The following is a 72,089-nucleotide window of genomic DNA, read 5'->3' as shown; positions in this document are numbered from 1 at the left end:
ACCCACTGATTAGACATTTTCTGGAACGACATCTCCACCGGGGTCTACAATTTAACACAGGACCCTTATTAGTCTCGCTCTATGCAGACGATACCATTCTATATGTGTGCCACCCACAGGACAATCTTGAACCAATCATAAGGGAAATACTTAGATTTGGCTGCTTTTCAGGGCAAGGCATCAACTGGCACAAATCTGTAATTTTTCCACTAACGGAGAGCACGACTCCAAGGGATTGTGGATTTCCTCTTGAATGATGCCACGATTCAGTCAAATACCTAGGTATCCCTATACACCTAGACGCTGCGAGTATTATTAGCTTAAATTATGGTTGTGCAGTCAACAGATTGGAGGCACAAGTGGAACACTGGCTGCGCTTTCAGTTGTCGGTGGCAGGCAGGGTCGCTATCCTCAAAATTATAGTGCTCACCAGATTTTTGTATTTATTTAATAACATCCCCATCCCTTTCACTAAGACTTTTTTTCTACAAATATGTGCACATTTCATAGGATTGTTCTAGGGGTAAGAGGCGTCGTGTCCGTGTGCAGGTACTTACTCTTCCGAGTGACAGAGGGGGTCACGGAGTTCCCGATCTTCATTTATATTATTTAGTGGCTTAGTGTAGCTATGCATTTGCGTGGAATCACCCAGATGCAAAAATTCCTTTTTTGAGACCTGAGGCTGACTTTGTGCTTTCTCAGAAGTTGTCCACTGTGCTGCCAAAGGACTTCCCCAGAGACCCATGCTACATGCAAACCGTCTCCATGACTAGCCAGGCATGGGACAGGTTACGAAAACTTCTAGGACTTAACACACTATACTCACCAGCTCTACCTGTCCCAAATCCTCTATGGCTCCCCATCACAGACAAAACACTTGTACAGCGTACATTATCCAAATTCAACATCACAAAGATAGGGGATCTATACCCAGATGATCATATCTTCTCAGTATCCGAAGAGGCCCGATTCCAAGACAGATCTTTCATGGATACCTTTGTAATGCAACACATTCGTTCAGCATTGAGAGCAACGTTACCCACTTATCCGATTGCACCTGAACCTATGGCCCCAATAAAATCTGGTCAGAATCTCTGTTCTAGTCTGAGGCTGGTGACGGATGTTAAAATATGCACTGCATGGGAACAAGACCCGGCTGTTCCATTACATACGATCAATGGGAGAAATGCTGCATGGCAACGAGGGAAGTCTCCCAAAACAGCAGACACAAGCTTATTCACTTTAAATTTCTCTAACGATTATACCACATGCCAGCCATGTCACACAAAATTGACCCCTCCAGACCCAACTCGTGCTTGAAAGTGTTCCGCTTCACACACGGATTTCTCCCATCTTACATGGACTTGCCCCAAACTACAGACATATTGGGCACAAATTCATGACACATTGGGAGCCATGACAGCGATGACACTTATCCTCACACCGGAAATTTCGCTCCTGGGATATACAGTTAATTTTCCCAAGAAGGTTAGGAAATTTGCAGCACTTGGGCTACTACTTGCTAAATGGGAAATAGCGCTGCTATGGGGTCAACGTACTGTACCTACCCTGTAGATATGGCTACGTAGCTTGTCTTATTGTAACGTGAACTGTGAACTATATGTCTCCCTCATGCCAAGCTTGTCGCACCCTCAGGACATATGGGGCCCATAAAAGGTATACATTGAACGTGAACGCCAGAAATCTGCCTCTTAAGTAGAAATTGGAATAGTCCCGGAGGGGGTGGGATGATGGAACATGACTTCGAGCTTACTAATACCTCATTATTTGATTTGCTTCCAAACTATTCTTCATGTGCACTGTTTGGGATCCCCATTTAACTGAAGGTTTTTTTAGATAGGGTCTAGATATGGGTAGTCTTTGCAATTTTGGGGGAGTGGACGGGCGGGCCGGGAGGGCGGACCCAAACGAAATTTGTTACTATGAACGTTATAATTCCTGTTGTGCTAGAGCTCCAATTTACAAAACTGTATGTATGTGACGATTGCTACCTGATATGATACCTGAAAGTGTACCACCTTGAATCCTTTTAGTTTACTGATGTGTAAGAAAAATTTGAAAATAATGATTTAAAAAAAAAAACGATCCATGACTAACATGTTATGGGTCCTAAAACACTGAACACAGGACTGCTGAGATTTCTGCAGCAGGTACCTGAACCAACGGAGCTATTGCAAAAGCTCAGGCCCATATAAACATCATCCCCACCAGACAAGATGATCTTTTTAGTTGCTTGAGAGGTAAGAGGGAGAAACATTCAAAGCTAGAAATGTAATGCAGTATAACCTGTTTGGTTACACAATAACTACAAGACAAATACATTTGGATTAGTAGGGTTTAATTATAAACTCAAAATTAAATTGATATAAATCAATCTCAGCATTACAGTATAAATATATAAGATAAACAAAATGAGACGAAATCTCCTAAAGAGATGTACCCTATTCAACAAAAAGCATACACTACTAATGCAAATAACCATGAAAAAGAATTGAAATTTAAATGGTATCAGTTGATTATCAAAGGAAAGCATGAGCACACTATCTTTCCCTGCACTACCTTCACAAGGACATCCCTAAACAAAGAGTCTGAAATAAGAATAAGAAATGAAAGCTGTCGGCTGTCAGAGTCTTCAGTAGAAGAGACTCTAACCAGGTAATGTGAAAATACACAAAACAGAAGAGGTCTGTAACCTTGAGAAGTCCTAAGATGTTTCTCTATCCCTCCCTATGTTGGTTGTATGACTTTACAACGAGTTCCATTGTAACGCATGCCTTAACCACACATGCGTTACACCGTGAATGCCATCAGCACGAATTTCCTTTACCACCAAAATGCCTTTTACACGCATACTTTTACAACGATTTTCGTTGTTAAACTATGCATGTTAATGGCATTTTCATGTTCAAGGATATCTCCGATCCCTTCAAATTAACCCTAAAAATGTACCCTTTCAATTTACCCCTGTGCGACACCACTCCCTCATTCCCCCTTACCTCTCCTCTCCATGATCTTCCAAGGTGATGTTGCACGTCGTTAAGAGGAAGCAGAAGTGTCTTTTCGTTTCCTCTAACGCACCGATTGCTTCCACATCTTTTTTCTTCCTTATCTTAAAATAACGGACACAGACGCGTTTTATTGGGGGGTGCCCCCCCAAGCCCTCTTTTTTAAACCCACACATTTTTGTCTCCCGAAACTACCACCTTTTTTTTTTTTTTACTTTAGCACACATGCCTTTACTCTGTATCTTGCAGTAAAGGTATGCGTGGCAAAGGCTATTCGTTGTAACCACGCATGCGTTGTAACACATGTGTGATTATGGTTATGCATGGAAAAGTCTGCGTTGTAGGGGCCATTTCCCACTAAGTTTAACATAAGATATTAGTCTGCATTCAAGGTAGGTCACGTAATCAGCTTCAGTAACTTTCACAATCCTGGCACAATCTTTTTTATATTTTTATATAGTGCAAACCTGACCCCAAGGTATCAGAGCGATTTACATGAGTACCAGTTACGTTACATAAGGACACATTCATTTTTAATTGATTAAGAGATTTGCCCAGAATCACAGGATGTTGAGCGTCATTGCCAGGACTCAACCCCAGTTCCCCAGATTTGAGGTTGACTACTCTAACCGTTAGGCCACATAATCACAACAATGAGTTGCTACTTCAACTGTCCTTGGCCATTCTTCTCCTCCTCCATTGGAACTCGTCTTCTCGCTCGTTACCGTGAGTCTCCTTGCCAAAATCCACCTTCTCATACCTTACTATCTCAATCAAACACAAACCCTTCCCTTCTAACTAAGATGCTTTGTCGGCACCTGCAGTGGAAACAAAATATGAAAGCAAACACATTCTAGATTGAAGGTTAATTGCTAAAATCATTCTTATCTTGTAGCATGAGCTTGTGCTGAAACCTCCTTTTAAGGCCCCAAAACTCATGTCATCTTCAGTACACAGGGTTCCAAATGCCAGCACATTTCTAAATGCTTAGCAAATGCAGTTTTCTAAGTGAATGAATAATTGCAATAGTATATTCTCTTGCTACATGTATAAGCATCTGACATTAGCCCGCTCAACACATCATTTCATTTGCTTGATGTGGTATACGTTATATTTCTCTTAAGATTATTATGGAAAGGGGCGACCACTCGGTCCCCCCGCACGTATGGCAGAGTACCACGATCCCCCCGGGAAGCCATCTTGGGCGGGTGGCGTGTCCCGGCTGGTATGCCCGAAGCGGCGTAGCCGGGGCGCGCTTTTTCCCGCCCTAGAGTGGGCTGGCCTAGACACTGGCGCGGCTGGCCACGCCCTCGGGGCAGGCAGGGGCGGGTTTACGCCCGCCCTGAAGACGGATAAAAGGGGACGCAAGACCCGAAGACATCCTCTTGTTCCTGTGCTCTGAAGCTGCACCTCCTCGCTGCACGTGAGCTCGAGACGGAACGAAGAGCCAATTTTGAGCGTTGTAATCTTTCTTTTGTCTTACAGATATTCTGTCGGAGAAATGCCCAAGAAAGGCGGGAAGAGAATGACGACCGAACAGATGGTTCGGGTTCTCATGAAGGAGATGACCGAGCTAAAGAAACGGGTGGCGGAGAGAGACGGGGAAGGGGGGCCGGAGCGTCCGTCGGCTGGAGCAGCTCCAGGAGGGAGAGCCAAGAGGCCAAGGAGGGGACCAGCTGGGGGAGACGTCCCGGTTCCCTGTGCCCCGCTCGAAGCGCCAACCCCAGTACCGGCGGAGGGGAATCCGATTCCCGTGGTGGTCACCCCGGTGTCCAATGAAGATATGCCGCCCGAGCTGGCAGCACAACTTGCAGCGTGGTTGGGCGAAAGTAGTGAGGGCGCCACGGCTGCCGAGGCGCAGGCGCTTATGAAGCAATTGCGCGAGAGACGTGAAGCAGCCAAGGTGTCCGCCCCGGTTGCAGTAGTTGACAAGCCACAAGGGACGATTGCGACCGCAGAGGCAGCGTCCGGTGCAGGTAAGCGGCCATTGCCGATTGCAAGGGATGAGTCAGCACCCTCTCGTAGAGAAAGGTTGGGCCAACATGTGCCTTTGGCAATTAAGGAAAAGATTTGGGCAGGGGAATATGTGAACATCTTCTCGTTGCTTGTTGATCATTATGAAGTGGAGCATGTTAAGGGTCAGAAAGACCTCATGCATCCGAGTGTTTGGCGCGCAAAAATGGCCGCCTTTAAAGTGAATGAGAATATTGGCAATTGGGGCAATGCATGGGGAATCTTTACGTCGATATTGGGGGAACGTAGGCCCGAGTTGCTTTCCGAATTGCCGACCTATCAGTCGCGAATCATGGGGTACTCGACATCATACCAGGGTAACCATTGGTTTTGCTACGATAATCTTTTCCGAAAGGCTAAAGAGCATAATAAAAGCTTGACCTGGGATTGTTATGATTCTTTGACATGGGATAAAATGAAGGAGACAGGTATGTTGAAAATGCCATTGGTAGGAAGTAATGTTGGCGAACCCTCCCGCCAATATGGGGGGACGCCCTTTCGTTCAGGTACGGGTACCGACGATCAGTCGAGACCTGCCGGCAATACTGGAAAAAGGGGGTTGTGCTTTAATTTCAACAGAGGTAAATGTACTAGACCCCAGGGAACGTGCAAATTTAAACATGAATGTAGTGGGTGCGGGTCGCCCCATCCTGAGTCCACGTGCAGAGCCAAAACGGGTGATAACGGGGGGAGAGGAGGCGCCAAACAGGTCTAACATAGTCCGAGGGGCGCCTTTACCTACCCCGATTGATACCTTGGCGATGGTTCCCTGGCTCAGTGAATACCCGGATCGTGCTTCTGCTGGGGTGCTGCGGAACGGATTTTCGTATGGTTTCCGCATCCCGGTAGGGGACTTTCAGGGTGTGGAGAAGTGTAAAAATCAACTTTCGGTCCTGCAGCATACGACCGTGGTACAGGATAAGATCCGAAAGGAGGTTACTCGAGGTCGGGTCGCCGGCCCGTTTAGTGTACCCCCGGTGCATGATTTTGTGTGTTCTCCTTTAGGGGTGGTCCCCAAGAAGGACCCGGGGGACTTCCGATTGATTCATAATTTATCAGCTCCACGTGGTCTTTCTGTTAATGATGCAATAGATCCGGAAGTATGTTCGGTGCGGTACGCATCCTTCGATGAGGCCGTAGCCATTTTGAATCGCCTGGGGCCCGGGGCGCTGATGGCGAAGTCAGATATCGAGTCAGCGTTCCGATTGCTCCCGGTACACCCAGACGACCAGCGTCTCCTGGGTTTCATGTTTCAGGGTTGTTATTACATGGATAAGTGTATGCCGATGGGGTGCTCGATATCTTGTGCCTATTTCGAGAAATTCAGTAGTTTTCTACAATGGGTCTTCACAAAGAAGACGGGTTTCCACCATGTAATGCATTACCTTGATGATTTTCTGTTCCTTGGGGCAGCCGGGGATCTCGAATGTGGCCGGGCCTTGGCCGAATTTTGTATGTTAATGAAGCAGTTTGGTGTGCCATTGGCACCAGGTAAGACGGTGGGTCCTACGACTTGCCTTGAGTTTCTGGGGATCGAGTTAGACTCCAGTGAGGGTTGTTTTCGTTTGCCAGCTGACAAAGTGTTAAAATTCAGGGCAGCCCTCCGAGTGTGTATAAATGGATCTAAAGTTACGCTGCATCAATTACAGCAGTTGGTGGGACAGTTGAATTTTGCCCTGAGGGTAATACCAATGGCCCGCCCCTTCTCCCGTTCAATTGCCCAAGCTATGGTCGGCCTGAAGGAGGGCCATCATCGCACGAGACTATCGGCTGAGGTCCGCCAGGACATGCGCATTTGGTTAGCATTCCTGGCGGACTTTAATGGTCGGGTCGTCTGGAACGAACCAGCCGTGTCCTCGGAAGAGCTGGGGCTATGGACCGATTCAGCAGGTAGCATAGGTTTTGGCGCCATCTTCGGCACAAAATGGTCGGCACAAAGGTGGCCGACATGGTGGCATGACAATGGTCTGACAAGCAATATTGCTTTCCTTGAACTTTTCCCCATTTTGGTGGCCCTGAGAACCTGGCCCGAAGGGTTCAAAGATCACTCTGTGATTTTTTGGTCTGACAATATGACCGTGGTCGAGTGCATCAATAGCCAGGCTGCACGATGTAAAATGATTTTAAGACTGCTTGAAGAAATTGTTTTACTGTGTATGCAACTGAATGTGCTATTCAGAGCAAAACATGTCCCGGGGGTAATGAATCAGGCGGCTGATGCACTGTCTCGTTTTCATATGCAGGCTTTCTCGGGTTTCCTTCCCACAGCGGACCCAGAGCCTGCACCCTTTCCCGAAGCTCTCTGGTCTCTCGGTGCCCCGAACTTCGTCACCTCGTGGGAGAGAGTCTAGCACCAAGGACGAGGAAGGCATATGAAGGGGCGTTTCGGTCCTATTTAGCCTTTTTGGGGCCCGATAGAGAGGGGCTGTGGGGCCACGAGGAATGGGTAGTGAATTTTCTGATGTCCTTACATAGGGCTGGGAAATCGGTGGCTACGGCCCAGAGGCATCGTGCTGCCATTTCCTTTGTTGCCAGGGCTCATGGTATCCAGGACCCGACAGCGTCTTTCGTTGTACAGAAAGCGCTGCGTGGGTGGCAACGCCTTGAGGGTCGCAGAGTAGATGAGAGGCGCCTGATAGGTTTGGATAGGTTGGCCCAGTTGTTGGCCACACTCCCTTCCACATGTTCATCTCAGTTTGAGACAGTGTTGTTCCGAGCCGCTTTTACGCTGGCATTCCATGGGGCGATGCGGGTAAGCGAACTGGTGGCAAGGAACAAACAGGATGTGACAGGGGGTTTGTGCCAGGAACATGTTCAGATCAGAGGTGAGACAATGACGGTCTCCTTTGTCAGGTCCAAGACCGATCAAGGTGGGATGGGTGACTGCATAATCATACGCAGGATTCCCGGGTCCTCCATGTGTCCGGTAAAGTGTTTAGAAGAATACCTAGCACGAAGGGTGGCATCATGGGGGGGGACCTTGTTGAGACACGCAGACGCCACCCCACTGACGAAATTTCAGTTTCAGCGGGTGCTTGCGATGTCAATTGCCGCTGCGGGCTTGAACCCGGGCGAGTTTGGGACCCATTCCTTTCGGATAAGGGCTGCTACAGAAGCTACAGCTAGGGGTCTTAATGTTGAACAAGTGAAACGAGTGGGGCGTTGGTCCTCCAATTGTTATAAGAGGTATGTGCGGTTACACATGTTGTGAAGCTGTAATGATGTACTCACGCCTCTTGTTTTTGTTTGATTTTCAGTGGCGCAAGCCTACGAGGCGGGGCGGACTATGCAGTCGACCCAACACCGGGCCAGCGGTCAGACATCACCGGCTGGGAAAAAGGAGGTGTGGGTCGTGGGCCACTCACACGTGAGGCGTGCCGCGGACGTATTCAAAGCAGGTGACATGATTCACGTAGCTGGGGAATACGGGTACAGGGTGTCCTTCTACGGAAGGGGCGGTCTCTGTATTGACCAGTTTCAAACATTTTTCGAGGGTTTGTTAGGGCGGACGAGGTCACCGCCGTCTATAGTCATAGTACATCTAGGAGGCAATGATTTGGTCACCACCGGTAGACGACTTCTCCTGGAGGCAATGCTTTCCACTGTAAGTTGGTTGGCGAGGAGAGTTCCGGGGTGCATAATTGCGTGGTCCCATATGATCCCACGAAAGGTGTGGCGAGGGGCTATTTCTATTCATGCTTTGAATCATTCTGTTAGAAAGCTTAATAACAAAGTGAGTAGGTTGTTCCGTTCCAGGACATTGCATTCTATTTCGCATGGCTGTATTAGTGACGACAGTATGTATTTGGGGGATGGTGTGCATTTGTCTCGGGTGGGGAATGAGTTACTCATAGGAGACTTCTTAGCATGGTTAAAAACGTTAAAACATGACCTTTAGGTAGGAGCTTTGTGGGGGGTCCGGATAGCCGGTCAACTATCCGGCCTGTGGCGGTAAGGTCATGATCGGTGAGCACTAATTGGAAGATCCCTATGAGTGGGCGTCACCCAACACGGATGGGAGCGCTCGGGGGTGGTGGCCATTGGCCCCTCAACGGGGAGGCGGTCCCTTCTAAGGATGGGTCGCCGAAAGAAAAGGAAAGGCGGTCAAGGCCCCTTCCTGGGTAGGAGGGGTTACAGCCCCCTCCTGGGGAATTTCCCGGGGCCAGTGACGTCTGCGACGGCAGATGTGGTAAGTTGTGTGGGGTTTGGGGGGAGGTCTACGCTACCTTCTAGATAACCTCACACGAGTCCTCGAATGACCTTTAAATGGCGTCGAGTTTATTGGTGCCCCCGTCAAGTCAAGGGAAATTGGTAGTTGCACTGGAGGTACGCCTCAGTCCTGTCGCCCCTCCCAAGTGGGGGGGGTATTCCTGGTTAGGGATCTTGACACCGGTTACGACCTTGCCGTTGGCCCTTAAACGTTAGGATGTACAATTTCATAATTTCAAGTCAATGTTTTGTAGGATGTTAGTTCGGCTAGGAGAACCTCTGTATTAGAGAATCTGTTAAGGTTAGCCAAACATCGCAATGTGGTAATGAAATTGTACATTAATATAATGTTTTGATTTTGTTTTAATAAATACGGCCGGGAGGGTCACTCCCTCCCACTTCCAAAAACTTCAAGAACTGTTTCCGGTTTCCCTCCTTTGGGGATTGTGTTGAGAGGGGGTGGCGGGTATCTCAGCCATATGGAAAGGGGCGACCACTCGGTCCCCCCGCACGTATGGCAGAGTACCACGATCCCCCCGGGAAGCCATCTTGGGCGGGTGGCGTGTCCCGGCTGGTATGCCCGAAGCGGCGTAGCCGGGGCGCGCTTTTTCCCGCCCTAGAGTGGGCTGGCCTAGACACTGGCGCGGCTGGCCACGCCCTCGGGGCAGGCAGGGGCGGGTTTACGCCCGCCCTGAAGACGGATAAAAGGGGACGCAAGACCCGAAGACATCCTCTTGTTCCTGTGCTCTGAAGCTGCACCTCCTCGCTGCACGTGAGCTCGAGACGGAACGAAGAGCCAATTTTGACCCACCCACCAGCCCCTGAAGACAGCAAGTGGTTTTAATAATGTCTGAATAAAAATTTGATGGATAACTCTGATTTTCGTTTACAGGTTATGGTGATTATCGTGATGACTTTGAGTATGCAATAAAGTCTGGTCGATTTGTGTTATGTTTTGCAAATAAAGTATTTCTGCTTTTGTGTTTATCAGTAAGCATGCTTTTAATAAAGTGGTTGTTGCTACTGTCTTTTCATAGGTAGTCATTAGTAATTTAGTTAGCATTGTCGTATTTATTTTGGTCGGGCGGTAAGGTCATGATCGGTGAGCACTAATTGGAAGATCCCTATGAGTGGGCGTCACCCAACACGGATGGGAGCGCTCGGGGGAGGTGGCCATTGGCCCCTCAACGGGGAGGCGGTCCCTTCTAAGGATGGGTCGCCGAAAGAAAAGGAAAGGCGGTCAAGGCCCCTTCCTGGGTAGGAGGGGTTACAGCCCCCTCCTGGGGAATTTCCCGGGGCCAGTGACGTCTGCGACGGCAGATGTGGTAAGTTGTGTGGGGTTTGGGGGGAGGTCTACGCTACCTTCTAGATAACCTCACACGAGTCCTCGAATGACCTTTAAATGGCGTCGAGTTTATTGGTGCCCCCGTCAAGTCAAGGGAAATTGGTAGTTGCACTGGAGGTACGCCTCAGTCCTGTCGCCCCTCCCAAGTGGGGGGGGTATTCCTGGTTAGGGATCTTGACACCGGTTACGACCTTGCCGTTGGCCCTTAAACGTTAGGATGTACAATTTCATAATTTCAACTCAATGTTTTGTAGGATGTTAGTTCGGCTAGGAGAACCTCTGTATTAGAGAATCTGTTAAGGTTAGCCAAACATCGCAATGTGGTAATGAAATTGTACATTAATATAATGTTTTAATTTTGTTTTAATAAATACGGCCGGGAGGGTCACTCCCTCCCACTTCCAAAAACTTCAAGAACTGTTTCCGGTTTCCCTCCTTTGGGGATTGTGTTGAGAGGGGGTGGCGGGTATCTCAGCCATACTATATAAGTCTTGCAGACATGTCTAGCAATCACCTTTCTAGGCACACATTTGATAAATCTCAATAGTTTTCACATGAAGTACCTTTAATATACAATACCCCATTCTCTTTAGGGCCAGGTCTATCATGTATTTAACCGGTTGCATATGGCCCAATTCTCAGGTTCATGCCACCAGTCACATGATTTTAGCGATTCCTAATGGGTTGCAAATTGCGACCAACCTCATTAATATTCAGTGGTAGGTCAATGTGCGACCCACTAGGAATCTCTAAATGAAACTAATGGAGTTGCATTCGTTAGTAATAGTGATTAACTAATGGTGAGTTAAAGAAAAGCGCAACTAGGTAATCGTTAATTTCCAATAATGATCAATGTCGTCCATAGTGGAGATAATCACACAGAATATATTTGAGAGCAGAATACACAAGATTATGACGCACTCATGCAGTATCTCAGAGGGGAGCCGCTGCTTCACTAACATACCTGCATCTAGGCATTAAGGAGGAACAGGGCAAGCTGGGTAGCACACGTTTCAAGTATAAATTGTCCTGACATTTGATTAACACATTTTTAAATATTTAGTAGGCATATTTCTTCTTACAAAAATGAAAGCAGTAAAAGGATTAGTGAATCTTCTGGAAATGTGTTCAATTCCCACAGAAGCCGGTGACAAAACAAAATAAAGAATAAATAACGGTTAAGGTAGGGAGCGGGGTAAAATAGTACATGAATAGCGCCGGGAGCAGCGGACAGGCACTGATATGTGCTTCGTCCGTGCTCCACCACAAGCATCGGAAATGACGTGTCGCATGAAATTGCCAATCAGTGATGCTGCACAGAAGAGTGACACCGTGGCGCACAAACGGTAAGTCATGGGCGGGTTCCAAGCCCTCTTTGAAACAAAAGAGTCTCACAAGCGAGACGCATGTGCTAGTGCTCGCCCCTAAAAATAAGCACCTGATTAAGGAAGCAGTGGAAGGACTATAGTATTGGGTCTTCCCCAGGGAAGGGACAACCACAAAAAATGGAAGTGAATGCAGCATGCTCTAACTTGAAAGAGAAGCGAAGGAGAGTGAAAATGAGGCCAGCCAATGGTAAGTAAAGGACGGCCTCCAAACCCGCTATGAGTCAACAAAATGTCTCGCAAGCGACAGCGCATGCGCTCTCTCAGGCAATACTTAAACAACAGGGGTACCTCGCAGTCAAGAGAAAAAAAGATTGTGATGGGACAGCTTCTCTGTGAAACATTTTAAAAATAGGTAGATGATCACTGTGGAGGTAAGAGCTCTGTCAAGACACATCCACCCAGCCCAGCCACACCTAATTATAAAAATAGGTAAATAGGCGTGTAGCAGAGAATAGCCAATAGTGTGCACAAAGTACGGGCACTACTTAGAACTGACAACAAGCCAGGTATCGGAATACATAACCATCAGTGAGGAAAGGAAAGTCCTGTTTGCCTCTCTCTTTTAGCTAAGACAGCAAACAGGAAACTTGCTCTGTCTGGTAAAATCAACACATGAGGTAATACTGCAGAACAGTGACATCAATCAAGACCCGCACACCCAAAAATAAAAACACCCTAAGGGACCTGCCATGTGGTAAACTCCACTTTCAATAGTTAAAAGGGCATCCCCAATCCCTGCCTCTTACCCACCTGGCAGAACCGAGCAGTGGCTGGCTGTTTCTTGATTGTATGTCAGAATACCGTATAAAGAAATATTAACCGGCATAAATATCCATTCCTCGTATATATTTTATAAGAATAACATGCACATTTTCTATCAACTCCAATGGGGTGATATTTTTGTACACTATGTTTAGGGCATGACATTTATGGCAGTAGATACTATGACAGTGATATTCTGTTACCAGATCCTGGTGGCTATGTGCCAGAACTAGTACTAATTTGAGTATGCTGCTGTAATGTTGGGTGGGGTTTCACATCTACATTCACTGGAATCCTTGTCCTAGCACACCCTAAGTCAGCAAATGAAGATTCATGGTAATTGTTGCTGCCAAGAACAAACCTCCCAAACCTGGTGGCACCAACCCTGTGCACTCTCCACAGGACAACATGTTTTACATTACTGTCTAGAGAACATTGTGCTAGCTTTGCCTACACCCTGGGTTTAATGACACCTTTCCAGACTGTTGGAGAAAAAAGCCTCCTTCCCCTACCCCTCCCTCCATGAACCAAGCCCTTGGCATGGTGACATATCTTGCGTTCTGCTGCATATATATAAGTTGGGCCAAGGATCTTCTTGAGCTCTGGGAAGAGGTCCAGAGTTTGTATTACTTGACGCGTTTTGATTGCCTATCGAAGGAAGAAGGATGAACAGCCTGGTCCTTCTGGCCTTATTGGCTCTTCTGGGCACCTGTGTTGGTAAGATATTGGGACAACGAGATTTCAATATATGAGTTACTTTCAATTTATTTGTACTTCATGGATGGACTTATTCCATAGACTTGGTGCTTGCGGCCGCCAATGTCTGGATACTTTTATCTTGGTCATTAGCTGGCCTATGAAGGGTTTTGTTGTTTTAAGTTTGGAGTGTGTTGGAGACAGTGAGAGACGAGGCTGTTGGCTCATCACTTGAAGAATGTGTAGCCGAGATGGAGTATGCATTAGGGAAGAGGAGATAACTCCTCGCTGACCAATACAGAAAACTGCAAATATTTGCTACCATTCATACAGGGTGGGGCGTGAGGGGACTAACTGGTTTGATGCACTACCTCCACTGAACAATGGCAATCTGATTGATTGAGCCAGAGGTGAAGCATGGCCACCTGCATCTTTTCTAGAAGGCTTTGTAATTTTGTTGTCTGGAAGTACACTGGCAAGGAGATAACAATGATGAGTCCCTGGATAGTTTTCTTAAACAAATGTATGTTTGTTTGTTCCATGGATTCAGAATGAGCTTTGCTTCCAAGTGGTGTTGAGACAAAATATAGAAACATAAATATGGTCAGATCGAATTATTGAGTCTGAAATATCGTCACACAGAAATATTGTGTGCAAGAATATCAGTGTCATGAATATTGATTTTAACGTAATTAATATTCATTTGAACAATATCTAAATCATTAATATAATTTATAAAAATATTGAAATCATTACAATAGTTTATAGAAATATTGTTGTTAAGAATATAGGGGCTGATTACGATGTCCCTAAGCCATCTGAATGCTCATTTCCCCCCGCCACGTCAGGATGGTGGGGGGAATAGTTCCGCCACAGGCAATCGTTGCGATTGCCTGGTGGAGCGGTTCAGCCTGCCCGCCCGATCACAATGCTGGCGTCAGAAAGGCTGGCAGAGGCTGACTTCAGGATACCCGTTACGGGCCCCCTTTGTGGTGGGGGGGCCCAGTTGTGCATTGGGGGGTACCCATGATGCTCCCCTATATTTCCATGCACAAGTTGGCAGGCACCGCACGGTGCTTGCCACGTTGTTCAGGGAAATGCACAACATCGCCATTTAACATTGCGGTGGGTGCTGCTGCCAGCAGCACCAACCACAATGTTAAATTGCCAGATGCCACCACCGCGGTGGTGGTCGCATCGTAATTAGGGGTGCGGGACCGCCGCATTACTGGGGGGCGGTCCCAATTCCGCTACGATGGCAAACGGACTCAAGCACCATAATTTTTTTAATTATTCTTATATATTTTAGAATGTATTTTATTTTTTATGTCATAAAATGTGTGTCTAATTGTTGTTAATTTATTTTAATATAGTTGTTTAATTGTTAGCAGTTTTGAAATTTAATTTCGTATAAAGAGATTTTAATTTTTAGTGCTGTTGCGAGTTGTGGGGTTTCTAGTGGTACAGGGTTGGAAGTAAATTAATTATAATTAATGGATAATTACTTTTTAATTATCATTCTTTAATTGATAATTATTTATGTTAATTGGATTTTTTTTTAATTAAGTGTGACGTGCAGGTTATGTGTTTTGTAGGGGTATGGTGTGGGAAGTAAATTTATAACTAAAAATATGTTTTAATTACTATTAATTGATAATTCATTATGTAAATTGTGCATGATAAAAATTATTATTGGGGTCTTATTTTTGTATGGGTGAAGGGTGTTTAGGAAATTAATTATCATAATTTATTAATAATGTTACTTTATAATCATTGTTGAAATGATAAATGATTATGTAAAATATGTAATTAAGATATTTATGGTTTATATAAGGTGTGAGTTGTGGCATTTGTAGGAGTAAAGAGTGGGAAGTTAATGAAATATAATACGTTTTTATAGTTAATTTTTCATAATAATTGTTTAGTTGACAATTAATTATGAAAATTATGCAAATATTGTTTTTAACTTTTATATTAGTTGTGGATTGTTTTTTTTGTATGGATAACGAGCCTGGGGTAATTATATATAATTATATTAGTAAAAGTTAATTAATATTACTATTCTAATACATATTCAATTATTTAACCCGTGTAAATAATAGCATTTAAATAATTAACTTTAGAGATGTACTGGGTACTTTTTAGAAATATAGAGCAGAAAGTTATTTAAGTAAGAATACATTTAAAAATGGTTAACGCATGTTTTATAATTATATATGTTTTTGTTGTATGTGTTAATTGTGTTGAGCTTTCTAAATGTGAATAACATTATATATATATAGGTTATGATTTTGAAAATATAGTTTTGTATTTTAATTATAGCAATATTTGTGGTAATTTATATGTATTAAACATTGCAATACATATTTAATATTTTAATGTCATTAATTTTTTTTAGATTTTTCATATTTACATATTTATTTATTTGTGTTATTTGGTATTTTTTTGGAATAATTTTATTTTGTTCAAGTTAATTAATCTGTTTCCAATATTCCACTAGCTGAAGTGGGAATAGTCAATTTTACTCCTACACAATCCAATACTTTCTCAACTCTTGCACTGACTGGAGTGGAAATAATAAATTGTACCCCTCCACAATCCAACACTTTCCCTACTGTTGCACTGACTGGAGTGGGAATAGTACATTTTACCCCTCCGCAATATAACATTTCCCTACTGTTGCACTCCCTGGAGTGGAAGTAGTAAATTTCACCCCTCTGCAGTCCATCACTTTCCCTATGGTTGCACTGACTGGAGTGGAAATAGTAAATTTTTCCCCTTCGAGATCCAACACTTTCCCTACTATTGCAATGACGGAAGTGGGAATAGTAAATTTACCACTCCGCAATCCAACAATTACTCTACAGTTGAACTGACTGGAGCAGGAATAGTGCGTTTTACCCATGTGTAATTCAACAATTTCCCTAGTGTTTCTCTGTGTGGAATGGAACTAGTCAATTTTACCCCTCCTGTGTCCAAAACTTTGCCTACTCTTGTATAAATTGAACTGGGAATAGTATATGTATTATTTGTAAAATGTTATAGTTTACTTTATACATTTTATATTTATATTATTACTTTTTCGCTTATTTCAAAATATAATATTTATAAATATTAATGTTTTTAATATGTAATATATTTTTTGTAAATTGTCATTTCTAAAAATGTTTTATGATTATGTATATATGTGTTTATATATGTATATGTTTATATATTTTGTTTTATTTAAAAATAATTATTAAATAATAATATAAATTACAAGTATTAGTTTAATAATATTTTTTATCAGATAAATGTAAATATATATATACTTATAAATATATATATATGTGTGTGCGTTTTATTTTTGGGAAATAATTATAATTGTTATTTGGTTTTTAAAAACATTAAGTATATTCTATTTATATCATATTACTTTTATCATTTAATATATGTAATTTTCCTATTAAAATGTACATATGTTAAAAAAAATTTAGACAATGTTAGTGAGAATTATATTTTTCGATATTTCTGTCACTTGCATGATAAATATAGCATGATCATATTTTATATATCGATATTTATGTTTTTTAATGGAGATATTTTGAGGGTAGATATTTTGTCAGTAAAGCCTTCCAAGTACCAGATCACTGTACACAATATGGGTTTAAATAAAAGATAAAAAGAGGACAGTTGGGAAACAGTAAACATCTGTTATTCAGAGCCAAGGTAGACTTGGGAGAACATGGGCTTTACAAATACACGTGTTATGTTTCCTGCTACGGCCAGTCAATGACCATTACTCATGTAGTTAGGAGCTAGTGGAAGGGACAAAGCTGTAACTTTCCTATGAGCATCAAGACATCCTTTGAGCAGATATAATCGTACCTCACCTTGGCATGGAAAAAACAATGGCTGCTGAGTCTCTAGGCAGCGCTCACTTCGAGGGTAGACACGGGTAGAGGGTGTCCACCCACTCTTTTCACAAAGGGGATAGCGTCTACCCTGCCAAGAAGTTGGGCCTCACAAAAATATGCTAAACTGCCTCAGCGTTATTTTCAGACATCGGGACATATTCAGCAGCACCAGCACCATGTCTGCTGAGCAGGCCCGGCCCGTGCAGGGCGTTATACCGGGGCGGTGACGTCAGGCGGGGGAGGGGCAGGGTGGGGCATTTGAAAATGCGGGATGTGGACCATTACAGGTAAGTAACTAAAAAAAAAAGAAATAAAACGAATTACGTTGCGCGCGCTGCATCGCAAAATGTGATGCAGCGTAGGCAACGAAATTTGTTTTATTTACTTTTTCGTTACTTACCTGTAAGAGCAGCAACGTGCAGGTGGGAAAGGGGCTTACCAGATTCCAGCTCCAGCCTGGGCCCATAACAAAGGACGAAGTTAGGGTTCCATCTGGCCTTCTTTTGTGGGAGTATCCTGTCTAGGAGCTATCGGGAGGGGAAACAAAGGCTCACAGCTTATCACAACACAGGAACTTAAAAGAGGCGTGGTTTTGACTTTGTTCGGTCCCTGTATATAAGAGATGCATGCACTGTAAGAATGTCAGGTGTGTTGGTCTGTCTCAGTATCTACACAAATAACAATTTAAATACCACTATTTTGTTAATAGTGCTACTCATCCCAACGCAAAGAGTCAGAGCACTTTGCATCACACATACAAATTATACATTGACAATAAATCATATGTGTGTAAATCAATGTAAACAATATGTTATATATGACAGTGAGGGTTACAAGGTGTAGGAGTCACATGTCCGTCATAGCTCACTGTGCTATATTAGAAGGATTCAAATTTATGATCAGCAAGTAACAGTAAGATTTCTGTGTTAAAACTATTAGCCAGCTTACCCATTTACATGAAACAAAAAACTGTCATCTACGTGTTACATAATTTGCTTTATAGGAGACATATTAACCCTCTATGCTACTTTGAGTCAAAACTGGGACTAGACAAAACACAGATCTCTCCAGCAAATATGTTAACCTCCAGAGTTACCTTTCCATTATTATTATTCCCTTATAGTTAATTGACCCACACAGATCTTTACAGCCGGTGACTTAACCCCATAAGAGATTTTCAAATGCAGAATTTGCAACCAATTAAGCAGAACAGATTTACTGCTATGTTTTTTATTATGCGCCCCCTCTTACAGTGAATCATATTGTTTCTTCTCTGCTGCAGTGGTTTTTATTATGCGCCCTCTCTTACAGTGAATCGTATTGTTTCTACTCTGCTGCAGTGGTTTTTATTATGCACCCCCTCTTACAGTGAATCGTATTGTTTCTTCTCTGCTGCAGTGGTTTTTATTATGCACCCCCTCTTACAGTGAATCGTATTGTTTCTTCTCTGCTGCAGTGGTTTTTATTATGCACCCCCTCTTACAGTGAATCGTATTGTTTCTTCTCTGCTGCAGTGGTTTTTATTATGCGCCCTCTCTTACAGTGAATCGTATTGTTTCTACTCTGCTGCAGTGGTTTTTATTATGCACCCCCTCTTACAGTGAATCGTATTGTTTCTTCTCTGCTGCAGTGGTTTTTATTATGCACCCCCTCTTACAGTGAATCGTATTGTTTCTTCTCTGCTGCAGTGGTTTTTATTATGCACCCCCTCTTACAGTGAATCGTATTGTTTCTTCTCTGCTGCAGTGGTTTTTATTATGCACCCCCTCTTACAGTGAATCCTATTGTTTCTTCTCTGCTGCAGTGGTTTTTATTATGCACCCCTCTTACAGTGAATCCTATTTTTTCTTCTCTGCTGCAGTGGTTTTTATTATGCACCCCCTCTTACAGTGAATCCTATTGTTTCTTCTCTGCTGCAGTGGTTTTTATTATGCACCCCCTCTTACAGTGAATCGTATTGTTTCTTCTCTGCTGCAGTGGTTTTTATTATGCACCCCCTCTTACAGAGAATCATATTGTTTCTTCTCTGCTGCAGTGGTTTTTATTATGCACTTGCTTTTGCAGGGACTATTGCTAATGCTTCTCTGCTACACTGATTTAATCGTGTTAATTCTTCTCTGCTGCAGTGGCTTATACTATTCACTCATGTAGTAAGTTCCCCTTTGGACCCACTTTGGTTCTCCCTTAGTTTGCATGGTTTAGGCTGCTGTTGCTTAGCACAGCCACGCATGACACATTTGTTTCTGGGCTAGGTTATTGTTTTAGAAATACGCTGCACATGTTATTTGTTATTCAGTTAATCTACTCAGGATTCAGTCTGACCATTTCGTATAAGATCGAACACCATGGTGTACTGCTTTCTTGCGCCCGGTCAGCACATTTCCTAACGTTTTAAACCCAACACGTTGGCAGAGCTGTAGCTTTTCAAAACAGCAGTTCTTATCATATAAATTGTGACTCACACCCTTGAAAAGCAGAAATGAGAATTTCAGCAGAAAGACCTGGTCTTGGATCAGGCGGCACCAGCTTGCATAAACTGAGTTTACACTTATTGTGTGGACCAACAAACTACAAATACCAGGTATGAAGTGTGGTGCTATTCCCCGAGCGGACTGATCCTATCCCTGTGCTCACATAGTGAGGGTAAGCCTACACAGATATATCACTTTCCATGGTAGGGCTGTTTATTGTATACAGTTTGCTAGTAATGTTGATTACTCTGCTTAGTTGTATATGTTTTCTGATTGCAGCACAACTGCTTCATAATAAACTACAATAGTTTCATTAAGTATTGTAAACTTTAGTCATGTCTTTTGTTTATTATGGACGTGCATGAGTTAGAAATGAAAGGTGATGATCTGTTTCCACGGTTACCTTAGAGACTAGAGGTTCATGTTCTGGATTGCCAAATCACCTGTTACTCTGGGAAGGTTAGTTGTTCCGGTGAGGCATTGTGAGGTAGTCAGATCTGGACCTACATGTACTGAGGTGCTAGAGAGTCTCAGGGGCATATTTACCAGTCCCTATTGCCACACGGACATCACTTTTTTTAACGTTCCTGTGGCTTAGCCGTATTTACAAGGCCGAAGAACAACTAAGGGTTGGCTCTAATCAGTATGGCTGAGCCGTAATCATAAATAACAGAAAGAAGTTGCCAGTACTGATATCAATAGGTAATATACATGAGTTATAACACAGCACCTGAAACACCATTCAAGACCGGGAGCTAGTAAATAGCTTTTATTATTCTTTATAACTTTGTCAGCAAAGAAACATGTTTCATAAAACACTTATTCAAAAAACAAACAAATAATACATGCTAGGCAAAGGCTCTAATTTGGAGATCATTCATCATATCAGACATGTCAAAGGCATACAACATACAACCATTCATCGGGGGAAGGGGGTATGATGACTGCAAAAACTACAAAAGTGCAAAAAGTACAATATTTACAATGTAATGACAAGCACAAGACAAAGGGGGATATGAGAGAAAAGCCAAAGTCTGCGAAACAATTGAAAAGTAATGTCACTTAGAAGTTATTCAAACAAGAGGTACATTCCTATATCGGGTTAGAATGTTCGCAATATTTTGTTAATTATTAAATAAGGGTAATGTACACAAAATAGTGGTAAGCAACAGAAAAACTTTTTGAAGAGCTTATCACTCTTGCAGACAGCGGTATGGCTGGGGCCTACGCGTTTCGAATCCCGCTGGTTTCTGGGGATTCTCTTCAGGGCCTTGGTCGTCTCTAGAAAAAGGAAGGGAGAATTATAAAAATCTAAAAGTGAGGGAAAGTTTATAGACCACATTCAATGGATCAACATCAGATTCCTATCCCAGATGCCACCCTCTCCTCCACAGGCTTACCAAAAAGCAGGTTTTCAAAAGTGTATAGAAAGCCTCAACACTTTAGCGGGATGGACTTAGTCTGAGTCTGAAACAATCATAAAAAGCATTGGAATCAGGTAAAGAAATAGAAAACTCATTGGGGTAGCGAAAGGTCGAGGTTGGAAGGCTCGATTTTACTTACCTTATAAGTCAACAAGAAAGCTTTACTTGAAAGCGAACCAGGGCGCGTAATTTAACGGACGTTTTACCTGTGGAGTGGAAAACATTGGGGTAATCAGAAAGAGTTCCGACATAGTAGGGAACTTGTTGTTCTACAGAGTCAAAGGAACTCTCACCTAGTACATATGGACCGGAATTTCGGTGTACGCAGCCGTAGAACTATGAACACTGGCACAAGGTCTATGGAAAATGAAGAGGAAACTTCAGTATGCGAGGGCCGCAAAATGCGAGTGTGACTGAGTGAGACTAATGAAAAAAAGTCTTACCGGAAACACAAAGAATCAAGTTGAATATTTAATACGACGGTTGGCAATCTCTATTAGTAGATACTTTGTTAATCTGAAAGAGAGCCAGCAACAACCCATAATGAGCACGTGTCAGCCACCAGTTATTTCGCAAATTAGTACTGTTTGACAAAGCGGCTTACCGTGATAGCTAGTAAAGAGCGTGTTCCGCATAAAGCGGGTCGCTAGTACAATGGAATTCAGGGGACCTGAAACGACATTGAAATATGGATATTAGTGATTAGAGTTTTCTAAAAAGTGACTAATCTGACCAAGAGTTCCAGGCGCCTTACCGGCATCTCGGCAGCGTACGGTGTGAACGTGTTTGAAAAAGTTTACTGAAACAGAAAGACGGAGCAGGTATTAATTTAACAATAAAGAAAGAGCGGCAAATGGTAGCGGAGAGGGAGTCGACATAGTAATACTTACAGCGAGTTCGCTTGTAAAGACCTTGGAACGGCGGCGTTTGAGTAGGCGCTACACCCTGGCTCATGCGCAAAAGCTGGCCGGGGCTGGGATGTTCTACCTATATATGCTGGCCAGATGATTAGGTACGCCCACACTGGGACCAAGCTAGCAACGGAAAACACGGACTGGACTATAAAGTTTCGTATGCACGGTCCATGTGACAGGTAAAACGTATATTCAGATAACTCAATCCAGTGTTCTAACAGAAAACGGATTACAGTTTAAAGATTTCGCTCAATTCATTTAACCCGGATACTGCCGTGTCAAATTTAACTATAAGAAAAGCTTCTCGTTTGGATAATGCCAAATTCTGATCGCCACCTCGAGGATTTTTTTCTACTCTTGAAATTACTGTCCATTTTAAGTCACTGACTGAGTGTTGCATCCGCGTCCAATGTAGCACCAAAGGAGCGTTTTCAACTTTCCTTTTTAGTCTGGATTTATGTTGCGAGATCCGCTGACGGACCTCCTGGTTTGTTTTGCCTATGTAGAGTAGATGGCACGAGCATGTAATGCCATATACAACAAACTTGCTCTTACAGTTGCTGAAAGTGTCATGCTTCCAGGAGATTCCATTGTGTTGGAAGAGTGAACCCTCCACAGTAGATTCACAACAAAGGCAGGTACCACATTTGTGATGTCCGAGGATGGGGGGCATCCCCATCATTTGACGTAACGTCGCAGGTTTAGAGGCAGGCATAGCCGCTCGGACTATGTGGTTGGCAATGTTGTTTTCCTTTTTAAAGGCAAATAAGGGCACATTTACAAGACTTTCATCTAGATCTTTTACTAGATGCCAGTTCTGTTTTATGACCTTTTTCAAGTGGTTGGCATTGGGGCAATAGGTAGTGACGCATACCTGCCGTTTCAACTCAGGTTTAGTTTTGCGTTTCAGGAGTGTCTCGCGCGGGGTCCATTGAGCTCTCTTCATACAGGTCTTAACAAGTTTTTTAGGGTACCCCCTATCACACAGGTTAGATGTTAGATTTTCTGAGTGGTGTTGGAAATCTTCTTTAAAAGTGCAGTTCCTGCAAACTCGCAAGAACTGCCCATATGGGAGATTTTCTTTAAGATTTCTAGGATGATTACTAGTAAACATCAGAGACTTATTCCGTTCGGTGGGTTTAGTGTATAGGGTGGTGGCCAGTTTCCCTTCAGATGGAAAGACCTCCACGTCAAGGAATGCAATCCTGCTTGTTGAATTGGTAATGCTGAATTTTATATCGGCAGTTCTGGCATTAAGCCATTGATGGAAATGATTGAGAGTGTCACTATCTCCTGTCCAAGTCATAAAAACGTCATCAATAAATCAGAGCCAAGCTCCGATGTATTGAGTAAATGGGTTATTGTTGTAGATGTACGCATTCTCATACATTGCCATGAACAGTACTGCCAATTCTGGTGCAAAGGGGCAGCCCATGGCTACCCCTTTGACCTGGTAGTAATACTCACCGTTGAAACAGAAGTAATTCCTCTTTAAGGCAAATGCTGCTAAGTCCACAATGAATTTAGTAGGCACCCGCATAGGTCTCGGTCTGGAATCTAGGAAATATGTAAGTACTGCTACAGCCTCAACTTGAGGGATCTGTGTATACAGAGCAGTTACATCTAAAGTAACCAGTCTGTCTCTGTTTTCACAGAATTTGATGTTTTCTAACTTTTTGATAAAGTCTGTAGTGTCCTGGAGGTAGGATTTGACCTGGATCATGAATTCTTTAAGAAAACAATCTACGTATTTCGCTGCCGGCTCTAGCACCGAACCACATCCTGCCACGATGGGTCTGCCAGGTGGGTGGTCTGGATCTTTATGGATTTTCGGCAGTACGTAAAACATGGGCACTTTAGGGTGTTTGATTTTTAGGTATTCAAGTTCTTTCGGACCGACAAAACCTAGATCAAAACCTTCCTGAACAATGGCAAAAAGTTCGTTTTGAAGGTCTGTAGTAGGATCTTTGTTTATCTTACGGTAACAGCTACTGTCTTCTAGCTGTTTCATTACCTCAGTGGTATAGTCATTACTATCCCACACCACAATGGCACCGCCTTTATCGGCCTGCTTGATTATAACCGTGGTGTCAGTTTTTAAATTATTTAGAGCTGTCATTTGCTTCTTGGTGGTGTTAAATTTTACATATTTTTTCTCTTTCTCCATAGCCAATATCGCAGACAAGACACTTTTCTCAAAGGTCAAAAGGTTTTTTGGAACTTTACTAGCTGGAGGACAAAAGGTGGACTTATTTCTAAGGCCTGTAACCTCCATCGGCTGATTGGTGGGGTTTTCACTAAAAAACAGGGTCAATCGTAATTTTCTGCAAAATTCGATAAATTCTGATTTCATTTTAACAAAGTCAGTTCTTTTTGAGGGGACGAATGACAAGCCTTTTGCCAAAATACTTTCCTCGTCTGATGTCAAAACTTTTTTGGATAGATTAAAGATTGGCGACGCATTTAGTTTTTGTAGTGCTGTCGTCGTGTTTTCATTTCCCACGGGATGTTGTTTCTCACTCGACCCCTGGGAAGTGTTTGGCCTCTCCCTAAAAAATGGGGGTTTGACGATTGGTTTTGTTGTTGCTGGTTGGCGTTCCAGTTCCGATTCCTGTTGGGATGGTTGTAATTACTGGTGGGCTCACTGTCAGTTCCTGACGACGATGTGTCAGAGAAGGAGATAAACTGTTTTCGTGATCTTCCTTGGTTTCCTTGAAGGAAACGTCTAGATTCCGCTTTGGGATAGAAATCAGCCTGTAAGTATGGATATATATTATCTAGTGAATAACCTTTTTTATCCTTTTCAAATTGGTTAGATTTTTGAGTTATAGTGTAGTCTTTAAACTCTTGTACTTCTTTATTTACCGTTTCCAAGAGTGCCTTGGCGTCTGCTATGGTTGGATTAATGCTTATTTCAGACTCTAATTTGGAGATTTCAGCTAGTTCTTCCTTTGATATTCTAACAGCTGTCTCAACTGTTAGGACCATAAGGTCTCTACTACATTTAGTTTCTATCATAGAGAAACCTTTTTTAAATATCGGGTCCTCTGTAAAGATTACAGGTATATTCTTAATTTGTAATCCAGCCTGGATGGTGCCTTCTCGGAGGTGTTGCAACAAGAAGTGACCATGAAGGTCTGTCCTGATCTGCTTCTTTTTGAGGCGGATTAATTTATCAGATTCGTTAGATGTTGTCGCTGTCTCACTTAAGGTAACTGAGGAGAAGATAGGTGGGTCACTGAGAAGGTTTCTGATGTGATCCTCTGAGTAGGCAAAGGTATCTTTATCTGCCATAACTCTAAGGAAAGAATAGAGAGAAACAAAAAAGTTTATAACGTTCAACAGAAAGACTTAAAACTAGCATGTACATGAAAAACAATCACAAGAAGGGTAAGGTATTGAAGGTGGCACTGAGTCGACCTTCACTTCAGAATTAATGAACAACAAAACCTCGCGGGCCAGCGCCCGCTATAATAACCGAAGAACAACTAAGGGTTGGCTCTAATCAGTATGGCTGAGCCGTAATCATAAATAACAGAAAGAAGTTGCCAGTACTGATATCAATAGGTAATATACATGAGTTATAACACAGCACCTGAAACACCATTCAAGACCGGGAGCTAGTCAATAGCTTTTATTATTCTTTATAACTTTGTCAGCAAAGAAACATGTTTCATAAAACACTTATTCAAAAAACAAACAAATATTACATGCTAGGCAAAGGCTCTAATTTGGAGATCATTCATCATATCAGACATGTCACAGGCATACAACATACAACCATTCATCGGGGGAAGGGGGTATGATGACTGCAAAAACTACAAAAGTGCAAAATGTACAATATTTACAATGTAATGACAAGCACAAGACAAAGGGGGATATGAGAGAAAAGCCAAAGTCTGCGAAACAATTGAAAAGTAATGTCACTTAGAAGTTATTCAAACAAGAGATACATTCCTATATCGAGTTAGAATGTTCGCAATATTTTGTTAATTATTAAATAAGGGTAATGTACACAAAATAGTGGTAAGCAACAGAAAAAACTTTTTGAAGAGCTTATCACTCTTGCAGACAGCGGTATGGCTGGGGCCTACGCGTTTCGAATCCCGCTGGTTTCTGGGGATTCTCTTCAGGGCCTTGGTCGTCTCTAGAAAAAGGAAGGGAGAATTATAAAAATCTAAAAGTGAGGGAAAGTTTATAGACCACATTCAATGGATCAACATCAGATTCCTATCCCAGATGCCACCCTCTCCTCCACAGGCTTATTAAAAAGCAGGTTTTCAAAAGTGTATAGAAAGCCTCAACACTTTAGCGGGATGGACTTAGTCTGAGTCTGAAACAATCATAAAAAGCATCGGAATCAGGTAAAGAAATAGAAAATTCATTGGGGTAGCGAAAGGTCGAGGTTGGAAGGCTCGATTTTACTTACCTTATAAGTCAACAAGAAAGCTTTACTTGAAAGCGAACCAGGGCGCGTAATTTAACGGACGTTTTACCTGTGGAGTGGAAAACATTGGGGTAATCAGAAAGAGTTCCGACATAGTAGGGAACTTGTCGTTCTACAGAGTCAAAGGAACTCTCACCTAGTACATATGGACCGGAATTTCGGTGTACGCAGTCGTAGAACTATGAACACTGGCACAAGGTCTATGGGAAATGAAGAGGAAACTTCAGTATGCGAGGGCCGCAAAATGCGAGTGTGACTGAGTGAGACTAATGAAAAAAAGTCTTACCGGAAACACTAAGAATCAAGTGGAATATTTAATACGACGGTTGGCAATCTCTATTAGTAGATACTTTGTTAATCTGAAAGAGAGCCAGCAACAACCCATAATGAGCACGTGTCAGCCACCAGTTATTTCGCAAATTAGTACTGTTTGACAAAGCGGCTTACCCTGATAGCTAGTAAAGAGCGTGTTCCGCATAAAGCGGGTCGCTAGTACAATGGAATTCAGGGGACCTGAAACGACATTGAAATATGGATATTAGTGATTAGAGTTTTCTAAAAAGTGACTAATCTGACCAAGAGTTCCAGGCGCCTTACCGGCATCTCGGCAGCGCACGGTGTGAACGTGTTTGAAAAAGTTTACTGAAACAGAAAGACGGAGCAGGTATTAATTTAACAATAAAGAAAGAGCGGCAAATGGTAGCGGAGAGGGAGTGGACATAGTAATACTTACAGCGAGTTCGCTTGTAAAGACCTTGGAACGGCGGCGTTTGAGTAGGCGCTACACCCTGGCTCATGCGCAAAAGCTGGCCGGGGCTGGGCTGTTCTACCTATATATGCTGGCCAGATGATTAGGTACGCCCACACTGGGACCAAGCTAGCAACGGAAAACACGGACTGGACTATAAAGTTTCGTATGCACGGTCAATGTGACAGGTAAAACGGATATTCAGATAACTCAATCCAGTGTTCTAACAGAAAACCGGATTACAGTTTAAAGATTTCGCTCAATTCATTTAACCCGGATACTGCCGTGTCAAATTTAACTATAAGAAAAGCTTCTCGTTTGGATAATGCCAAATTCTGATCGCCACCTCGAGGATTTTTTTCTACTCTTGAAATTACTGTCCATTTTAAGTCACTGACTGAGTGTTGCATCCGCGTCCAATGTAGCACCAAAGGAGCGTTTTCAACTTTCCTTTTTAGTCTGGATTTATGTTGCGAGATCCGCTGACGGACCTCCTGGTTTGTTTTGCCTATGTAGAGTAGATGGCACGGGCATCTTCTTTAAAAGTGCAGTTCCTGCGAACTCGCAAGAACTGCCCATATATTCCGGTCGGTGGGTTTAGTGTATAAACCGGAATAAGTCTCTGATGTTTACTAGTAATCATCCTAGAAATCTTAAAGAAAATCTCCCATATGGGCAGTTCTTGCGAGTTCGCAGGAACTGCACTTTTAAAGAAGATTTCCAACACCACTCAGAAAATCTAACATCTAAGCTGTGTGATAGGGGGTACCCTAAAAAACTTGTTAAGACCTGTATGAAGAGAGCTCAATGGACCCCGCGCGAGACACTCCTGGAACGCAAAACTAAACCTGAGTTGAAACGGCAAGTATGCGTCACTACCTATTGCCCCAATGCCAACCACTTGAAAAAGGTCATAAAACAGAATTGGCATCTAGTAAAAGATCTAGATGAAAGTCTTGTAAATGTGCCCTTATTTGCCTTTAAAAAGGAAAACAACATTGCCAACCATATAGTCCGAGCGGCTATGCCTGCCTCTAAACCTGCGACGTTACGTCAAATGATGGGGATGCCCCCCATCCTCGGACATCACAAATGTGGTACCTGCCTTTGTTGTGAATCTACTGTGGAGGGTTCACTCTTCCAACACAATGGAATCTCCTGGAAGCATGACACTTTCAGCAACTGTAAGAGCAAGTTTGTTGTATATGGCATTACATGCCCATGCCATCTACTCTACATAGGCAAAACAAACCAGGAGGTCCGTCAGCGGATCTCCCAACATAAATCCAGACTAAAAAGGAAAGTTGAAAACGCTCCTTTGGTGCTACATTGGACGCGGATGCAGCACTCAGTCAGTGACTTAAAATGGACAGTAATTTCAAGAGTAGAAAAAAATCCTCGAGGTGGCAATCAGAATTTGGCATTATCCAAACGAGAAGCTTTTCTTATAGTTAAATTTGACACGGCAGTATCCGGGTTAAATGAATTGAGCGAAATCTTTAAACTGTAATCCGGTTTTCTGTTAGAACACTGGATTGAGTTATCTGAATATCCGTTTTACCTGTCACATGGACCGTGCATACGAAACTTTATAGTCCAGTCCGTGTTTTCCGTTGCTAGCTTGGTCCCAGTGTGGGCGTACCTAATCATCTGGCCAGCATATATAGGTAGAACAGCCCAGCCCCGGCCAGCTTTTGCGCATGAGCCAGGGTGTAGCGCCTACTCAAACGCCGCCGTTCCAAGGTCTTTACAAGCGAACTCGCTGTAAGTATTACTATGTCGACTCCCTCTCAGCTACCATTTGCCGCTCTTTCTTTATTGTTAAATTAATACCTGCTCCGTCTTTCTGTTTCAGTAAACTTTTTCAAACACGTTCACACCGTGCGCTGCCGAGATGCCGGTAAGGCGCCTGGAACTCTTGGTCAGATTAGTCACTTTTTAGAAAACTCTAATCACTAATATCCATATTTCAATGTCGTTTCAGGTCCCCTGAATTCCATTGTACTAGCGACCCGCTTTATGCGGAACACGCTCTTTACTAGCTATCACGGTAAGTAACCCTGGGCGAAGAACTACGCTCCGTTCGCGGAGTTTGCGGAGTTTCGGCAACTCCGCGCTCCGCGGAGAACGCGAAGTTGTCGAATACTCCGCAAACTGCTGCGTAGCGTAGTTCTCGCGCACTCAATAGCATTTTCGCGTGCGCGAGGATGCTTGTCGGTAAGATCGAGTTGCCGAACACGCAGAAACTGCAATCTAGCACAGAATAACTCGCGAACACGTTAGTAGTGACCAGAAATAAGGGGACGCGAGCGGGCGGGACAAACCTCATGGGTAACTTCGCGCGCTACACATCCCGAGCATGCAGGCAATCAATCAATCAATCAATCAGGATATTTGTATAGCGCGCTACTCACCCAGAGGGTCTCAAGGCACTTGGGGGAGGGGGGTCCGCTACTGCTCGAACAGCCATGTCTTGAGTTGCTTCCTGAAGCAGAGGTGGTCTTCGGTCAGGCGGAGGTGGATGGGGAGGGAGTTCCAAGTCTTGGCTGCCAAGTAGGAGAAGGATCTTCCTCCCATGGTGGATCTTCGGATGCGTGGCACGGCGGCGAGGGCGTAGCTGGTCGATCGTAGCTGGCGGGTGGGAGTGTAGAAGGTCAGGCGGTTGTTGAGGTACCCAGGGCCCAGGTCGTGGAGGGCCTTGTGTGCGTGGGTGAGGAGTTGGAACGTGATTCTCTTGCTGACAGGGAGCCAGTGAAGGTCTCTCAGGTGTCCGGAGATGTGGCTGTGTCGGGGGATGTCCAAGATGAGTCGTGCGGAGGCGTTCTGGATGTGTTAGAGTCTTTTCTGGAGTTTGGCTGTGGTTCCGGTATAGAGGGTGTTTCCGTAGTCCAGTCGGCTGGTGACGAGTGCCTGTGTGACCGTCTTCCTGGTTTCGTTGGCGAGCCATGGGAAGATCTTTCGGAGCATGCGTAGGATGTTGAAGCATGATGATGAGACGGCGTGGTCCGTTGGTTTGGGTGCGCTGCCCAGGGCAGGGGGCCACCAGAAGTCGTCCCAGGCGGAGGGTGATGATCCAAGGATGAGGACTTCCGTCTTGTCTGAGTTCAGTTTCAGGTGGCTGTTCCTCATCCACTCGACTACGTCTTTCATCCCTTCGTGTAGATTGGTTCTGGCGGTTCCTGGGTCGTTGGTGAGGGAGAGGATCAGCTGGGTGTCGTCGGCGTAGGAGATGATGTTGAGGTTGTGTTGGCGTACGATGGCTGCGAGGGGGCTCATGTAGACGTTGAAGAGGGTGGGGCTGAGTGATGATCCTTGTGGTACGCCGCATATGACCTCGGTGGCCTTGGATCTGTACGGGGGAGGCGGACTCTCTGGGTTCTTCCGGTGAGGAACGAGATGATCCACTCCAGTGCCTTCTCTTGGATTCCGATGTTGCTGAGGCGCTGCACTAGGGTGCAGTGGCAGACCGTATCGAATGCTGCGGAGAGGTCCAGGAGGATGAGGGCCGCTGTTTCCCAGTTGTCGAGCAGGGCTCGGATGTCGTCAGTGGCTGCGATGAGGGCGGTCTCGGTGCTGTGGTTGGCGCGGAAGCCGGACTGCGAGTGGTCGAGGCTGGTAGGGCGAGCGCAATTGGTGATCCACTGTGTGAGGTTGTTGGCTGCTTGGTTGGGGTCCGTTGAGCTGGTGGGCGGGTTCTGGCTCAGTGAAGTGGTGAGCTGGTCGGTGGTGATTTTGTTCCAGTTCCTGCGGGGAACCTGTTGCGGGTGGTGGTGAGTCGTGGTCTTTCTGAAGCTGAAGTGGACGCAGCTGTGGTCTGTCCAGTGGAGTCCGGTGGAGTGGCTGAAGGAGATGTACTTGCTGGAGGAGAAGACTGGGTCAAGCGTGTGTCCGGCGTAGTGGGTGGGGGTGTTCACCAGTTGCATGAGTCCGAGGTTGGCGAGGTTGTCCAGCAGGGTGGTGGTGGTGTTGTCGTTGTTGTTCTCCAGGTGGAAGTTGAGGTCCCCTAGGAGGATGTAGTCAGCGGAGGCGAGGGCGTGCGGGCTGATGAAGTCTGCGATGTCTTTGCTGAATTGTGTGCGAGGTCCTGGGGGTCTGTAGATGAGGGTGCCTCTGAGTGTGGTCTTGGGGTCGGTGTGTATCTGAAAGTGAAGATGTTAAGCGGCTGTGAGGGTGTCGTCTGAGTTGGTCGTGATGCGGATGGTGTTCTTGTGGACGATGGCGATGCCTCCTCCTGTCTCGTTGACGCGGTCTCTCCGGGTGATCTTGTATCCGTCCGGGATGGCGACGGCGATGTCGGGCGCTGAGGAGGCGTTCATCCATGTTTCCGTGAGGAAGGCGACGTCTGGAGATGTGGTGTCGAGCAGGTTCCAGAGTTCCACGGCACTCCCGAAGACGAAAAATGGCTTGCGAACGGGTCAAGCAAGCTACTACGCATGCTCGCGGAGCTATGCGTAGTTCGCGGAGTGCAAGTGCATCTTCGCGTAGCTCGCGGAGTGCGGCTACGCGAACTACGCCCAGGCTTAACGGTAAGCCGCTTTGTCAAACAGTACTAATTTGCGAAATAACTGGTGGCTGACACGTGCTCATTATGGGTTGTTGCTGGCTCTCTTTCAGATTAACAAAGTATCTACTAATAGAGATTGCCAACCATCGTATTAAATATTCCACTTGATTCTTTGTGTTTCCGGTACGACTTTTTTTCATTAGTCTCACTCAGTCACACTCACATTTTGCGGCCCTCGCATACTGAAGTTTCCTCTTCATTTCCCATAGACCTTGTGCCAGTGTTCATAGTTCTACGGCTGCGTACACCGAAATTCCGGTCCATATGTACTAGGTGAGAGTTCCTTTGACTCTGTAGAACGACAAGTTCCCTACTATGTCGGAACTCTTTCTGATTACCCCAATGTTTTCCACTCCACAGGTAAAACGTCCGTTAAATTACGCGCCCTGGTTCGCTTTCAAGTAAAGCTTTCTTGTTGACTTATAAGGTAAGTAAAATCGAGCCTTCCAACCTCGACCTTTCGCTACCCCAATGAATTTTCTATTTCTTTACCTGATTCCGATGCTTTTTATGATTGTTTCAGACTCAGACTAAGTCCATCCCGCTAAAGTGTTGAGGCTTTCTATACACTTTTGAAAACCTGCTTTTTGGTAAGCCTGTGGAGGAGAGGGTGGCATCTGGGATAGGAATCTGATGTTGATCCATTGAATGTGGTCTATAAACTTTCCCTCACTTTTAGATTTTTATAATTCTCCCTTCCTTTTTCTAGAGACGACCAAGACCCTGAAGAGAATCCCCAGAAACCAGCGGGATTCGAAACGCGTAGGCCCCAGCCATACCGCTGTCTGTAAGAGTGATAAGCTCTTCAAAAAGTTTTTCTGTTGCTTACCACTATTTTGTGTACATTACCCTTATTTAATAATTAACAAAATATTGCGAACATTCTAACCCGATATAGGAATGTACCTCTTGTTTGAATAACTTCTAAGTGACATTACTTTTCAATTGTTTCGCAGACTTTGGCTTTTCTCTCATATCCCCCTTTGTCTTGTGCTTGTCATTACATTGTAAATATTGTACTTTTTGCACTTTTGTAGTTTTTGCAGTCATCATACCCCCTTCCCCCGATGAATGGTTGTATGTTGTATGCCTTTGACATGTCTGATATGATGAATGATCTCCAAATTAGAGCCTTTGCCTAGCATGTATTATTTGTTTGTTTTTTGAATAAGTGTTTTATGAAACATGTTTCTTTGCTGACAAAGTTATAAAAAATAATAAAAGCTATTGACTATCTCCCGGTCTTGAATGGTGTTTCAGGTGCTGTGTTATAACTCATATATATTACCTATTGATATCAGTACTGGCAACTTCTTTCTGTTATTTATGTATTTACAAGGCAGCGTTAAGCCACTTTATGAGGCTTAACACTGCCTTATAAATAAGGCACTCTTTCACGCTATACTTAGCATGAAAGGGGCGGGCAAGGGGTGTTGCCGTGGGCATTCTGCCGCAACACCCATCTATTTTGATGCTCCCCATATTTACAAGAGTGATATTAATATGGGGCATCACCAAAATTCATACCAAAAGAAATCTGGTCTTAACATGGCACAACGAGGAGAAATGCTTATTTCTCCTCGTTTTTGCAGTTTCTTTGTATGTTGCATTGTGCAGCACGCATAAAAACAGCAAAATACCATTTATGATTTTGTGTGTGCAGGAAGGTGTCCCTTCCTGCACATAAACAATCATTTTAAAAATGACGAGTTGCCACTTCTATGTGTGCTACACAAAGCAGCACACATAGAAGTTACAAATCACTATTTAATTGTTTATGTGCAGGAAGGGACACCTCCTTGCACATAAACAATCATTCCCACAACGCAGGCACCCTTGCACTATGATGCAAGGGAGCCTGCGTAGGCACTAGGCAGCTGTAATTAGTGCCATCTCAGGGGGGTATGCAGGGCTGCACCGTATTGGTGTAAATAAGGTGCAGCCCTGCTTTTCAAAGGTGGCCAAGAAGGCTAACGCTGTGCTCCATAATTTTTCTTGTAAATATGCCCCCCAGTCGCTACATTCTGACTTCCTGTTATCCCAAGGCACAATTCTGTTTCCAAACAGAATCCCTGCAGCACGGTGCTACCAACGATTGTCTGGTACTTATTCAATGGGTCTCCTGAGTAGTACTTGTACATGTCCATAGTAGCTCTTGTAACTACCACTGCAGATGTCTGTGGGTTGGGGATAAATCCTCAGAGTGTTTTAGGAAGCACCTCTTTTTTCTTTTGATGGTTCAAGCTTGAACCTTTAAAAGGATATGGTGTCTGATGCAATCACTCCTGCAGTGAATCATGTTATTCCTTCTCTGTTGCAGTGACAGAGACAACCCAGCCGGCCCTGGTGTGCCACAAGTGTGATTATCCATGCATAACTGAGAGCACAGACACATGCAAGGCTGGAGAGATGTGTGCCACCTCTAAAGCCCACAAAGGTAAATATTCATCAATTGGCAGCGCTACAGCCTCTGTTCTATCGCCTCTGTGTGTGCAGGACGTTTTTGTTACTGTTAAAACATTCAGACCTTCAGTCTGTGAGCGAAGCTTGACCTGTTGCTGCCCGTGCACATCTACTGCCCTGTCAGATCCGGATTGGTACATAAGCTTGCACTGTGCTGAATAATATGATTTTCTGTAGTTGTGTTAGGGAAGCTGGCAATGATGCTGGTTGGGCTGTTGGTTAGCTTTGAGGAATCGTATGCTGCTGCTGAATGGTTTTTGTTTGATCCTGTTGCGTGAGGGAAGCTTGCACTGCTGTGGGTAGGATTGCATCTGTTCTTGTGGTGTGACTGAGGAAGCTTGCAATGCTGATGGGTGGTCTCTGTTTGATCAATTGTGTGTGGGGGGGAGTGTGCACTGCTGTGGGTAGGATTGTATCTGTTCCTGTGGAGTGCGAAAGCTTGCAATGGTGCTGACAGATTTCCGTTTGGTCCAGCTACCTGAGGAAAGCCTGCACTTCTGCTGGTGGGGCTGTATCTGTAACTGTGGTCTGAGGAATATTGCACTGCCGCTGACTGATCTCTGTTATATGTTATGTTATAATGGATTTATACCGCGCTCAAATACTCAAGAGTGTCCTGGCACGCACAATTACCATAGCCTGATGGAGCAGAGAGTTAAATCGGCTGAATAAAAAGAAAAGTTTTAGGTTGATTCTTAAAAAGTCTAAAGTCCTGGATAGACCGTAATTCCAAAGGAAGGGAGTTCCATGCTGTGGCTGTTTTAACGGAAAGGGACTGACCCCTCAGCCACATCCTGCGGAAACGGGGGATCGCTAACCGTCGTTGGGTGACCAAGCGCAGAGATTGGCTGGGGACATAGAAAGCAAAACGCTTCCTGATATTCATTGGTCCAAAACCGTGCAGGGCTCTATGGGCCAAGGTGAGAGCCTTAAACTGCACTGTGTGGTCCACAGGACGCCATGCAGATCTCATAAATACTGTCTCACGCTTGATCTTCCTGAGATGTTGAACAGAAGTCTAGCGGCAGCATTCTGTATGGTCTGTAATTTTTTTAGCAAATATCCCGGGATGCCAATGTACAGAGCATTGGCATAGTCAATGCGGGAGAGAATGAGAGCGCGGGTGACCATCTTCTTGGCAGACCTTGGAAGCATGGGGAAGAACCTTCTTAATGATTTAAGAGTGCCAAATCAAACTCCACTGAGTTTCTTGATTTGCACCGAGAACTGAAGGTCTTCTTCCAACCAGACCCCTAAGTTCTTTGCTGGAACGCCCTCTAACTTGGGTCGAGGGAAATCTGGTATCCACAAGATTTCTCTAAAGGCGGGCAGAAACTGACCATACAAAAGGAACTCCGACTTGTCCTCGTTGCACTTTAGTTGGGCCTGTGCAAGCCACTGAAACACTGGTGCAAGTCATTTCTGGGCAGTTTCTGTCGACAAGTCGGAGTCCTTCCAGGTAAATAGGAGCTGGGCATCATCAGCGTAAGCTATTATTTTTGCTCCCAGCTCCTCTGCCAGAAAAATCAAAGGAGTCAAATAAATATTAAAACGCAAGGGGCTCAGGGTAGAACCCTGTGGGTCTCCAGTAGACATTTTCCTGGCAGCCAATGAAAAAGGAGGCATCCAGACCTGCTGAGTGGGTTCTTCCAGAAAGGATTTAATCCAAGCCCAGGTGGGGCCACCGATGCCAATGTCTGAGAGTCGAGTGCTCTATTTGTTCCAGTTGTGTAAGGAAGCTTGCAATGCTGCTGGTTGGGTGGTATCTGTTGTAGTCACATGAGGAAAGCTTGTTCTGCTACTGGTAGGTCAGTATTTGTTGCTGTGCTTTGATGATGCGTGCACTGCTGCTGGTAGAACTATCTGTTGTTGTATTGTGAGGAAGCTTCCACTGATGCTGGTAGGGCTGTATCTGTTGGTTTGCTGTGGAGAAGTAGGCACTGCTGCTGACTGGTCTCTATCTGTTCCAGTTATGTGAGGCAAGACTGCAGTACAGATGACTGATCTCTATATGTTCCAGCCTACCTCTGTACATCAATTTGGGTGAATTGCTTGCAAGCATGTTTCTTATTTCCCTGCTAATTTATCGGAAAGGAATGGTTCAGTCTAGATGCACTGTTGGCCACCTCAAACTCCACGTGGTACAGATTCATGACCCTCTTATCATATGCAATTGTTGGTCTAAAGCCTTCATCTGTTATTGTTATCGTTATATGCATTTGTAGCACGCTCGGCTACTCCAGAGAGTGTCCCGGCGCGAAACCTGAAAAGATCATATGCCAGAATTTAAAACAATAAGGTTTTCAGTTTTTTCTTAAAAGAACGGGAATCTTGGATGCTGCGAAGAGCCAATCGTTATTCGTTCCACGCGAGAGCAGCTTTCTGGACAAGGGAGCATCTGCCAAGCCTTTGACGAAAGAACTGGGGGATCTGAATCAGTAATTGTGAGGAAGAACGCAACTGTCCCGCCGGGACATTAAAGGAGAACCTCTTTTGTAGGTAACTGGGCCCCCGGCCATATAGGGCACTGTGGGCAATCAACAGGATTTTAAATTTAATCCGCACCTCCTTAGGAAGCCAAAGCAGGGAGCGCAGATGGAGGTGCACACTACTCCTTCTGGGGAGATCCAGCAGGAGGCGGGCCGCTGAATTCTGCACTACCTGGAGCTTATTCAGCAAATAGCCAGGGGTCCCGACATACAGTGCATTAGTGTAGTCCAGCCGACAAAGGATCAAAGCCCGAACCACGGTTTCCTTAGCAACCTTTGGGAGACGAGGAAGAAACTTCCTCAAAATTTTTAAAATGCCAAAGCAAGAACCCGCCAGCTTCTTAAACGTCGGATGCTGCAGTACCGCTTAAAGAAAAGTCCCCTTTACTGATGTCCTCCTCTGTTTTTGCCGAAACATCCGGGTGATAGACCCCTGGTGGCACACAATTGGGTTATTGTTACCAAAACTGGTTAATGGCTCAACCAAACTATGTGCGGCATCTCAGGTGACTGCCACTGGTCCTCCATCGCTGCTAGACACGCAAGCGAGCACTGACTATCCATTTCCCTGATGACCTGCTTGCGAGACTCCTAGGACATTGGCTAGAACACTTAGGGCTAGCCACGGTGGTGGTGACTGGCCAAATGATACTGACTCCCCTCCACACCCCATAGAAGGGTTTAACCACACTGTAGGGACACATTGTAATTACTCCCCATCAAATCCCCCAAAAAGGTTTTGCAACCCTGTCGGCTGTGCAAGCCCAATTGTGTGGGCTCTTCCTTCTACATACCTGCAGTATTTCCCGAGCCTGTAATATCTGATTCGAACCCTCCAGGTCCTGAGCTATTACACTATCTGAGCCCTGCCTTGCTGACAAAGGATGATTACAACTAACAGGGACAGCCCTGTCACCCAAACCTGGAGCTTATAAACAATATAAGTGCTTCAATGGTTCGGATTCTTAGTTATATACAGATATTAGTGATTCATATCAGTGATTCAAGAAATAATGAAACAGTACCCTTCAGAAATGTATCAAACATTTTCTTTTCTATAGTAAGAAATATTTTTATACAAATACATGTCTATACAAAAAGGGCTCCTAAGATCACACACACATATATCAATAACAAAGACAAACTTTAGTGTAAACATAAATATTAATAGTGGCAAACAAAGGCTATTATATACAGTAACACGTTTGTATAACCACAAAAACAAAAAACACTCAAAGCTTCCTTTGATTTTTTTGCCTGGGAAGGCGTTGACTGTGTTTCAACCATAGTCATTTAGTAGGTCATCATCAGGACAAAAATAATTAAGGAGCAACTGTCAATCTTTCAAACGATGTTGAAGAAAAACTCAGGCAACACGATGGTCCAATGATCGCTCAGTGAATCAAACACGATGCAGTTATGCGTGGCCAAAGGGAAACAAGGAGGCTATTGAATGCATAGATGATTTGGTTCCTTTCCTGGTCCTGTCCGTCTAATTGGATTCTTAGATGAAAAGGCCCTTCGAGTATCACCACATTCTATCACATTCCAAAGTATATGGAGTTTAGAATGCTGTGATACTCGAAGTATTACGCCAAAATTGATAATGCTGTGCTCCGTCGGGAAACGACCTTTACATCGCAGTCATCACACCGCTATGCCATTACAACGTGGTCATGTTGTTACCACGCAATGCTATTACTATGCAAGTCATTACATCGACTTGCAGTAGATGGCACGCTAACATTAGGAATAGTATAGTTTAATATGCCAATACCTTCCCAACTGTTGCGTAGGCTGGAGTTGGAATAGTAAATTATACTTTTCTAATGTCAGAGCTCCATCAATTGCAAGTCAATGTAATGGCATTGCGTTGTGACAACGTGGTCTTTGTAACGACTACGTTGTAATTCCACGCGATGAAATGACTCACGTTGTAATGAGTCATATTTGATCTGTCAATTTCAAAATGCAGGGATGCGCCATATTTACAAACGTTTGGCACACTCCTGCACTTCCTCTAGCGCTGCCACTAAAGAAGCTGCCTAGCGCCATTTTGCCAGGGTGCCTGCACTGCAGGGGGGATTGTTTATGTGCAGGAAGAGACGCCTTCCTAAACATAAACAATCTTAACAGGTGATTTGCTCTATCCATGTGTGGAAAGACCAATATACACGGAGAAAAGAAAATTCTCCTCTTATTGCCTGTTTAAGACCAGGTATTTTCTGGTCTTATTTTTGGCACTGCCCCATACCATGTAAATATGGGGCAGAGTCAAAAAGCATAGGCTTTTGCAATGGAATGCCCACTGCAACACCCAGTGCCAGCCCCTTTCACGCTAAGTGTTGCGTGAATAGGGGCATTGTCTACAAGGCCGACTTGTAACTAAGGCAAAGGACTTGTCACCACCAGAACGTCGCAAATGGTGTTAACTCCTTGAATATATGCTCACAAGTTTCCCTTGCAGCCAGTTGCTGAAGCGCACCCCTCAGACCGAGGTGCTGGTAGAGAGAGCCGGATACAGAACTCCTCAGCAATTGTCACAAAAGAGGTACATCTCAGGGAGGGTTGAGTTTCCACTTGTAGGTGGCCTTCTCCACACATTGTGACGCCTGATCCATCTGCTCCTCAGACAGTCTGGTGCCGTCACCAAAGCAAGAACCTGCCAGCTTTTTAATCTGGGTGTCATCTGTCATACCGGATCCATGCCGACCCTGGAACGTCGGATGCTGCAGTACTGCTTAAAGAAAGTCCCCTTTACTGATGTCCTCCTCTGTTTTTGCCGAAACATCCGGGTGATAGACCCCTGGTGGCACACCATTGGGTTGTTGTTACCAAAACTGGTTGCTGGCTCAACCAAACTATGTGCAGCATCTCAGGTGACTGCCACTGGTCCTCCATCGCTGCTAGACACGCAAGCGAGCACTGACTATCCATTTTCCTGATGACCCGCGTGCGAGACTCCTAGGACATTGGCTAGAACACTTAGGGCTAGCCACGGTGGTGGTGACTGGCCAAATGATACTGACTCCCCTCCACACCCCATAGAAGGGTTTAACCACACTGTAGGGACACATTTTAATGACTCCCCATCAAGTCCCCAAAAAAGGTTTTGCAACCCTGTCGGCTGTGCAAGCCCAATTGTGTGGGCTCTTCCTTCTACATACCTGCAGTATTTCCAGAGCCTGTAATATCTGACTCGAACCCTCCAGGTCCTGAGCTATTATACTATCTGAGCCCTGCCTTGCTGACAAAGGATGATTACAACTAACAGGGACAGCCCTGTCACCCAAACCTGGAGCTTATAAACAATATAAGTGCTTCAATGGTTCGGATTCTTAGTTAAATACAGATATTAGTGATTCAGATCAATGATTCAAGAAATAATGAAACAGTACCCTTCAGAAATGTATCAAACATGTTTTTTTTCTATAGTAAGAAATATTTTTATACAAATACATGACTATAGAAAAAGCGCTCCTAAGATTACACAAACATATATCAATTTCAAAGACAAACTTTAGTGAAAACATAAATATTATTAGTGGCAAACAAAGGCTATTATATACAGTAACAGGTTTGTATAACCACAAAAACAAAAAACACTCAAAGCTTCCTTTGATTTTTTTGCCTGGGAAGGCGTTGACAGTGTTTCAACCATAGTCATTTAGCAGGTCATCATCTGGACAAACATAATTAAGGAGCAGCTGTCAATCTTTCAAATGATGTTGAAGAAAAACTCAGGCAACATGATGGTCCAATGATCGCTCAGTGAATCAAACACGATGCAGTTATGCGTGGCCAAAGGGAAACAAGGAGGCTATTGAATGCATAGATGATTTGGTTCCTTTTCTGGTCCTGTCCATCTAATTGGATTCTTCGATGAAAAGGCCCTTCGAGTATCACCACATTCTATCACATTCCAAAGTATATGGAGTTTAGAATGCTGTGATACTCAAAGTATTACGCCAAAATTGATAATGCTGTGCTCCGTCGGGAAACGACCTTTACATCGCAGTCATCACACCGCTATGCCATTACAACGTGCTCATGTTGTTACCATGCAATGCTATTACTATGCAAGTCATTACATCGACTTGCAGTAGATGGCGCGCTAACATTAGGAATAGTATAGTTTAATATGCCAATACCTTCCCAACTGTTGCGTAGGCTGGAGTTGGAATAGTAAATTATACTTTTCTAATGTTAGAGCTCCATCTACTGCAAGTCAATGTAATGGCAATGCATTGTGACAACGTCGTCATTGTAACAACTACGTTGTAATTCCACGCGATGAAATGACTCACGTTGTAACGAGTCATATTTGATCTGTCAATTTCAAAATGCAGGGATGCGCCATATTTACAAACATTTGTCACACTCCTGCACTTCCTCTAGCGCTGCCACTAAAGAAGCTGCCTAGCGCCATTTTGCCAGGGTGCCTGCACTGCAGAGGGGATTGTTTATGTGCAGGAAGAGACACCTTCCTAAACATAAACAATCTTAACAGGTGATTTGCTCTATCCATGTGTGGAAAGACCAATATACACGGAGAAAAGAAAATTCTCCTCTTATTGCCTGTTTAAGACCAGGGGCCAGATGTAGGAAGGCAAATACGGGTCGGTAACGGCCGATTTCGGCTGTTACCGACCGGTATTTGGAGTTTGGGATGTAGGGGCCTGTTAATTTACAGATTCAGTAATTTTACCGAATCGGTAAAATATCGAATCAGTAAAATTACCGAATCTGTATTTTGACATGTAGGTAGCACTTTAATCAGTGCTACAGGGGTTTAAGAATTCGTTATTTACCACCAACTAGAAGTTGGTGGTAAACAATGAAAACCCTTTAAAAAGCATTTCTTTTGCTTTTTAAACAGTGCCATGTTGCAGACATACATGCCCTAAGGGCATGTATGTGTGCAACATGTGCACCCATGCACAATTGAGGGGTGCAACAGGGTGTCAAAGTGACACCCTGCCACCCTTCAATGTGTCCCCCAATTACGGAATCGGTATTTACCTATGGGCCTCCAGGCCCATAGGAATGAATGGCAATTACCGAATCGGTAAATACCGATTCGGTAATTACCGAATCATACCGATTCGGTAATTAAATCGGTAAAATTACCTACATCCTGATTGCCAGTTCTTAAATACCGAATCGGTATGATTCGGTGTTTAAGAATCGGTAATCTGGGATTACCTACATCTGGCCACAGGTATTTTCTGATCTTATTTTTGGCGCTGCCCCATACCAAGTAAATATGGGGCAGAGTCAAACAGCATAGGCTGTCGCAATGGAATGCCCACTGCAACACCCAGTGCCAGCCCCTTTCACGCTAAGTGTTGCGTGAATAGGGGCATTGTCTACAAGGCCGACATGTAACTAAGGCGAAGGACTTGTCACCACTAGAACGTCGCAAATGGTGTTAACTCCTTGAATGTATGCCCACATGTTTCCCTTGCAGCTAGCTGCTGAAGCGCACCCCTCAGGCCGATGTGCTGGTAGAGAGAGCCAGATACAGAACTCCTCAGCAATTGTCACAAAAGAGGTACATCTCAGGCAGGGTTGAGTTTCCACCTGTAGGTGGCCTTCTCCACACATTGTGACGCCTAATCCATCTGCTCCTCAGACAGTCTGGCGCCGTCGCCAGTGAATGCACGCTTTCTTTTCCTGTTCAATGTGCAATAGAAAACCATGTCTTGCTCACTAATGGAAAGGGGCGACCACTCGGTACCCCCGAACGTATGGTGGAGTACCCCGATCCCCCTGGGAGGCCATCTTGGGCGGGAGGCGAGTCTCGGCTGGTATGCCCGAAGCGGCGTAGCCGGGGCGCGCTTTTTCCCGCCCTGGAGTGGGTTGTCCTAGGCACTGAAGCCGCCAGCCACGCCCCCGGAGGCGGGCAGAGGCGGGTTTACGCCCGCCCGAAGACGGATAAAAGAAGCAACAAGCCAAGAAAGCATCCTCTTGTTCCTGTGCTCTGAAGCTGCACCTCCCCGCTGCACGTGAGCTCGAGACGGAACGAAGAGCCAATTTTGAGCGTTGTAATTTTGTTCTTGTTCTTACAGATATCTTCGTTGGAGAATGCCGGGCAAGAAGGTCGGAAAGCGGGTCGGTACCGATCAGATGCTCCGCATGCTCGTGAAGGACATAGCCGATTTGAAAAAGCAGATGGCGGTAATGAACGGGGCGGGAGGCCCGAAGCGAATCATCGGACCAGCATTGCCGGGAGTGGTCCCTAGCGGGAGAGGCAAGAGGTCCAAGAGGGGGGCACCTGGGGGGGAGGCCCCGGTTCCCGATACACCGATAGAGGAGCCAATCCCGGTTCCGAAGGAGGGGCATCCGATCCCCGTGGTGGTCACCCCCGTGAACGGGGAGGATATGCCTCCCGAGTTGGCTGCACAACTGGCAGCGTGGTTGGGGAAAGATAGCGAGGGCACCACGGCGGATGACGCCAGGGCAGTAATGATGCAATTGCGAGAATCTAGAGAGGCTGCGAAGGCACCATCTTCTGTTCCCCCACAGGTTCCGGTGGGCGAGACCGCAGCGGGCACGAGTTCGGCAGCGATTACAGCTCCTAGTTCAGGTAAGCGGCTACTGCCGATTGCGGGGGAGGGGTCTGTACCCTCACGAAGGGAGAAAGTGGCCCAGCATGTTCCACTCGAAGTTAAGGAAAAGATTTGGGCTGATAAGTATGTGAACATGTTTTCTTTGCTTACCGACCATTACGAGATCGAACATGTGAAGGGCCAAAAAGAGCTTCTGCATCCGAGTGTTTGGCGCGCCAAAATGGCCGCCTTTAAGGTTGAGGAGAACATAGGTACTTGGGGCAGAGCGTTTGGCATATTCACCTCAATTATGGGGGAGCGAAGGCCTGAGTTGTTGCCCGAGTTGCCCATATATCAGACACGTATCATGGAGTATTCTCAATCATACGAGGGCAATCAGTGGTTTTGTTATGACAATGTATTTAGGAAGGCCAAAGAGCATGATCCAGCTCTGACCTGGGATTGTTATGACTCTATTTCTTGGCAAAAAATGGAGAATTCAGGCATGTTAAATGTACCATTGTCGGGGGGTAACGGGGGTGAATCTTCCCGCCAATCCTCTGGAACGTCCTTTCGGACGGGGGCAGGTAACGAGCATCACTCGAAGTCGAGTGGCAACACGGGTAAAAAGGGGATTTGTTGGAACTTTAACAGGGGAAAATGTACGAGGCCCCAGGGGTCATGCAAGTTTAGACACGACTGTGGGGGGTGTGGACAGTCCTCCCATCCCGAGACCATGTGCAGAGCCAAAACGGGTGATAACGGTGGTAGGGGAAGCGCCAAACAGGTCTGAAATAGGCCGAGGGGCGCCTTTACCTACCCCGGTTGATACCATGGCTATGATTCCTTGGCTCAATGAATACCCGGATCATGTCTCCGCTGGGGTGTTGCGAGACGGGTTTTCGTATGGTTTCCGCATCCCAGTGGGGAATTTTCAGGGTAAAACAAGTTGTAAGAACCAACTGTCGGTACTGCAGCATACGGCGGTGGTACAGGTAAAGATTGGGAAAGAGGTGACTCGAGGGCGGGTTTCCGGTCCATTCGATTTACCACCGGTTGCTAACTTTGTTTGATCCCCCTTAGGGGTGGTCCCCAAGAAGGACCCGGGTGAGTTTAGGCTAATACATAATTTGTCAGCCCCGCGAGGTCTTTCCGTGAATGATGCGATAGACCCGGAAGTGTGTTCGGTGCGGTATGCATCTTTCGATGAGGCCGTCGCCATGTTGAATCGCCTGGGGCCCGGGGCGCTGATGGCAAAATCAGACATCGAGTCAGCGTTCCGGTTGCTCCCGGTACACCCAGACGATCAGCGTCTCCTTGGTTTCATGTTTCAGGGTCGCTATTACATGGACAAATGTATGCCAATGGGATGCTCCATATCTTGTGCTTATTTTGAAAAGTTCAGTTGTTTTCTGCAATGGGTATTCACGAGAAAGACGGGTTTTCAGCATGTAATGCATTATCTCGATGACTTTCTGTTCCTGGGGGCAGCCGGGGATCCAGAATGTGGACAGGCTTTAAATGAATTTTGTGGCTTAATGAATCATTTTGGTGTGCCATTGGCGCCAGGTAAGACTGTGGGTCCCTCGACTTCACTCGAGTTTCTGGGGATAGAACTCGATTCGGAGGAGGGTTGCTTTCGGTTACCCAAAGAAAAGGTGGTAAAATTCAGGGCCTCACTTGAAACATGTATTCGAGAGACTAAGGTTAACTTGCATCAATTGCAGCAAACGGTGGGCCAGTTGAATTTTGCCCTTAGAATAATGCCAATGGCCCGCCCCTTTTCCCGCACGATTGCACAAGCCATGGTCGGTCTTAAGGAAGGACACCACCGCACGAGGCTCTCGGCAGAGATTCGCCAGGACATGCGCATTTGGTTGGCATTTTTGGCGGATTTCAATGGTCGAATTGTCAGGAACAAGCCGGCGGTGTCCTCCGAGGAGCTGGGGCTGTGGACAGATTCGGCGGGGAGTGTGGGTTTTGGCGCCATATTAGGTACGCAATGGTCGGCTCAAAAATGGCCGTCATGGTGGCACGAGTGTGGGCTGACGAGTAACATTGCTTTTCTTGAACTCTTCCCTATTTTGGTGGCCCTGAAAACATGGCCTGAGGGGTTTCGGGATCACTCTGTGGTGTTCTGGTCTGATAACATGACCGTGGTTGAGTGTATCAATAGTCAGGCAGCACGTTGCAAATGGATTCTGAGACTGCTCAAAGAAATTGTGTTATTGTGTATGCAGTTGAATGTGCTCTTTAGGGCAAGACATGTCCCGGGGGTACTGAACCAAGCTGCTGATGCGCTTTCTCGTTTCCGTATGCAGGCCTTCTGGGGTTTTCTGCCCACAGCGGACCCGGTAGCGGCACCCTTTCCCGAAGCTCTCTGGTCTCTCGGTGCCCCGAACTACAAAACCTCGTGGGAGAGAGTTTAGCACCCAGGACAAGGAAGGCATATGAAGGGGCGTTCCGTTCCTATTGGTCCTTTTTGGGTTCTGCTAGGGGGGAGCTTGGGGGCCAGGAAGAGCTTGTCGTAAAATTCTTGCTGTCTTTGCATCAGGCAGGCAAATCAGTAGCTACGGCCCAGAGGCATCGGGCCGCCATTTCCTTTATGGCAAGGGCTCATGGGATCCAGGACCCGACAGCGTCTTTTGTGGTGCAGAAAGCGCTACGTGGGTGGCAACGCCTTGAGGGTCGCAGAGTAGATGAAAGGCACCCGATAGGTCTGGATAGGTTGGCCCTGTTATTATCCGTACTCCCTGCGACATGTTCATCTCAGTATGAAACAGTGCTATTCCGGGCCGCCTTTGCGTTAGCATTCCATGGGGCAATGCGGGTAAGCGAACTGGTGGCGAAGAACAAGCGGGATACGGTGGGGGGACTGTGCCGAGAGCACATTCAGGTAAAGAGGGAGACGATGACTGTCTCGTTTGTCAGGTCCACGGCCGATCAGGGTGCGATAGGGGATTGTGTAGTCATACATCGGTTTCCCGGATCTCCCATGTGCCCTGTTGTTTGCTTAGAGGATTATTTAGCGCAGAGGGCGTCATCATGGGGGGGGACCTTGTTGAGGCACGCTGATGCCACCCCGCTGACGAGGTTTCAGTTCCAGCGGGTGCTTGCAATGGCGCTTTCGGCCGCGGGCTTGAACCCCGGCGAGTTTGGGACCCATTCCTTTCGGATAGGGGCTGCTACTGAGGCTACAGCCAGGGGTCTGAGTGTAGAAAAAGTGAAACGTTTGGGGCGTTGGTCCTCGAATTGTTACAAAAGGTATGTGCGGTTGCACATGTTGTGAAGCTGCTATCATGTACTCACGCTTCTTGTTTTTGTTTGGTTTACAGTTTCGCAAGCTTACGAGGCGGGGCGGACTGTGCAGTCGACCCGACACCTAGGAACCAGCGGTCAAACATCACCGGCTGCGGAAAAAGTGGTGTGGGTCGTGGGCCACTCATACGTGAGGCGTGCCGCGGACGTATTCAAAGCAGGTGACATGTTTCACATGGCTGGGGAATACGGGTACAGGGTGACCTTCTACGGAAGGGGCGGGCTCTGTATTGACCAGTTTCAATCCTTTTTCGAGGGCTTGTTAGGGCGGACGAGGTCACCGCCATCTATAATCATAGTCCATCTTGGGGGCAACGATTTGGTGACCACTGGTAGACGACTTCTTCTCGAGGCGATACTTTCCGCAGTAAGTTGGTCCCATATGATTCCACGTAGAGTGTGGCGGGGGGCGAATTCGGTTTCTGCTTTAAATCATTCTGTGAAGAAAGTGAATAACAAATTGGGTAGATTGTTTCGTTCAAGTGCACTGCATTGTATTCCTCATGGTTGTATCAAGGGGGACAGTATGTATTTGGGTGATGGAGTCCATTTGTCCCGGGTGGGGAATGAGTTACTCATAGGAGACCTCATAGCTTGGCTAAAGAGTTTAAAGCATGACCTTTAGGCAGGAGTTTTGTGGGGGGTCCGGATAGCCGGTCAACTATCCGGCCTGTGGCGGTAAGGTCATGATCCGTGAGCAGTAATTGGAAGATCCCTATGGGGGGGCGTCACCCATTACGGATGGGAGCGCCCGGGGGAGGTGGCCATTGGCCCCTCAACGGGGAGGCGGTCCCTTCTAAGGATGGGCTGCCGAAAGGAAAGGGAAGGCGGTCAAGGCCCCTTCCTGGATAGGAGGGGCTACGGGCCCCTCCTGGGAATTTCCCGGGGCCAGGACACCTGCGACGGCAGATGTGGTAAGTTGTGTGGGGTGGGGAGGGGGGTTTACGCTACCTTCTAGACACCTCACACGAGTCCTCGGACGACCATTAAATGGCGTCGAGTTCATTGGGGCCCCCGTCAAGTCAAGGGAAATTGGTAGATGCACATGAGGTACAGCCTCGGTGCGGTCGCCCCTCGCAAGTGGGGGGGGTAATTCTGGTTTAGGGATCTGACACCGGTTACGACCTTGCCGTTGGCCCTTAACGTTAGGATGTACAATTTCAAGTTAAAATGTTTTGTAGGATGTTAGTTCGGCTAGGAGAACCTTTGTATTAGAAATATGTTAAGGTTAGCCAAACATCGTAATGTGGAAATGAAATTGTACATAATATGAAACTGTTATTTTTAATGTTTTGATTTTGTTTCATATTTTAATAAATACGGCCGGGAGGGTCACTCCCTCCCGCCTTCCAAAAGTTCAGTACTGTTTCCGGTTTCCCATCCTTGGGGATTGTGTCGAGAGGGGGTGGCGGGTATCTCAGCCATATTTATTAAAGAACATTTACATTATTGTGCACATGCTTATTGGATGTTACACTAAGTCAGTAGTACCCTCAGTCAAGTATTTAATTGCCTCGAAATTCCATTTCCTGCGACCTATTCTAAAGGCAATGTCTGTGACCTTTGCTTTCCTGACACAAATGAAATGTAAATCCTGAACTTACGTCTTGTGACATGTTACATATTACATAGTATCATTTACACAATTTTGGCAAAAATAGCAACCCCTGTATTGATGCCAAAAAACTTCCTTGAAGTTTCTGGGGCACCATGAGAATGCGAGAGTAAATAGATAAAGAGTTCAAAATGCAATTGGCTTCTAAAATACAAGCACAATTTTACAGTTCTCTAGGAGCTGAAGGCAGATGCCTATTTGATAACATTACTCAGATAAAGAAACCTAAAGGAGAAGTGATGCAGCAGGACTCAAAAAAATCATAAAAATGTTACTAGACCTGCAGGTCTAGTAACTTTCATAATCTAGTCGACCTAACTGTAATGTACTTTTCCCATGAACTGGTCTCAAATTGTGTGATCCTAGGCAAATGTTTTGTCCCATGGAGCTGTCTTTTTCTTTATTATCATACAGAGAGCACCTTCAAATATGCTAGTTCACTATTTCGGCTGTACAAAAGACTAGTTAGGAAGCAACCAAACACTGTTCGGTCACAGTCCTATCAGGGGCGGCCTTAGGCATGTGCAAGCTGTGCACCTGCACAGGTCCACCAAACTCCAGGGGCCACCACGCCAATATATCCTTAATATAAAAATCCTCTGAGGATGGATACATATTTGTGTGGCGGCCACTGGCAGGGATTTGGCAGCTCCAGCTCTGCTCCACTTCCAAACACCCTGACCCCCCCCACCCTCTTCACTGGCCTCCACACTCTGCCCCGCCCGGACCCCCTCTTCCGGGGCCCCCTACCTACGCTCCCTGCACAGGGCCACCATGAGCCTAGAGCCACCCCTGGTCGTATACTTTACAATGGGAGCATGTATTTTGGACCGAATGCATGCTTCCATTGTAAAATAGAAGATGTCCCATGGTAGGAACCTCAAGGTGCAGGGATCAACAGACAGGGGGGCACCATGGGTACCCCCTCCACCTACAACTGGAGGTCATGAACCCAAGTGGGCCTTGCTGGGGGCCCCAGAAGTTGAGTTCCGACAGCCTGTCTATGTTAGAAAGGCTGGAACTGAAAACACACTTTTCACAAATATATTACCAAAGCATGATGTGGTAGTGCACTGTCATTTTAAGATATTTTGCATTGAAATGGCCATAAAACTATTCCACTAAAATGTAGTTTTACTGATAATGGTGCATAAACGAATGATTGGAAATTGTGCTTCAGCAAAAATATTTAAAATTTGCACATCACCAAGTAAAGTTTTCTAATTTGTTTTGGTCCTATACAAATATTTTTTTCACCACAGAATTGCAAAAATGGATATTCATAACTTGTGAAATATATTTGAAATGTTTGAACAGTTCACTTAGCTCTTTCAGTGTTGTGTTAGAAAAAAAGCCTGACATCTTACAGCCTTTAATTTAACATGCTTTGAACAGTTCAATTGTCACACAGTTCATTTTACAAAATCCTCTAACTTCAGTCACAGAGAGAGAAATAAATGTAGGAAGACAAACTGACTTTTGACCTCTGTCTCAGAAAGAAAGCAACTGTGAGAAGATAAGATTTCAAGGCATTTGTATTGCTCTTTCACTTTGTGAGCAATAAAGATGCCTTTAAATCTTGTTATCTTGTCACAATTGCTCTTCTTTCAGAGGCATAGGTCAAAGGTCAGTTTATCTTCCTACATTTCCTTTTTGTTCTGTGACTAAAGTTGGAGGATTTTCAGCTCCCCGGAAAGGGCGAGGAATCCCTAAAAATAGCTCACCAGTGGGTGGAGTTTTTGAACCCTGTTTGCAGTGCTGCTGCTTTGCTGTAACTGTTCAATGCATACATCAGAGATGGCATCACCGCTGGCTTTGTTGTCCGCTGTATGTGTTTGAGGGAAGTGTGCACTGCTGCCACCTGTGCTGTACCTGTTCTTTGCATGTGATGGAAGCTTTGACTGCTGTGAAAGGAAGAGAGACTGGGACTGCCGCTCCATTCTGTATTTACAGGGAGAGCAAAAAAGAGGAAAATATAGAGTGTAAAATGGCAGTAAAGAATTTGGGGCACACGCGTCTGACCTCCAGCTGCACCAACAGTTGTGCATCTCTGTATGACTGGCACTATGTGAAATACGCCCTAGCAGCCTTATGCAGTGACAGTGGTATTCAGTGACAGCCTCCAGCAGTGACACCTGTCTGCAGTGACACCCATGAGCAGTGACAGTAGTATTCAGTGACAGCCTCCAGCAGTGACACCTGTCAGCAGTGACACCCATGAGCAATGACAGTGGTAATCAGTGACAGCCTCTAGCAGTGACACCTGTCTGCAGTGACACCCATGAGCAGTGACAGTGGTATTCAGTGACAGCATCTAGCAGGGACACCTGTTTGCAGTGACACCCATGAGCAGTGACAGTGGAATTCAGTGACAGCCTCTAGCAGTGACACCTGTCAGCAGTGACACCCATGAGCAATGACAGTGGTATTCAGTGACAGCCTCTAGCAGTGACACCTGTCAGCAGTGACACCCATGAGCAATGAAAGTGGTAATCAGTGACATCATCTAGCAGTGACACCTGTCAGCAGTGACACCCATGAGCAATGACAGTGGTAATCAGTGACAGCCTCCAGCAGCGACATAATTGATCCATGACACCCTTGAGAAGCAACAGTGTCAATTAGTGACAGCCTGCAGCAGTGACATAACTGAGCAGTGACACAATCAAGCAGTATTTACAACAAGGGGTGGTGAGGGACAGAGTCTCTGAATTAAGCAGAAAGCTCTCACCCAGTCAAGAGATCAGGGCTAGATCCAACACCGTTTTTTAGCTCACTGCACCATCCCAGTTTCAGAACCTGGCTGTATGCAAATTAGTCTGTTCCTGTCCCAGTGCATGATGGGAACAGGGCAAACCAAACTACAAAAGCCAATTCTTACACTGGGAAGGAAACAAGCTCCCGGGGACCGGTTTCTGGCATTACAGCCGTCTTCGGCCCGGTTTGCTTGAATCCTGATGGTGCAATGAGCAAGGGTCTCACATCTGAGAATACCCTTCCACGCTTAGGGTGGACAAAAATATTTACAACAAGGGGTGCTCCATCAGGATTCAAGCAAGCCGGGCCGAAGACGGCTGAAATGCCAGAAACTGGTCCCCGGTAGCTTGTCTCCTTTCTGGTGAAGAATTGGCTTGGTAGTTTAGTCTGCCCTGTTCCCATGATGCACTGGGCCAGGGACAGACTGATTTGCATATAGCCAGGTTCTGAGCTGGGATGGGGCAGTGAGATAAATAACGGTGATGGATCAAGCCCTGATCTTTGGACTGGGCAAGAGTGGTCTTCTTAATTCAGACACTCTGTTCATCACCACCCCCTTTTCTGAACAATCAAGCAGTGACATCCTTGAACAGTGACACACTTGACAGTGTTAATCTGACACCAATCCGCAGGTAAGTCCTTGGGCAGTGACAGCCCTCAGCAGTGACACCTTGTTTTTGCATTTCCCCAGGTCTCTTTCATGTCACCAAGAAAGGATGCCTGGCTCCGGAGCTGTGCTCAAAGGAAGAGATTGACAAGTATCTGAACATCGAATACAAAGTACTCCACACCTGCTGCAACACCGCGCTCTGCAACAAGGACGACTAACCCTATTGCGAAGCCAGCCTTGTCGCGATAGTCACTGGCAGGACACTGGTCTCACCAGCGCCCTGCAAGGGCACCAGTGTGTCATTGTCACATTGGCCACAGTTTCTACTGGAGTCAGTCACAGAGGGCTTCCCACTGCCCCTCACTAAGACCACAAACACTGTTTATATCACAATCTGTAATCTCCTCAATAAATATTGACTCCCAGTATTGCTCAACTGTTTGCAGCTCATTTCTTTTGTTTTTTTAAAGGCATCTCATGAAGATTAGTTTATGCACCTCATCCACAAAATATCTCAATACAAATTTTTGAACTAATATCTGTGAATTCATGAAGCTGTTACTCTTCATGAGTGAAAAAAAATCCCATAAATAATGCGTGTTTGTAATTGCACTTTCACCCCAGAATATATTGGCGCTGAATAACAGATGTTTATTGTTACCAAACTCAGCAGGACTCATTTTATTGACCTCAGAAGTATGAAAGGTGAGTAGGCCAGCCATGGTGTGAACCTATGACCATGAGGTCAAACACAGGCCCCTGCAGTGGACGCATTAGTCCGCTAAACCACCAGACTCAGATAATCACTGAAACCTTTGAAAGATATATAAATGTGTATTTACACCTAACCCAAACTAGACACATTTTCGGGGCTGGTTTATGGTTAGGAGTGAGGTGCAGTTTCATCATCCCTGTATTAATCTTATTGTCTCCATCTCTTCACAAATCAGGAAAGGGTTAATACCTGAAAAGCTAAGATGTGTGTGTTTTCCATTTTTCACCCACTGACCCTCCCATGGTGACATAATATAGCCCATAAACTAATTCTACTGCAGTGATAAATGTCATTTATGACTGTAAACCCGTCTGCCCATTTGCCTTTATCTGCTGGCATTTGTTGGTCAAAAGGATGAGTGTGATGAGACCCCCTCAAGAATTAATTCACATCTATTTAATTAAATTGCAAAACTTTATAAAGTCTTTAGCAAGCATACGTTTTACGATATTTCTTCTACTGAAAATGAGTTTTTGACGAATGTCTCTCCACAACTCCTCCTTTTGCTCAAACATATTCACAAAATAAATTCTGCAACCTTTTAGAAACTTCCTTAGTTCTGCAGTAAACTTTTCAAAGTTTACTGACAAAAAAAACTTTGCAACCAAACACACAGCTAACACTTGCCTTCTTCTTCGCATATCATGTCTGTTCCTGTACTTTTAACTGTAGGCTCTAGAACATGGGTACTCACAAACTTTCTCTCGGGGGCCAAATTTACAGTGTGGTTTATTTCCGAGGGCCGCACCAGTGGGGGCGGGGTCAGTGGGCGAAGGGGCGGGGCGAGAGCAACGAAAAAACCTGTGGCCATGAGGTTGATCACAGGTCCCTGCAGCAGACGCCTTCGTCCACTGAGCCACCAGACCCGACATACACACATCTCTCTCTCTCTCTCGTTCTTTCTCTCTCTCTGTCTCCTCCCTCTCTCTCTCTCTGTCTCCATTGGTCTCACTCACTCTGACTGTCTCACTCCGTCTCGCCCTGTCTCACTCCCTCTCTCCCTCTGTCTCACTCACTCCGACTGTCTCACTCCCTCTCTCCCTCTGTCTCACTCACTCTAAATGTCTCACTCTCTCAGTCTCCCTCTCCATCTCTGTCTCCCTCTCCATCTCCATCTCTGTCTCCCTCTCCTTCACTCTGTTTCCCTCTCCCTCACTGTTTCCCTCTCCCTCAGTTTCCCTCTCCCTCAGTTTCCCTCTCTCTCCCTCAGTTTCCCTCTCTCTCCCTCAGTTTCCCTCTCTCTCCCTCAGTTTCCCTCCCTCTCCCTCTTTTTCCCTCTCCCTCAGTTTCCCTCTCCCTCCTTCCCTCTGTTTCCCTCTCTCTCCTTCCGTTTCCCTCCTTCCCTCTGTCTCCCTCTCTCTCCCTCACTCTGTCTCCTTCCCTCACTCTGTCTCCCTCACTCTGTCTCCCTCCCTCACTCTTAGCGGGCTCCCTCACTCTTAGCGGGCTCCCTCACTCTTGGCGGGCTCCCTCACTCTTCGCGGGCTCCCTCACTCTTGGCGGGCTCCCTCACTCTCCTTCCCTCACTCTCCTTCCCTCCTTCTCCCTCACTCTCCTTTCCTCAATCTCCTTCCCTCACTCTCCTTCCCTCCCTCTCCCTCGCCCTCCCTCTCCTTCCCTCACTCTCCCTCCCTCGCCCTCCCTCTCCTTCCCTCACTCTCCCTCCCTCGCCCTCCCTCTCCTTTCCTCACTCTCCCTCCCTCCCTCTCCCTCCCTCGCTCTCACTCTCACTCTCACTCTCTCTCACTCTCTCTCGCCCTCACTCTCCCTCCCTCGCCCTCACTCTCTCTCGCCCTCACTCTCACTCTCTCTCTCGCCCCCACTCTCCCTCGCTCTCACTCTCCCTTGCCCTCACTCTCCTGCCCTCACTCTCCCTCGCCCTCACTCTCCCTCCTTCCCTCACTCTCCCTCCCTCTCCCTCCCTCACTCTCCCTCTCCCTTACTCTCCCTCCCTCACTCTCCTTAGCTCACTCTCCTTCCCTCACTCTTCCTCACCCTCACTCTCCCTCACCCTCAGTCTCCTTCCCTCACTCTCCTTCCCTCACCCTCACTCTCCTTCCCTCACCCTCACTCTTCTTCCCTCACTCTCCTTCCCTCACCCTCTCTCCCTCACCCTCTCTCCCTCACCCTCACTGTCTCTCCCTCACCCTCACTCTCCTTCCCTCACTCTCCTTCTCTAACCCTCACTGTCTCTCCCTCACTCTCCTTCCCTCACTCTCCTTCCCTCACCCTCACTCTCCTTCCCTCATTCTCACTCACCCCCACTCACCCTGCCTCTCTCTCCCTCCCTGTCTCTCTCCCTCCCTTTCCCTCCCTCCCTGTCTCCCTCCCTCCACCTTGCCTGTGTGTGCCTGGGCTGAGACAGCTTCTGGGCACACACACACACACACACATAGCCTCACCGGAGCACTTCAGAGGTCTTTCAAAGACCATTCGTATGTTAATGAGGCTTTGTCACCTCTTAGCCCCCTGCAGCCCCATTCTGACTACGACAAGGAGAATCGCCCGGACCCCACAGAGCGGCAGTCTTAGTCACGCTGCCGCAGGGGTGTTTGCTGCAAACAAAATATTAAACATAGGTACATGTCTGCAAGGTCCGCGGGCCGCCAGGGTAGGCTTGCCGGGCCGCTGACGGCCCGGGGGCCGTACTATGAGTACCTGTGCTCTAGAACAAGTATCACATTGACAATTTCTTTCTATTAATTTCACCAAAACCTTGGATTAATTGCTCAGCGTTATGTTCTGTCCCACCATTTATTACTAAAAGAAATGTGTACACTCAAATGTGTATGTGTGTGTGTGTGTATACACACACACACACACACACTTTCTCTCTCCCTCCCTCTCTCCCCCCCACCCTAGAGGTGGGTGAGAAAAAAAAGTAACAGGTAAAGCTGAGCTGAGCCCTGAAAATGTTTTCTATGTAAATCCTACAAGAAATATCTTCAATACATGGAAGCTTTGACATGAATACGCCACATTAAAGCACTGCACTGAAAAGTACTTGGTAAAAGTAATAGGGCCAGCTATACTGCCCATTTTTGCATGCGTTGAGACTCGCAAAATACGTTTTGCGACTTGTATTAGGAAGGGGTGTTCCCTTCCTAACATAGCAACCTCAAAGCTATGTACCAATTTTTTGCGACCGCAATTGCAGTCGCAGACACTGTCAAATTACCACCCTCTTCAAGAGGGTGGTAATAGAATCGCAAACAGGAAGGGGTGCCCAGGGGACCCCTTCCCCTCTGTAACAGGCTCTGCATATATTTTTTTCCCAGGGACCACTACCTGCCCCCAAAAAACGAAACAAAAACGTTTCTTTTTCTTTTTTTAAATGCATCCCGTTCCCTTTAAGGAAAATGGGCTACATTACAAAAAGAAAAAAATACTGCTTTATTTGAAAGCAGTCCCAGACATGGTGGGCCAGCCATTCCCAATGGGGTCACAAATTGCTAATGGCTCATTAATATTCATGAGCTTTGCAATTTGCGACCCCATTGGGAATCGCAAACAGTGTCTCTGATACTGTTGTACATTCCATTTTGTGATTTGCAAATTGCGAGCCGCTATGGCCACGCAATTTAGGAGTCTCAAAATTGTTGGTCGTACATCTGGCCTAATAGTTTTTAAATATGAACCTCTAGTGAACAGGGGCCCAGATTTACTAAATTATCATGCAGAGCAGTGCAGCAACCTCAAATTATGGGCTGCGTGAGAAGGAGAGAGCAGGAGAGCACTCTACTCGCCTCTCTCTGGAGCAGAAATGCGCTGCTGTGAGCCACGCACACACATCTTTACACCATAGTGCAAGGGTGTCTACATGAGTCACGCGTAAATTTTGTACTGGAAGGATGATACCCTCCCAGCACAAAATACTATGCTTAGCCTAACTTTAAAACTTTTCCCACCTTGTGTGAGTGCTGTACATTGCAGCATACATGCAAAGTTGGGAAATAAAAGCATTTCTCTGTGATGGCGCCTGATTGAAGTGGGTGTTATGTTTTGATCTAAACCTTGAGTACTTTTTTTAGTAAATAGGGTTTTGCATCAGAAACCTTAGCTGGTTGCATGGGAACGCCCATGCACCACCCTTTGAATGCCTTCTTGGCGCTAAGTAATGCAAAGCAGCGATATGCACTGGTTTGCGCTACTTTCGATTGATATTCTAGCGCAAAACACATTTTTCATTGGAAAGCAAATTAGTAAAAGAAGATTTTGCAACAATTTGCCTCACTTTCGTGACACAAACACAGTGTGAAATCTTAGTCCATTTACACCTATGAGGATGTCAGTTGTTATATTAACCCTGTATGTGGCCCAGATTATTCTAGAGCAACACTATAGTTTATTGAATCAAGCAGAATAGGTTTTGTACAACTGATATTCTGAACTCTTTTATTTGAAAGTGCATTCATGCATGATAATGAAGAAAAAGGAGCTTTGGTAAATTAAAATATTTGCCTAAAATAACAGAATTTAAGCAAGAATGCCATGATTTACCCAATATTTCTGGCTTCATTTTGCACAAATCATCCACTAAATGGGTATCTGTTAGTTAGTTGTATAGATTTATTAGGCACACAACTCCTCGCCGTTTTGAACTTAAAGAAACGTTTTTATGGATTTTGCATGAAACATAAACACAACATTTCTCTCCAAAATGTCTGCAATAGACTCACACATCACCCACATTAAAAATAATAGGAAAAAGGTATTTAAAATAATCTGTTTAAAAATTATTCAAGCTCATTAGGGCTAGACTCTCTGCAGAACAGAGCTGGCATTATCAGGGGGCCTCCTGAATGGCTGGGGCTCAGGGTTAGAGCCCACTTTGCCCATGCCTTAAAACGACTCTGCGTCTAGGATGTAACAGCAGTAATTCGCTGGATCTGAGATGGGGAGCGGGAATAAATGAAATGAAATGAGAATTTATAAAGCGCGAACAGCCACTCCTAACGGAGTCTCCTGGCGCTTGTTTTTAAAATAGCCGGACAATTTCCATTTAAGGATTTAAAAAACCAAACAGAGAAGTTTAAATAGGGCAGGTTATTTGATGGGAAGCCAATGAAGGAATCATAATACAAGTTCAGATGGAGAATGAGGAGGAAGATTGCAGACCAGGAAGGCAGCCTTGTTCTGAACAACCTGCAGTTTGGAGAAGAGACCTTTCTTCATAGCAACCATTAAAGCATTGCCGTAGTCCAGGCGGTTCACTATCAGTGCCTGGACAAGTGTTTCCCTGGTCTGCAAATTAATCCGATGGAAGTTTTTTCAAAGCAAGCGCATCAGACCAAAACATGAGCCAACATTTGAATTGACATGCTCTTTCATAGAAAGGTTACCATCTACCCGTACACCTACATTATTGGCCGTTTTCTTGGGGATTGGTGTGGATCCCCATTCCGACAGCCGACAGTCATTGGACCAGATTGTGTGTGCATTCCCACAAAGCAAGAGTTCAGCTGAAGGAATTTAGCTGACACTCAGGGGGCAGTCCATATCATGCACTCCCTATATTTATGTCTGATGGATTCAGGGTTAGGCCCCATGGAAATGACAATTTGAGTGTCATCGGCATACAAAATGATATCAAAGCCACATGACCTAATAATCTTGGCCAGGGGAGTCACATATATCAAAAAGAGTGAAACTGAGGGCAAATCCCTGCTGAACCACTTTTTCTAAGGTCATGATTCTGGAGTTGAAGAGTACCAGCTGTACCGAATATGCAGAGACATCAACCAGGCTCCCCAGTTTCAAAGTGGGCAGCTGTAACCTGCATTGCCGGTAGGCAGGAAGATTACACATGGAAGCTCGGCTCGTTATGCACTCAAGGTTCCAACAGGACCTCGATGGGTCAATGGGCTTGGGAATAGGGTTAAGGGTTTGGGGCAGGCATTGTTCATAACTTCCTTCTCCTGGCTGTTGAGGTAGCCCCGTCCTTAGTCCTGTCTCCAGGCCCTAACCCAAATTAAATTGAGAGAGATACACCTTTAGTGCTGTTGATGAACAAGAAGAGCACATGAATTTGAGCATGTTGTGTACTTTTGTTAACTAACTGATTGGGCCGGTCTCTGAAGTACCTGAAAAAAGGAGGTACAGCACGGAGTAGACCTTGTAAGTAATTCTAGTGAAGTGTCAAAGGGGCAATCAATCATTCAGGAAGAATCACCCATCGGGCCCCAAACATGGCAAATCAAAATCAAGGGTACAAATTAGTTGAACAACACCCTCACTGCCATCACCGGAATCATCATCACTTACTCAATATATCACTCATTGGTGTAATAGTTAGTTACCTGTTCCTAGCATGGTGGTACACATTTGTCTATTTGAATCTACTCTTTTACTTTGGAAGCAACAACCAATGGCAGCCTTGTAATGCAATGATCTTTACTGAGGCAGCCCAGCTATGGAATGAAAAAAAGAAGTATAGGGATGGGAGGCATTGTCTTTGTGTCCTTCAATTAAATGGGAAGGCTTATTCTGTGCACACCGGTCCAACTCCAATAAAGTCAATACATGTGAATAAATGTTGAGGCTGCACAAGTCTGACACCAAATATATAAATGCTCCTCTATCCATATCTTTTTTTTGCAAACCAGTTCAACAATAATGTGAAAGTTTTATTGTGGCCTACCCCAGTCATGGATGCAGAGTTCGTCCCATAACTCAGGGGTTCACACAGAAGTTGGTCAGCTAACCCACTTGAGATTTGAGTCTGAACAATCACCCTCATTTTCCTCCTGTGCTGTTCCAGGAACAATTTGATCTAATCGTATGAAGTGTTAGTTCGTTTTAATCATGTTCAATCTCTCCAAATTTTGAGATGAGAGATTGGTCTGACTATGACAACTGCACAAGCTGCAACAAACACATACTCAGAAGACACACTAGCTACCGGACAAGCAAGATGCTTTAATGCCAGCTTACTGAGCTCTAACCAATGGCACATCTTCCCATGCCAATAGACCTATGAGTTTTGATTCAGGTAGACCTCTTTTGGGTTATCCACATAGTCTTGGACCCTCCTCTGAATGGTCATTGGTGCTGCTACTTGTTCAACCTCTGCTGCCTTCACCTCTGTACTTAACTTAAGCCCTGCCACTTGAAACCAAGCCATTGCAGCGGTTGGGTCCAATTCATCTGTTGTTGATGTTGTTGCTGGTGTTGGCTGCTCTGAGGCAACAACACTGACCTCTCTCGAGGTTGAAGGCTGCTCACCAGAACTTCTGCCCTGGCCTCTAGCTTTCAGTCATCCTTCTTCCACATTTCGCTTGGTCAACAATCCAAGTTTTGCATTGTGAAACATCCCCTTCTGAAAAAGAAATTAAAGTGACCAGTATTTGTTTGCAGCGTGGGTCAAGTATTGTGGCACAGATGTACTCTTTGGATGACACATTCTCTCTTTGTAGCCATGAATTAATTGCTAAGCAAAGGATTAAGTTCTTAACCAACTTGTATGCATCTTTGTTCACACAAGCAGCCCTTCGGGACAACTTATTTAGCAGGCCTTGCAGCAGATACAACAACCAAATTGCTTGGCTCATCGTACTGTCCTCCTTACTAACTGACCATGTTAGAACTTTAAAAGGAAGTATCATTTGTGTCAGGCATTTGACTAGCCATCATTTATCCACCTCCATGGTCATGTTTTTCCCAGTTGCAACCCCTCCTCTTTGAAGGATATAGTCGGTGATCAGTCTGTACTGTTATGTTATGTTAAGGGGTATTTAAGCACATGCACACAAATAAGTTTCTTGGTGCTGGGTTAGGAAGCCACTAGTGACAGAGGTCCGTGTCTAGCTATATGCTTGGGTGAAGAGCGATGTTTTCAGCTTTTTTCTGAAAAACATGTAGTCTGTTACTTGATGGAATAATGTGACCCTCCTGTCCGTTTACATCTGAATCTAAGGACCACCAATCGATTCAGTAGCGCAGATCTGAAAGTGTGCTTTGGGGAGTATCTGTGAATCTGCGAGGATAGGTATTTGGGGACTATGCTGTGGATAGCTTTAAAAATGATGCAACCTATTTTGAACATAGATCGCTCCTCCACTGGAAGTCAGTGAATCTCCTTCATCAGTGGCCTAGTACAGCAGTGCCTAAGTTGTTGACAGATGATTCTGGAAGCTTGGTTTTGTATCAACTGTAGTCAATAGTTTTGGTTACTCGGGATGCATAGATAAATTGCGTTAGCATAGTCAATTTTTGACAGGCTGAAGGCGATAATAATTTGAATACTAGCCTATCTACTGAAGATTCTTCTAATTTTCCTAAATTTCCGTAGTTGGAGAAAGCAGGAGGACATGACCAAGCTTATCTGGGACTTCATGGGTAGTACTATGTCGTCATTAGACTGGATAGGCCCGAGAGGCATGGTAGGGGGCTAGCCATTGCCGTGCGGTCCCCTTATCACATCAGGATGTTGGATAGAACCTCTGTGGCTACCATGGAGCTCCTTGTCTTTAGAGTAGAATGCAATCTGGCTGTTGAAGGGACAGGAGCATTGGTATACCATCCGCCTGGGGGTAATAATAAGGAGTTTTGTATAGTGCTTCTGGACAGACTGGCTCCCAATGTCCTGCCTGCAACACATTTTCTACTGTTAGGGGACTTTAATCATCATTTAGAGATGCCTTCCAACTCAGATTCTGATAATCTGATTGCCATAATGGACTCTCTTGGGCTAATCTCTTAGAACTACTGGCCCCACTCATAGTGCAGGCCACACCCTGGATGCCATTTTTTCCAATATAGCGGATCTGGTTACTGAGCCCCCACAGGTACTTGATTGGACTGATTATATGGCACTAAGCTTTTCGGTGCCGTCTGCCCATTCAGTGCAGCAGGGACAAAGTCAGAGGAGTTTCCGAAGACCTTGGTCGAGAGTAACCGTCTCCGCTTTCAGTCAAATTTATAGGGATCCCTTGCCTAACCTGGATGTGGACCCTAATTTGGCCTGGGAAGGATTGGAGGGAGCAATTCAGGCAGCCTTAGACATCATAGCTCCACTAAAAAAAGCCACCACCCGGAAGAGGGCAACTCCGGCTCCCTGGTACTCGGACACACTTAGGAAGAAGTCCAAGTTTAGAGTTCTGGAGAGGAAATGGAGGAAATCAAAGAGGGAGCAATATGAACTGCTATACCGGAAAGCACACAGAGATTATCTAAATAGCTGTAATTCAGCTAGGAGGACACATCTGGGTGCACTCATTACGGAGGCCAAGAACTCATCCAGAGAATTGTATAAGATACTGAAAGAATTTACTAACCCGAAGGCGAATAATGCGGTACCCCCCCACACAGGAACTATGCGATGACCTAGCTAGGCACTTTACCAATAAAATCGACCTGATATATCAGTCCTTTGATACAGCCAGGGAGGAACAAGGAGAGGGAGATGTTCCTAAAGAAGCCCGGCTGGCAGAGGGCTCTCCCTGTCGGTTGGATTCCTTTGTTCCCACAACCAGAGAGCAAGTAAGAACCCTATTAGGTCAGGTAAAGTCGGGCTCGCCATCTCATCCTGTACCACCGGCAGTGATGTCAACACTCAGCCTTATACTAGCAGATGCACTCTCCAATATTTATAACATCTCGTTGGAGACAGCTATATTTCTAAATGCGTGGAAAAGAGCGTGGGTCAAGCCTCTCCTAAAGAAGGCGACGGCGGACCCGTCTGAGCTGCAGAATTACGGACCTATCTCACTCCTCCCCTGTTGTGTGAAGGTTATGGAAATTATGGTAAACCAACAGCTGTCCCAGTATCTGGAACAAAACCATCTCCTAGACCCCTCTCAGTCTGGCTTCCGTGAATCTCACAGCACGAAAGCGGCACTGCTGGAAGTGACAGACAGCATCAGAATGACACTAGACAGAGGGATTCCAGTAATCCTCGTCCTCCTCGATCTGTCAGCAGCTTTTGATACCATCTCACATCGGTTACTGCTGGACAGATTGAGGGGGATCGGGGTGAGGGGTAAAGCTCTTGAGTGGATCCAGACTTTTTTATCGGGACGGGCAGAGAGTATCCAGTTGGGGTCATTTGTATCTCAGACAGCAGGGGTAGATAGGCGTGTTCCGCAGGGCTCAGGGCCCTGTTTAATGCCTATGTGACACCTTTGGCAGATATCATCAAAAGTTATTGGTTCAAAACCATCTCATATGCGGACGACACACAGCTAATTGTTCCCATTGAGGAAGATATTATGTCAACCCAAGGGAAACTTAGAAGCTGCATGTCCAGTATCGCTGTCTGGATGAGTAGGAATTTTTTGCAACTGAATTTCTCAAAAACTGAAATCTTGCTTTTTGGAAAGGCGGAGACAATTTGGTCTCCCGAGTGGTGGCCACCCGAGTTAGGGGAGGCCCCTCCACCCAGGAGTTGGGCCAAGAATCTGGGTGTCAGGATAGATGATCAACTATCCATGGAGGAACAGGTCAAGATAGTATCCAGTATGTGCTTTGGCACAATGAGGATGCTAAGAAAACTGTTCCCCTGGATCCCTCTGTCGGTGAGGAAAACCCTTGTCCAGTCACTCGTGGTGAGTCGGCTGGACTATGGCAACTCGCTGCTGGTGGGGGCCAGGGAGGACCTATTAATGCGTCTTCAGGTGGTGCAGAAATCCGCAGCCCGTCTGGCCTTAAATAAGCCGGCACGGACTCCGTCCGCCCCCTTGCTGAAGCAGCTGCACTGGCTCCCAGTGAAGAAACGTGCCATTTTTAAAATGCTCGTTGTCATCTTTAAATCATTACAGGGGAAAGGACCTGTTTACCTAAGCAAGAAACTCAGGCGATATCAACCGGCCCGACAATTGAGATCCAGTAATGCCAACCTTCTGTGCCCACAGAAGATACAGTGGGCAAGAATGGGCGGTAGAGCTTTCTGTCATCTGGCCCGAGACACTGGAACAAACTATCAGCAAACATCAGGGCTTGCAATGAGCTACACAGGTTTAAAAAATTGTTAAAGACATGGCTGTTTTAGTTGGTTGTGTCCCCCCTATCTTTCCCCCATGGCGCCGAGAGATCCCTTCGGGATGATTTGCTTGCGCTTAATAAGTCCACAAAGTAAAGTAAAGTAAAGGTCTGCATCAATTTGTTTGCCAAGACTTTTTATTGTGTTCTTAGGAATATGTGTGGAAGCAAGCTCCATTGGCCAGTGAGCAGGAGTCCAGTGGTAGAGTTTATTGTTAGGGATGACAATCTCTGTTTTTTCAGAGTTAAGTTTTAACTGATTTCAGTTCATCCAGTTTCTAATGAGCAACATGGTACTCCTTAGGGACTCTTTAGAGTATGTTGACTCCTCCATTGTAAAGATTAGCTGCATGTCATCCGCAAAGTTGTAGATTTTAACCTTTTTTTGTTGTAAAGTATGTATTAGGGGTCGAATGTAGATGTTGAAGAGTTAGTGAGACAAGGAGGAACCCTGAGGTTCTCAACAGTTCATGCTGACAATGGCAGAGCTATGGGGCAATAGACGGGATGATTGCTTACAGTCTTTTAGGAAGGATTTCATGCTGTTTAGGACTACACCACTGAGACCCGCTGCAGCAATTGAATCCATTAGGATATCATGATCAACGGTATTAAACTCTGCTGATAGATCCAATAGGATCAGTGCCTGAGAACATCACTCGTCAGACTTTTCTTTTAGGTCGAATATGACGGATAGGATGATAGATTCAGTGGAGTGAGAGGGTCAAACAACTGCCTGATGTGGGTCTGTACTGCTCAAGCCGATGTTGGAACATGTAGTAGGTGGAGTTCCAACTTGTTGGCACGTCCTGTATTAATGCTTTAACCGGTACTCTTTTAGCACGCTGAATGACCCTCAACTGCTAAAGGGCTTTAATAGAATGACTGAAATGATTACAAATTCTTCTGCAGGTGACCAGTATATTACAGACTATGTCTTCTTTGTTGGGAAAGTCCTGCACAATCAGGTTGATGCATTGCACCAAACACAGAACCCTGAAATATACATAATCTTGCATGGCTTTGACTATATTACTGCCATTGTCCAGGGCAACAAATCTAATTCTGAGACCTCTGGGTAGAAGCCATTCAAACACCTTGCTATTAAAGCCTTCCAAGATGTTTGGAGTTGTATGAGTTGATTAAGTTACAATCAAATAACACTTCCCGCAAATCCCCACTCATCCCCTGCCCGCAGCCAAACTGCGATGCCGTTTCCGACTTCTTCCTAGATAAGGCGAATAAGATCAAAGCAGATCGAACTCTCACCCTCTTCTGATTCCTCCCGACCCTCGCCTCCTCTTACGCCGCTCTGTCTCTTCCCCAAAAACAATGCCGCCTAGAGTCAATCCACACCCCTCAACGACACGCCCATCCTCAGAATACTCTCGTACCTGAAACCTTCAAATCACTTCAATGAGCCTCTCCCCCAATTTTTTTAAAGAAATGATAGAATCACTTGTCCCGTTCTGGTCCAAGATCATCAACGTCTCTCTTCGTCAAGGTGAGATCCCGGACTGCCTGAAGGCTGGCCTAGTTCTCCCTAATCTCAAAAAACCCATGGCGGACCCTGAAGACTTCAACGACTACCGGCCCATCACAAACATCCCTACTCTGGCAGAACTTCTGGAGAATTGTGTACATGAACAACTGCGCAATCACGTTGAGAAATTCCAACTTCTCGACCAATTCCAATTGGCCTTCTGCTCTGGCCACAGCACGGAAATGGCCATCTTTCATACAGTGGACAATGCTCTCACTTACCTGAACCAGAATGAAGCTTTGCTTACTAATACTGCTCGATCTCTACTCTGCCTTTGACACGGTCAAACATGACGATCTACTTAATCTCTTGGAATGCAGGATGGAGCTCTCAGGCACAGACCTAAAATGGTTTGCCTCTTTTCTCAACAACAGAATACAAAGAGTGAAATCCAATCAATCTCAATCCAACTCCAGTCCCCACTCGCTGGGGGTCTCCCAAGGGTCCTCACTCTCCCCCCACGCTTTTCAACCTATTCATTGAACCACGGACTGTAATCCTTAAATCATTCAACATCCAATATTACTTGTATGCGCGGATGACACCCAATTGTACATGGAAGTATCTTCACTCGAAGATATCAAATCTCTCAACGGAACCCTGCAAAAAAACTTAAATTGGCTTACCTCCAACCACCTCAAACTAAACGCCCTTAAAATGGAATTCCTCCTCATTTCCCCCACTAGGCAAACCCCAACCGTTGAGAAATATCTAAGTCACCTCACCACTCTCAACTCCACACCACAAAACATTGATTCCACAAAGTCACTGGGATTTGTTCTAGATAAGAACCTAAACATGCAAGATCACATCAGAGCATCTACCATGGGAGCGAACTTCCAATTGAGCATCCTTAGAAAACCTATACCCTCCCTTCCACAAGATAATGTCAAACGGGCGGTGCAAGCACTAGTCATCTCGAGACTTGATTACGGCAGTGCTACTCTATGCGGACTTCCGAAACTCAGCTTAGTCCCCCTCAGAGCATCTCTGAATGCTGCAACTAGACTTGTCAATGGCTCCAAAAAATCCAACCACATCATGCCGGACCTGAAATCGCTCAACTGGCTTCCATTTGAGGCATGGATTCAGTTAAAATTGCTTGTATGACCCATAGAGCATTACACTTCAATACCCCTCTCTACCTCTCAAATAAGCTCAAGGTATCAGGAGGATCCCAGCCCTTAAGGAGTACCCGCACTTTACTCCTGAAACCGAAGAAATTTAAAAAGCTGAAATCCTACAATCGTACATTCTCTCGCATTGCCCTGGGAATTTGAAACTCCCTACCTGTAGAAACAAGACTTATTCTGTTGACATTTGCCTTCAAAAGGGAAGTGAAAGCCCTACTGATGAACACTGCACCGAACTAGATGCGTTTCATCTTTTTCCCTAACTTATTTTGCAGATTTAGCTACCACCTGGATTATGTTACGGCTCAGTCCTGCCTGCCAATGTGTCATTTGTGCACTTGATGTATATTGCTTTACTTTTCTACCACTACTCACTACCTATGTCTTGCACAACCTGTATGTAAAGCGCTCTGATACCCGATTGGGTCATGTTCGCGCTATACAAAACTTTATATAAATAAATGAGATTTTTCCATGGTAAACATTGCTACAGTTGCAGGCCGCTGAATGTCCTTAAAACTTTCTTCAGCGTTAAAACCTGGAGATAGCCTGTTGCCTAACTCCCCACAAAAGAGATCCAGTGGGTAGTGATACACATGTAATCAGTTAGTTCACAACTTGTCCAGATGTCTGTCGGTAGGTGGATAGTCTTAACAGCTCCATACTGCATGGTGTGGCCAACCAATTGCAGTACATAATGAAGGAGCACTGGAATAAGAACTGTGGCAAAATATGTCCTTCCATTTTGGGTATATATCCACCACAAATTGTACAAATGCCACTCCTTACACAAAAGTAAAAGGGAGGTGGTCCAGAGCTGACATTTTAGCCAGCTTTCCGCTGTATACACAGGCCAATGGGTGTTTGCATTCAGAGGGCCCTCTCCAGCCTAAGCTTGTTTTTTTTCTTCTGTAGTGACACAGACACAGACAACTTCCGGAGAGAACCAGATGGTGATAGAGACACTGAGCATCTTGGGGGAATCCCTGTATGCGGTGGTGTCTGCATCTGAGTCTTGTGTCATTTGGAGCTTGCTGATGCGAGTGATGCGAGTGATGCTGGCACACCGCAGGGAACAGGGCTGCTTTGTGTAAAGCTGTCCTCTTCTTCCTCATCCCTCCTTCTATCAGATACTTCCCCTCTATCATCACGGCCATCACCACCAGCTAACTTTTTAATGTGCTCCTCACACCGGATTGTGTGATGTTTTTTTTTCATATGGGATGTTTGGCCTCTAGTACCATAGTGTGAACCTGGCTTACCTTGATGAAAAGTCATGTGCCAAATGGTGAATATAGCAATGTTGTCCTCCTGCTTGCTAATCATAAAGGGGTCCCAACCTGAGGAGGTGAGCTTTTTTCGTGTGCCAATGCCTGAAGAACCAGAAGTAGATAGGTATGTTTTTTGCCTCTCTGCAGTGCGTACTTCGACTGATGTAATGGTGGATTCAGGTGTCAGAGGGGGTCTTACAAGTATGGAAGCTGGTGGTGAGAGAACCATGGAACCAGTACCACATCCCTCTGCGCTTAATAAGTCCACAAAGTAAAGTAAAGTAAAGGTCTACATCAATTTGTTTGCCAAGACTTTTTATTGTGTTCTTAGGAATATGTGTGGAAGCAAGCTCCATTGGCCAGTGAGCAGGAGTCCAGTGGTAGAGTTTATAATTAGGGATGACAATATCTGTTTTTTCAGAGTTAAGTTTTAACTGATTTCAGTTCATCCAGTTTCTAATGAGCAACATGGTACTCCTTAGAGACTCTTTGGAGTATGTTGACTCATCCATTGTAAAGATCAGCTGCATGTCATCCGCAAAGTTGTAGATTTTAACCTTTTTTTTGTTGTAAAGTATGTATTAGGGGTCGAATGTAGATGTTGAAGAGGTAGTGAGACAAGGAGGAACCCTGAGGTTCTCAACAGTTCATGCTGACAATGGCAGAGCTATGGGGCAATAGACGGGATGATTGCTTACAGTCTTTTAGGAAGGATTTCATGCTGTTTAGGACTACACCACTGAGACCCGCTGCAGCAATTGAATCCATTAGGATATCATGATCAACGGTATTAAACACTGCTGATAGATCCAATAGGATTAGTGCCTGAGAACATCACTCGTCAGACTTTTCTTTTAGGTCGTATATGACGGATAGGATGATAGATTCAGTGGAGTGAGAGGGTCAAACAACTGCCTGATGTGGGTCTATACTTCTGAAGCCGATGTTGGAACATGTAGTAGGTGGAGTTCCAACTTGTTGGCACGTCCTGTATTAATGCTTTAACTGGTACTCTTTTAGCACGCTGAATGACCCTCAATTGCTAAAGGGCTTTAATAGAATGACTGAAATTATTACAGATTCTTCTGCAGGTGACCAGTATATTACAGACTATGTCTTCTTTGTTAGGAAAGTCCTGCACAATCAGGTTGATGCATTGCACCAAACACAGAACCCTGAAATATACATAATCTTGCATGGCTCTGACTATATTACTGCCATTGTCCAGGGCAACAAATCCAATTCTGAGACCTCTGGGTAGAAGCCATTCAAACACCTTGCTATTAAAGCCTTCCAAGATGTTTGGAGTTGTATGAGTTGATTAAGTTACAATCAAATAACACTTCCCGCAAATCCCCGCTCATATCCTGCCCGCAGCCAAACTGCGATGCCGTTGCCGACTTCTTCCTAGATAAGGCGAGTAAGATCAAAGCAGATCGAACTCTCACCCTCTTCTGATTCCTCCCGACCCTCGCCTCCTCTTACGCCGCTCTGTCTCTTCCCCAAAAACAATGGCGCCTAGAGTCAATCCACACCCCTCAACGACACGCCAATCCTCAGAATACTCTCGTCCGTGAAACCTTCAAATCACTTCAATGAGCCTCTCCCCCCAACTTTTTTAAAGAAATGATAGGATCACTTGCCCCATTGTGGTCCAAGATCATCAACGTCTCTCTTCGTCAAGGTGAGATCCCGGACTGCCTGAAGGCTGGCCTAGTTCTCCCTAATCTCAAAAAACCCATGGCGGACCCTGAAGACTTCAACGACTACGGGCCCATCACAAACATCCCTACCCTGGCTGAACTTCTGGAGAATTGTGTACATGAACAACTGCGCAATCACATTGAGAAATTCCAACTTCTCGACCAATTCCAATTGGGCTTCTGCTCTGGCCACAGCACGGAAATGGCCATCTTTCAAACAGTGGACAATGCTCTCACTTACCTGAACCAGAATGAAGCTTTGCTTACTAATACTACTCGATCTCTACTCTGCCTTTGACACGGTCAAACATGACGATCTACTTAATCTCTTGGAATGCAGGATGGAGCTCTCAGGCACAGACCTAAAATGGTTTGCCTCTTTTCTCAACAACAGAATACAAAGAGTGAAATCCAATCAATCTCAATCCAACTCCAGTCCCCGCTCGCTGGGGGTCTCCCAAGGGTCCTCACTCTCCCCCCACGCTTTTCAACCTATTCATTGAACCACGGACTGTAATCCTTAAATCATTCAACATCCAATATTACTTGTATGCGCTGATGACACCCAATTGTAAATGGAAGTATCTTCACTCGAAGATATCAAATCTCTCAACGGAACCCTGCAAAAAAACTTAAATTGGCTTACCTCCAACCACCTCAAACTAAACGCCCTTAAAATGGAATTCCTCCTCATTTCCCCCACTAGGCAAACCCCAACCATTGAGAAATATCTAAGTCACCTCACCACTCTCAACTCCACACCACAAAGCATTGATTCCACAAAGTCACTGGGATTTGTTCTAGATAAGAACCTAAACATGCAAGATCACATCAGAGCATCTACCATAGGAGCGAACTTCCAATTGAGCATCCTTAGAAAACTTATACCCTCCCTTCCACAAGATAATGTCAAACGGGCGGTGCAAGCACTAGTCATCTAGAGACTTGATTACGGCAGTGCTACTCTATGCGGACTTCCGAAACTCAGCTTAGTCCCCCTCAGAGCATCTCTGAATGCTGTAACTAGACTTGTCAATGGCTCCAAAAAATCCAACCACATCATGCCGGACCTGAAATCGCTCAACTGGCTTCCATTTGAGGCATGGATTCAGTTAAAATTGCTTGTATGACCCATAGAGCACTACACTTCAATACCCCTCTCTACCTCTCAAATAAGCTCAAGCTATCAGGAGGATCCCAGCCCTTAAGGAGTACCCGCACTTTACTCCTGAAACCGAAGAAATTTAAAAAGCTGAAATCCTACAATCGTACATTCTCTCACATTGCCCTGGGAATTTGGAACTCCCTACCTGTAGAAACAAGACTGATTCTGTTGACATTTGCCTTCAAAAGGGAAGTGAAAGCTCTACTGATGAACACTGCACCGAACTAGATGCGTTTCATCTTTTTCCCTATCTTATTTTGCAGATTTAGCTACCACCTGGATTATGTTACGGCTCAGTCCTGCCTGCCAATGTGTCATTTGTGCACTTGATGTATATTGCTTTACTTTTCTACCACTACTCACTACCTATGTCTTGCACAACCTGTATGTAAAGCGCTCTGATACCCGATTGGGTCATGTTCGCACTATACAAAACTTTATGTAAATAAATGAGATTTTTCCATGGTAAACATTGCTACAGTTGCAGGCCGCGGAATGTCCTTAAAACTTTCTTCAGCGTTGAGACCTGCAGATAGCCTGTTGCCTAACCCCCCACAAAAGAGTTCCAGTGTGTAGTGATACACATGTAATCAGTTAGTTCACAACTTGTCCACATGTCTGTCGGTAGGTGGATAGTCTTAACAGCTCCATACTGCATGGTGTGGCCAACAATTGCAGTACATAATGAAGGAGCACTGGAATAAGAACTGTGGCAAAATATGTCCTTCCATTTTGGGTATATATCCACCACAAATTGTACAAATGCCCCTCCTTACACAAAAGTAAAAGGGAGGCGGTCCAGAGCTAACGTTTTAGCCAGCTTTCCGCTGTATACACAGGCCAATGGGTGTTTGCATTCAGAGGGCCCTCTCCAGCCTAAGTTTGTTTTTTTTCTTCTGTAGTGACACAGACACAGGCAACTTCCGGAGAGAACCAGATGGTGATAGAGACACTGAGCATCTTGGGGGAATCCCTGTATGCGGTGGTGTCTGCATCTGAGTCTTGTGTCATTTGGAGATTGCTGATGCGAGTGATGCGAGTGATGCTGGCACACCGCAGGGAACAGGGCTGCTTTGTGTAAAGCTGTCCTCTTCTTCCTCATCCCTCCTTCTATCACAGTGATCGGAGATACTTCCCCTCTATCATCACGACCATCACCACCAGCTAACTTTTTAATGTGCTCCTCACACCGGATTGTGTGATGTTTTTTTCATATGGGATGATTGGCCTCTAGTACCATAGTGTGAACCTGGCATGCCTTGATGAAAAGTCATGTGCCAAATGGTGAATATAGCAATGTTGTCCTCCTGCTTGCTAATCATAAAGGGGTCCCAACCTGAGGAGGTGAGCTTTTTTCGTGTGCCAATGCCTGAAGAACCAGAAGTAGATAGGTATGTTTTTTGCCTCTCTGCAGTGCGTACTTCGACTGATGTAATGGTGGGTGCAGGTCTCAGAGGGGGTCTTACAAGTATGGAAGCTGGTGGTGGGAGAACCATGGAACCAGTACCACATTCCTCTGAGCAGGTTGAATAGGAGGGGTCATCTCAGTGTCCTCTGAGCCGCCCTCTATACTGATAATCACTGGCTCGTCCTCTTAAATGTCACTTTCCATAATTCTAAAGCTGTCAGGAAAGTTCCATTCCCTCATCTCTCGTGGTGGTTCTCTGACTCGGCTGGGGTTTAATCCATGTCCAGATCATCAGAATTGGAGGTTGGAAAAGATGGTGGAGGAATTTTTCTTGTTTTTGTTGAAGATCATGAGGAGAACGATTCAAAAGCTACATCTTGCTCAGCTGGATGTTCAACCTCCTGTTCT

At 45.3% G+C, this 72,089-nt stretch overlaps 1 protein-coding gene across 1 annotated transcript; it reads left to right on the top strand.

The window, feature by feature from the left end:
- The first annotated feature begins 13,330 nt into the window (after positions 1–13,330).
- On the top strand, positions 13,331–52,134 carry LOC147717858 (uncharacterized). Its single transcript, XM_086924636.1, has 3 exons — positions 13,331–13,460; positions 34,224–34,340; positions 51,788–52,134. Exons 1-3 carry the CDS (start codon positions 13,409–13,411, stop codon positions 51,922–51,924), a joined length of 306 nt encoding a protein of 101 aa, XP_086780762.1. The 5' UTR covers positions 13,331–13,408; the 3' UTR covers positions 51,925–52,134.
- The last annotated feature ends 19,955 nt before the right edge of the window (positions 52,135–72,089 follow it).

The sequence above is a fragment of the Lissotriton vulgaris genome, chromosome 5, assembly GCF_964263255.1.
Source record: "Lissotriton vulgaris chromosome 5, aLisVul1.2, whole genome shotgun sequence".
Lineage (NCBI taxonomy): Eukaryota > Metazoa > Chordata > Amphibia > Caudata > Salamandridae > Lissotriton > Lissotriton vulgaris.
The sequence above is the reverse complement of the archived record's forward strand: the minus strand, read 5'-3'. Positions and strand labels throughout refer to the sequence as shown.

Bases quoted from the DNA above. Each gene is read 5' to 3' on its own strand.
- LOC147717858 (XM_086924636.1), top strand. From the start codon at position 13,409: ATGAACAGCCTGGTCCTTCTGGCCTTATTGGCTCTTCTGGGCACCTGT. The intron at 13,461-34,223 runs GTAAGATATTGG...TCTCTGTTGCAG, and splicing joins TCTTCTGGGCACCTGTGTTG to TGACAGAGACAACCCAGCCG. The intron at 34,341-51,787 runs GTAAATATTCAT...GCATTTCCCCAG, and splicing joins CACCTCTAAAGCCCACAAAG to GTCTCTTTCATGTCACCAAG.